The sequence below is a fragment of the Nymphalis io genome, chromosome 4 (assembly GCF_905147045.1).
Source record: "Nymphalis io chromosome 4, ilAglIoxx1.1, whole genome shotgun sequence".
Classification (NCBI taxonomy): domain Eukaryota; kingdom Metazoa; phylum Arthropoda; class Insecta; order Lepidoptera; family Nymphalidae; genus Nymphalis; species Nymphalis io.
Genome location: NC_065891.1, coordinates 6,055,671 through 6,116,618, shown reverse-complemented (window position 1 = coordinate 6,116,618; position 60,948 = coordinate 6,055,671). Strand labels below are relative to the sequence as shown.

Below are 60,948 nucleotides of genomic sequence, written 5' to 3'. Positions count from 1 at the left end.
TTCTACGATTGAAAAGCATCCATGATGTGAGATCAGCGTTCGGGGTTTTCCAACATCTTCTAGAATTTTTTTTTATAGAATAGGAAGGCGGACGAGCATATGGGCCACCTGATGGTAAGTGGTCACCAACGCTTTTAGACATTGGCATTGTAAGAAATGTCAACCATCGTTTACATATCCAATGCGCCACCAACCTTGGGAACTAAGATTTTATGTCCCTTGTGCCTGTAACACTGGCTCACTCACCCTTCAAACCGGAGCACAACAATATCAAGTATTGCTGTTTTGCGGTAGAATATCTGATGAGTGGGTGGTACCTACCCAGACGAGCTTGCACAAAGCCCTACCACCAGTAAAAAGAAGAAGTAAGTAAGTAAGAAGTCAAAGATTTAGATGTTTTATAATCATTAATCACAAAGTACTATTTCATATACATATAAAAAAGTGGGATTAAAAACACAGTTACTAATAATGAATATTAACCGATTACTAGCGTGTAGAAACCATGTTTTAAAAATAGATTCACAGGTAATGCCGTTTATAAAGAAAACCGTTATCATTTATATGTTTAAAATTTTATGGCAACTACAAACAAAAACATAAATTCAAATTTTGAGAGTTGTTCGACCGCTTTATATAGTTTTTATTATCAGCTATGATACGCGCAATCTTAGGACGAGTTTGAAATATGTTAAATTATACCTTAGTTGTGGTTTTTGGCGATTAACCTTCAACTGTAAAAAAATAAAACGTCAATCTTGACGTTTTACAAATCAGCAGTCTGAAAAAATATAACTGTTGTTATAAAATATATATTTTTAAGTCATATACTTAATAAAGTTTGTTTTTATGTTTACTTTAAAATCATAAAATGATCATGGAAGGGGACACTTTACCGGGAAGACGTCGTCTACCAAAACTAATGGCTTGTATGACACAGAACAGTCTTGAAAATCTAAGAAATAGAGCCTTGTTTAGTTTAGACCCATTAGACGCTAAAGGAATCCGAAGGTAAATCCAAAGGTCTTTAATACATTAACATATCCTTTACATTTACTTCCCGTTTTAAGCCTAATGTAAATGTGTAACGTACAATATATTTTATTTTGTTTTGTAGACGAAAGTTACCTCTACACGAATGCCTTATTTTGGAATTGAGAGAAAGCGGATATACTGAATCCTCGGACTACCTACAGGACCTTATTTATGACAATATACAGCTTTTGGCGGAGGATGACATCGGTGTAGTCGTAGATCTTAGGAAGAAGGAGAATTATCTTGAACATATTAGCGCAGGTTTAATAAAAGCCGAAAAATATCGTGACAAAGGTTATACGAAAAGTTTGCTGGTTTCTTCATAATTATAACCTTTTTTTTTGATGATTTTGAATCATATTGTACATAAAGTAATTGTAAGTAACATAATATTAAAGTTAAAATAGTTTCGTATTGTAAAATAGATATAATACAGTACAGTATATACAGTATAACAGTAACAGTACTGTAACAGTCTGTTAATGTCCCACAGCTGGGCTAAGGCCTCCTCTCCCTTTTGAGGAGAAGGTTTGGAGCTTATTCCACCACGCTACTCCAATGCGTGTTGGTAGAATACACATGTGGCAGTATTTCAATGAAATCAGACACATGCAGGTTTCCTTACGATGTTTTCCTTCACCGTCAAGTACGAGATGAGTTATAAACACAAATTGAGCACATGAAAATTCAGTGGTGCTTGCCCGGTGAACCCACGATCATCGGTTAAGATTCACACGTTCTAACCACTATTATAATACAATGAATACAAAAAAAAACTAAAAACAGACGAATATATAATACAAACGTAAATGCTTAGCAATAGTATAAATAAGCCCTATAATATCTATCTAGCTATTATTATACAATCATTACAGCCCCGAAGGGACCTTCATAAATCGTGCAAAAATTATACTATAGTCAATTAATTTGATGCGAAGTTAGAGCCAACCGGTTTTTTATAACGTTACTAAATACTAGCCTTTGCCAATGAAATCGTTGGCATGGAATTAGTTATGTTTCCGTACATTAAACTTAATATAAATATAATCGAAATATATTATAACCTCCGAGTTGGACATAGAATTAATTTAAACGTTACAGAATACGAGTGGTCAAAGTATAACAAGTTAAAAATACTGGATCTATTAAAAATCGTAATGTATATTTAATGAAGATAATGTTATTTATATTTTAAGCACTTTTAATAACTGGCTAGAATAGGCTAAAAATTGCTATGAAAAAAAGTTTAATTGGTATAGCGTAATAATGGTTTACTTTTTCTTCATTTTTGCTTAGAAAATACGAAGAAGGAATGCTTAGAACTATTACGCCTCGCATTATATTACTCTGAAAAAGGAAAAGGAATTTTGTGGCTTGCTGAGAAGTTCTTTTTAGCCTCTATAGCTGTTTCAAGTCAATATTTAATAGATGGAGGACGACAGAAAGGTTGTTGTAAATATCACTACGCTTGCTTCTTACTTGACAAATGTGAGTTAAAAACAACATTTCCTTATTTATTTTTTATATTTGTAGTGAGGGCAAATGACTACTCCACCTGAGTGTAAGTGGTAGTAGAGTCCAAACGCGACGCGGCCAGTACAGCCGGGAAGAATGATCTGCACTAGCCTAGAGATGGGGAAAAAATTATATACTTATCGATTTAAATTACTTTATTTATCACAAACTTTATTCATTTCTCTTAGAATTTTAATGTGTTACTAAAATTTCTTTTAAAAAATAATAAAACATTTTTAACACATTTTTTTACATAGAAAACAAGTTATACTGGTAGGTAAGTTATCGCAGAGTTGATTGTACGTTATTGCTTTTATAATGATATAGAAAAAAAGTAGAAAATCATACTCCATGACGTAGTAAACTATTAAACTACGCAGTATTTTTCAATGTTCACGTCGAGTACATAAACGATATATATATATATATATATATTAACAAAAGTTATAGTATTATAACAGCCGTGTAGTGACGGCGATGAATATCACTACCCCATTTCATTCCGTGGGTGGTGTAGTAGTCGACCCGAGGGAATATACACCAGAGAAGGAACCATCATCGTCTCTCTGAGTACTATAACTAACTTACTGCGATCCCATTACCCATACATTACTGCCAACCCATCTGCCAAGCGTGGTGATTATGGCATATCCACCCAATGATTGTTACCACCAAACCACGGCCCCTAGCTCCAGCAGATCTGCTATTCCTAGCCTTGGTATATAGTATAGTAGTAATAAATATTACATATATCAATCAAATAGTTCCAGACGCAGATACCGAAGAACCATTTGTCATCCTCACCGAAGTCAGGGATAGTGCTATCGGAAAGGTACGTGTATGTCATGCAAAACATGTTGTTCATATGCCCCTGTGAAATGAAATAAAATAAATAAGAAGGTTCGCAGTACTTTTGTTGGTCAAATATTAAATTGATAAGAAATATTTGTCAATCTCACAACAAAGAATACAATTATTATTGCTACTGTGTAGAGGTAAGCAAGCCAGTGTGATCATTGAATAAAAACGACTTATTTGTTCGTTGTTGTTGTTGCTAAATAAAAATTATAAACAGGACTGGCTTCTCAACGAATCTGATGAAGGTGGGCAGGAAGTATCGTCCGAAACCGTGTTCTCTGCAACTGCAATACAACTACATCGAGTACTACTTAGCAAAGCACGGTTATCACGAGATGTCGATCCAGCTAAATCGGAGAGATTATCGCGACTTGCTGAACGTAGAGCCAAAGATGGTAAGCACATAGAAAATAAAAAATAAAGCAAGGGGACATACATTTAAAAATATTTATATTTCTTAAAGCAAAAGATACGCCAAAAATAGCTGAGGCGATTATAGAAATTGGTGTAAGTCAATTGATGATGAACAACTTGAACAATGCACATAAAACATTTCTAAGGGCGCTTTATATTTATGAACAAAGCGGCGACGTCAAGGGTTTATGTGAAACGAAAATGCACTTAGCTGCCGTTATGCAAAGGTATCGCTGTGCTATTGAATCATCATAATTATATACATATTTTAATACGTTTTTTAAAATATATACAGTAGATTAAAGAAAACTGGTTTATGCTATCATGCGTATTGTGTAGATGTACGGTATTTTCTTACATTGTTTTATTTTACTTCGTTGTTAATAAGCACTACTTGTCGACATTTTTTGTTATCCGCAACTACATATGAATTTAATAATATATAAGCGTGATTAAAAGTGAGTTCCCGAACTATTACTAAATATTAGACCATACGTCAGTGTGTATGAAAACGTACATACATAATATTAGAATAGTAATACAAAACTAAGCAAACTGTTCAATAATATTATTTTGAAATTGTATCAACATTGAAGGTCTTATATTACTCGAAACAACAAGCGTATATAAAATATCATATAAAAAATAATTTGCTAAATATCAGATGTAGTTGAAATACAAAAGTCACTTATCATATGCGTATAATATTTAGATATATTTTTTTTATAATCAGATCAATAATATATATTTTTTAATATTAGGTAGGCAGGTTTGCAAATTAGCCACATAGTTTGTAGTCAACGCCGCATAACGGTAAGTGGTCAACGCCGTAAATCGCACTCACATTGTTACAAATATTAACTATCCCTTACATCGCCAATGCGTCACAAACTTTAGTAACTAAGATGTTTAGTGTAAGTCGTAGGTACCACTCCGTCACGGTAGCATGCGAAAGCGATCCCGTGGCGCTCCACGTTAAGACGGAAAGGTTAACGCTGGTTTTTAAGTGGTTTTCCGATGTTCGTGGCGCACTCGGCGCCTTGGACACCGGCTAGCCCCACATACCCCCCCACTGTTCCCGTGGGGGAAACACGTAACGCGTTTTTCCAGCGTTAAAAAAAAGTAGGTACCACTCAATCATCACATATTCTACCACGAAATAGCAATACTTAGTATTGTTGCGTTCTGGGTCAAAGCGTTGAGCCAGTGTAATGACATGCACAAGGGGCATAATATATTCGTTTCTAAGGTTGCTGGCGCATTGACGATGTAAAAGATAGTTAATATTTATAACAGCGCCAAAGTCTATGGGCGGTTATAACCCTTACCATAGAGGCGCACATTTGCCAGTCTGCCTGCCTATTTCAAATTAAAAATAAACTATTATTGATCTTATTACAAAAGAGATTCAAATACACGTATGTACAAAAATACTAATAAACTTTTATATCCAATTAACAAGTACCAGTAGTAGTAATTGATAATAACTTGCCACTTTTATTGAGGTCAAATTCGATAATAGTGTATAGTCATGAGTTGCACAATCACAAATGTTGGGACTTATTATAAGTTAGTAGTTAATAGAAGTTTCACAGTAAATAGGTAACAAAAATAAAATTTATACACTAAATCAAGGATACAAAACATACCCAACATTGTCTTCAATGGGTTAATTCATGTTAGTTAGTTAGTTAGTTTTTTCTATTTCTATTATAAGCAAATTCGTTAATTTCGAATTCTGCATATTATTTAATTTACGTGGAATAAAACAATATAATATGTATTTATTTATCATGGGTCATGTGAATATTTAACATACATAAATGTTTTAATTGTTTACTAACGTTCAATAGACTAGGTGAGCACGAAGCGGCGGCTAAATTACTTACAGAAATGGGCGCTTTGGCAATGGAACACGGTCTCCGGAGACAGCTTGGTCGAGCCTTACATCTTCTAGGAGAGCTGCATTTGAGACGAGAGAGACCTGAACTTGGCACACAACATCTCACTGAAGCGTTTCAGTGCTTTATGGGATTAAATTGGCAAAATGTATTTTAATTTTTAGTTTATAAATAAATGTATTGTTATACATATCATGTCTATTTGTAGCGTTAGTAGTAATTGTATTTTATGTATCAGCAAAATGTATTACGTAATTATTTTAGTTTTATTGTTAATTATTGCTTATGCTAATCTTACGCTAAGCGACATATATAAATGTTTACTGAAATGTGAAATTGAGGTACGTCTAGTAGACAATTTTAACCGCCGATCGAGTTGACTTAGTAAGCTATATATTATAAAAGTAAAGCATACAACGCGTTTACACTTTATTACATTTTTTTTGATAATTAATAGGCCAACGTTTGACCGTTGACTTGCCCGATGTTAAGCATCGACACGGTCTAGGATGTAGCACGCTTACCTATAAGAAACCTGTTTACTCTGGATTTGAAGACACCAACATTGTACCATTCAGGAAATACGAACTCAGGCAAAGCATCCCATAGTTTCGCAGTGCGAATGATGAATGTGGATTCAAAGCGTTTCGAGCCGGTTGGCGTGGTTGGTAGAACACTTGCCTTTCACGCCGAAGGTTGTGGGTTCGATTCCCACCCAGGACAGACATTTGTGTGATGAACATGTCTGTTTGTCCTGAGTCTGGGTGTAATTATCTATATAAGTATGTATTTACAAAAGAAAAGTAGTATATGTAGTATATCAGTTGTCTGGTTTCCATAGCACAAGCTTTGTACAAGCTTAATTTGGGATCAGATGGCCGTGTGTGAAAAATGTCCCAAGATATTATTATTACGTAGGCGGGGAATTTCCACTGTGTACCTATGCCGCTTTGGTTTCGTTTGCCTAGCCGTTCGATAGTAACATACATAGATACATAAGTCCATCGTAATATTATTATTATTAAATCAGAAAAAAAGAACTTAAATCACTTTCATTTTTATAGCATTATAGTCAATTATTTTCGCTTTCATCATTGAATACATACATCATACTTAGATCGTTTTTCTTTTGACATCCCTGATTTGATTCTGATTCCTTATGACAGCTTATGTACACAGTCTTCGACAAGTAGTAGAACCTAACTTAATCTTTTTTTATGTTACTACTCAACTGTTTAACAGCCCAAAGAAAATCTAGTAAAAAAAGATAAAGATACATCGAGCGAGCTGGATGTTATATACAAAACTGATACCATAGAAATATATGAAGAAGAAGCGGAACAATCTAGACTAATGATGGCAATATCAGCTGGTAAAACATTTATAAATATACATTTACATATATGTATATAAACGTTTATGGTATATAGTTTTTTTTATTTAACGTAGGTAGGCAGACTGGCAAATGGGCCACCTGATGCTAAAAGGTCACTGTCCATAGACATTGCCATAGTCAAAAATATTGACCCCTTACATCGCCAATGCGTATGCAAACCCGGGAACTGAGATGTAATGTTCCTTGCACCTGTAAACTAGCCTAATCGCCCTTTAAACCAGAACACAACTATACGAAGTATTGCTGTTTGGCATTAGAATATATATTGAGTGGGTGATACTAATCCAGAAGGGCTTGTACAAAGCCCTATGTCCAAGTATAGTAGTCAAACTAAAAGTTAAAAATCTTTATTAAATATAGAAGCATTACACTTACTTATTGAATGTCATAAATCTACCATATAATATATGTATCTATTCCAAAAATGTAGGTAAGCTGCTACTTTGTATCGTATGTAATTTTAATTGCTGTTCATCATTATATTATTCTATTATATATTACTAATTACCCGCGACATTGCCCGCGTGTTTAAAGAGGGGCAGATGTTAGGTATAAAGAAATAGCCTACATCTGCTCTTCTTTTGGGTTCAATCTTATTGTATACCTAATTTTATTTAGATCGATTCGGTGGTTATGTCGTTGAAGTATAACTGGCAGTCAGACAGAGTTACTTCCGCGTTTGAAGTATTAAATATCCGATATTTTAAATTATGACAAGGAAGATTAACTTATAAAATAACATTTAGAGTTAATGTGGTATGGACTTTGTATATGGCAGTTTAATAATACTTGAATGTTGTTTTTATTTCCTGAGCTAAAATCCCATACATTATAAGGCCCTGTGTAAGGCCAAGCTAAATTGTATTTAAATCTATGCATAAGTTTTAATGTGTGCGAAAGGTTGATAGGCAACAACTTTCAGTGATTATTTTTAGCCTCTATTGTATATATTTTTAAATAATATTTTATATGCGGACCTTACAATTCATGTCATCGACACTCATCTCGGAATATTTAGATTCTACAACATAAATCCAAATATACAAAGGATTTTAAAAATCGTGTGTAAACAGTATAATATCTCATCATAACTTTTTTATTGTTTATGTTTATCGCTATTCGTATAAATATTTCATTACTTAAATCACCATTTTTGTAGGTCAAGAATTAATGGCATCCTTTTTTAATTTGATAAGAGAATCTGGTAAATGTTCCATTGCAAAATTAAAAATGATCGAATGGAAATTGTCCCGTTCGGGTTGGTGGGTCACTAAGCAACATCACGAACTAGTTCCTTGTATATGTCCTATTCATAATCGAACACCACTGGATGTATTGCAGTATGTATCGATATTTGGAAATTTTATTAAATAGAATTGAATTTTAAACAAATGTCGCGTTAACATTGTCTACAGTCCAAATTAAACATTTTGATGAATGATTTACTTTAAAAAAGAACATTTATTGGCTCTAACTATTTTATAAGGTAATTTATAAATACTTATGTTTTCGATTGATTGTATAAACTAATGTTTTCGAAAATCTGTTTTAGAATTCATCTTAATAAGAAAAATATGATGACAGCTAACTCAGACGCTGAAGCATTATTAGGTAGAATAGATACTGTTGAAGATATAAGAAAACTTCGAAGTAGTATTTCTTAATTCTTATGTTATAAATTTGTTCTTTTGTTTAATAAAATAATGCATATTTTTTGTTATTTATCATTTATTGCTTTATATTTATCCTCGTAATATACATGTAATTGACTATTTACAACACGTATTTTATGTAGACAATAGACTTACGCTTGACCACAGTCACACCGAATAGTAAGTATTAATGCAGCCTAATATGGATGGTCGCGCTTGCCTAGATAACAACATATAATTGTTAAAGCAAAACAAAATAAAACTATATATTTCGGTAGTACCTCCTTCGATCCCATGAATAAATTCTGCCACCTTCGATAAGTTATCATTCTTAGAAATTAAATTAAAATAATTTAGTCAGTACTGGTATCACATAATATTAACTCTAGATATTGTAAAAATGTGCACACAGTTACAATAAATATTCTTTGTTTCAAAAGGTTTTTGTACTATATTGGTACAGTTGTTTAGAATGCCTTTGTTGTCCTCTTGCGGGGCTCCAAGCGCACTTTAAATCCTTCAGCACGCTTCAATATAATATCAGCTTGAAGTTTGAAGTCAGATTCTTTAAGGTCGGAGTGGATACGGAAGTTTCTCAGGATAGTTGAAAGGATGATCTTCAACTTCAACATTGCGTATTTACGACCTATAATACAATATATAGTAAAATAACAACACAAACAAATTGACATAATAATTAGGTAACATAAGTTTATAATGTATGTAAATGTTTATTATATTGTTTTTCCTTACCGACGCAGCTTCTGGGTCCGGCAGAGAAAGGTACGAAAGCGTAATAGTGACGATTAGCAGAGCGCTCTGGCAGGAAGTTGTCAGGGTCAAACTTAGCGGGATTAGGATAGACGTCTTCGCGACGATGTAGTTTGTAGGTGGCAATAACAACTGTAGCACCCGCTGGTATTTTCTTGCCATTAGAAGCTATGAATTAAAATAGTGAATGTTAATAATAGTTCTAGTAATTTTCCTAAATGTGTTTTACAAAAGATATTTAACTTACGCATTGTAATGTCTTGTTTTAAATGGCGAGCAATAATTGGTACTGGAGGGAAAAGTCGAAGAGTTTCCATTAGACACCTCTCCAAATACTTCATCTCTAAAGTATCTTGGAAGGTGGCTGGGCGGTCTGAGTCACCGAAAATTTGGTCTAGTTCTTCAACAACTTTGTCTTGGATATCTTGATGAATTCCCATTAAGGACAAGAAGAAACTGCTGCCAGCAGCTGTTGTGTCGTGACCCTAAAATTTTTCGTGATGTTAAAATGATCGTCAGTATCTGTTAACGAATTAATTATAAATACATATAATGTAGGTACCTCAAACATAATAGTGTCTACTTGTTCCTTAATTTCTTCATCTGTAATGACAACTCCACCTTGAGCACTTTCAAGAAGAAGGTCAAGGAAAGCAAGACGTTTCTTCTGACCGACATCATCATCAACGTCTAAATCATCTTTAAGTCCAGAAGATTGTCCGAACGATAGTCCCTCAACTGAGGTAACTTTTGTAGGTAGACCATCCTTAGCTTCCGAAACATCAGAGCTTTCTACGATGGTTGGTTTTTTGCCAGACTGGAACTCCTCCTTCTTCCTTTTAATTACCTAAAATTATGATGCAACCATGAAATCATTTATTAAATATAATTTCTTTTATATCAACCTTTTTTATTACTAAATACACTTCATAATATAGCAAAACATTTTAAGGTAAATAAAAGAAGCCTACCTTTTTGGTCAAACCGTGGATAACATCGAGAAGATTTTGCTGTAACTTAGCGTATTGAGTGAAATTAAACAACAGGTCGGGTCTCAGCCAAATTTTAGTATGTCTTAAGTGCAGGATATCACACATTTTCATGACTGCCATGGCGTATTCAAATCCGCTCTGGTCTTGGGTACTTTTATTGACACCCATAGCAGTTTCTGCCAACAAAATAATAAGTATTATTACTAAAATACAACTGATTAAGCACTAAGTAATGGTTAGGTATTCTTATATAAATACATAATTCTGGTAGTATAGTTAACCTTGACTAAATTTCACTTTTCGTAATCATTATAGCAATGGACAATTATACTTCGCCTATAGATGGTGATTATAGCCCATTAGCATTACGTGTGGCTGTGGGGGGTCGCTAAACTTGACACTTAATGCTCTAACTTTTCCTTATGTCATCATGGCGAGTTAAACTACTTGATATACTCATGCGATACGTTATGCAGTGAGGCCGATTATGAAATACACAGATTGAGTTATTGTATCGATGTTACTCTAGATGATAATAATTTTATCTTGCTCAAGAATTACACTTAAGATAATTATATCTGAAATGATTTCACAGTAAATAAGATACGTCATGGAACATTAATACAGGTATAAAAATAAACTAGTTTTAGTGATTACAATAATTTGTAAGAACGGAAGTTTTCCAAACAACATTCTAATCTTATGAATAAGGATAATTAATTTATAGACTAGTAATTTTGCCTTGTTTTGCAAAACATTGATGTGATGTAGTGGGGTAAATTCTCAAGAACAGTTCGTTGGAGCATGGCGGTCAGTGTTGATAGTTACTCGCAGACGTGACTTGGCGTATAAATTGTTTTTTATATCTAACATATTTCGTAGCCGATCCTTGAGATAGAGATCATATGACGTGAACTTATGTCAAAAATTATGTAGGCTAATTTTAAGTGATTTATCCTTATTTTTTCTCACTAACTTATAAAAATTTAACTAATAACCTTTTCCGTTTCTGTTAAGTCGAAATACAGTTCTATGAAATATAAATTGCATAATTTTTTATTTATATATAATATACTTCAATACCGAAGATAACGCTCATCCGAACGCGAGTTTTTATACGTGAGATTAAACGTTAAATGTTATTATGAAGAGTAATTATTTCATTTTTATATATTCGATAAGAACCTACGAGATATGATTATATTAAAATGACGATCTTAATTAAAAACAGTTAATGTTATAAAAAAACGGCGTTTCAGTGGATAAATATGAGATTTACAATTATTTTTAATTTCATTTATAAATCTGTAAAATACACCAAACTATGTTTGCAAATGCTAGTGTATTAACTATATTTTTAAATAAATCAATTAATCGTTGAAGATATATCATACTAAGAAAAGGAAAGATTGAAAGACTATTTTATATGTAATGTCCTTAAGAAGGAAATCACGAATGTGCACTCGTAATTAATACTTTAAGCCTCGGGATTTAATGAATACATCTAATTTGACCTTGTCTTTAAATAGGCGTGAAGCATTTTCTGCAATGTTATTTAACCTTATTAGTAACATCATTCAAGCTTAAGTTGAAGGTAGCATATTAGATGTCAACAACTTCCTTAGTGCAATATCCTTGCTTCCGATCAATTAGTCATATGATAGAATAGAAAATTATACATGGAAAGATATTTTTGAAATAAATTTTATATCAATTATACTTATTGAAAATCCGATAGAGTAGAAGGACGCAATCCATAATAATATATATTTTGTCTTAGTATTATATAACTTTGATTTATTAAACTAGGACAAGGTCTAAAGTATTATTAAAAATTGACATTGAAATTGGACTTTTGGCATCGATTTGCATTTTATTGCTCCTCCTATTAATTATTTATTAGTTATATATTTATCAAGTTTGACGTTTTGTCTTATACAAAACTCACCGAGGAGGATTTCCACAGTACATTCGCTCATGTAATCGTGGCAATCGAAGGATCCAGATTCTTTCTTCAGTTTATTGACGACAGCTCTGGAGTTGGCGTTGAAAAGATCGATGAAGCTTTTAAGTACATTTAAGTGGAAAGTAGGAGCGATCAATTTTCGGTGGGAACGCCATTTCTGACCTAAAATAAATATCATAGAATAAAGAAAATGTAATAAGGTTTAAATTCGCATTCAATGTGTCTGTTAAATTAGTATTCAATTGAGACGTCGTAATGTTTTAGAATGTAGGCTATCTTTACTAGTTGTATGTATATTTAAAGGTGTATTTCGCTAACGCATTGTATATATTGCGCAATATTAAGTTCTTGAAATTATGCAAAAATATTATTTCGCTGAGTAATTTCATTATAAAAATAGCTGACGATTTATAAAAAAGTAATTCAACTAGCAAAGACAAAGACCTTACTCTAAATTATATTATTTAGTGAATGCTATTCGAATAAAGCAAAACATTTTTATTTTTACAACGTTCAATTACCTTCCATTGAAAATATTAATATATATGTTAAATATAGTCTAAGTATATGGTTTATGAAATTGTTAATATTGTCTTACCAGTACTGATGAGAAGGCCATTTCCTAGCCAAGGTTTGAAAAATCTGTAATCTTCAGCTTTGTCGATGTGCACATGGCTGCTGAGGATAACTTCAACATCACGAGGGTCGAAAAGGAACACTAGAAGCCTAGGTCCAATCCAGATCTTGACTGCATTTTCGGCATTGAACTCATCGCCTCTCGCCACGATACGTTTGAAAATATCTGTACAATTATTTTAAAATATTTATCATCTACCATCTTTACGTTACTTTTTTTAAATAAATGTTTTTTTCCGTAATAAATAATAAAAAATTTAATTATTTCCTTTTACAAATTGATAAGAGGTATAGATAAGAAATATTCGTAATTCTTAAGTAAACAAATTTGTTGTTAAATAAAAAAAATCATATTACATTTATAATATTATGTAAATAAGACAATTAATTAAAAGTTCAAGAAATACTACGGATACAATTTATTTAGTCAATCTTCACAGTCATTTTTTTTCACTTACCGTCTGATCCTCCAGTAAATTCCAAAGCATTTCCAATGAGTGGATAGCCTTTCGGTCCGGCGATCTTTTCCGCGAGTTCGTATAAATGTCTTCTCGACATGCGCCAGTACGCATACCATAGAAGGATTGCAGGTACTAACAGCACGTAGAACAAATTTGTGGCTGCCCACGTGCTGCTACTAGCGACGGTCTCAGTGGCCGCGTAACTCATTTTGATTTTGTTATTCTGTTAAAATACATAGTGTACTGTACACTTTTGTTTATATAGTAAACTTAGAAGGCTAAAACTCTTACGTTTGTTCTAAAAAAATTTTTGAATAATAATATAAATTACTTATTACAATCAATCGTTATAAACAATCAGCTTAAAATTTGTATACCAATACATTTATTTATGTGTAAGATATTCAACAATTTTAATTTTAATCAAGGAATTAATAATAATCAATCAAATACTAAATAAATTTAAGTAATAAATATCTAACATATTTATGACATCTACAGCAAAAAGATATTGATTGCTGATTTATTAATGATTCAACACACGACGCGTATACATTACACAATAATTAAGTATTAACATTATTTATATTTCTTAAATTGTCGTTATGTTTTTCCTGTACCTTCATTTTCGGATAATATTCAAACCATGAACTAATAATCAGGTCAGATTATATTAAATTTTAACATTAGATGATTAAATTGCCAAAAAATATAATGAATTGAATTTCAATACATAATAATAACAATAATTTATGCAAAGTTTTGTACAACTTTATATTAAATAATCTTCTTCTCTATTTACATTTAATAAAATATACAAAATAATTTATTAAAATTTTTGTACTATTTAAGAAATATATCATAATAAGAATAACGTGTTCTTCGTGAATATTATATTCATCGTGAATATAAAATTATAAAATGAAATTTTAATACGTTAGCATATATAAAAATCTTTGCATCTTAAAGTACACGAGGCACATAACAAATACATATTCATAAATATTTAATCGATTCTAAATTAATATGTATGAGAGCTATAAAAAACACTACGATATTTGTTAAGAAAATACGCTTTAAATGCTATGAGAAAAGTTAAAAACATGTTGTGGTGAGATTCCATAATTTATTGCAAGCTATATACGAGGTATGATAAGAAAAATAAAGACCCAAAACGTTATAAATTATTTCGAAAACAATTTTAATAAAAAATGTGTATACATTTTGTTCGAGGATACAACCTCTAAAAGAATATTTGAATTAATAAATACCCTTCCTAGACCAAGCGTATCTATTATTTATGCTTCATTCTATATGAATGGAAAATTTTGATATTGAATCTTTGATTGAAACAATGAAACCTGTTATATTTTCAAACAGTGCTTTTTTATTTCATTAAACTAATAATGACATAAAAAATTACTTAGCTAAAAGTCATTATGTCTTATGGTATCAACTTTTTTTGTCAGAAATATAAACATAAGAATTTTAGCATTTCAGTTAATCATTCTCAGTTCTAAGTTTTTTTCGGTTCTAGTTTCATTTATATATATACTGAGATAATAAATCATTAATTATTTTATGTTAGCATTTATATTTTTACGATCACCTTGTTCGTTTTTCATAATTATTGATTAATTGTATAATTAACAGTAACAGCTCTCCCTTTTTGAGGAGAAGGTTTTGGAGCTTATTCCACCACGCTGGTCCAATGCGGGTTGGTGGAATACACATGTAGCAGAATTTCAGAGAAATTAGACACATGCAGGTTTCCTTGCGATGTTTTGCTTCAGGGTTAAGCACGAGTTGAATTATAACCACAAATTAATCACATGAAAAAGTGGTGCTTGCCCCCACGATCATCGGTTAAGATTCATGCGTTCTTACCACTGGGCCATTTCGGCTTCGGTATAATTAACGTTTGATCATAATATGTAGAAAGCATTTTATATATATATATAAGTATATATTTTACAAAAATGATATTTGCGTATTTTTTTACGCATGTTTTTTTTTTTAAATTGATTAATCGAGTTTTTTTTAATATATATAATTAATACAAGAAGAAAATATAAAATTGTAATCATACAGTTGAAATTACATTAATAAATGAATATTATAAAATACTAGAATTGAAACTCAAAACGTCAAACAATTCAGATCGAGTTTACTTAAATTTTAATCTAAAATTGTTGATATTGCAAGTATATATTTTCAGTTATATTGTTAATTTTAAGTAATTGATCGTGAAAAATCACAAAATAACATTTCAACAAACTAGTTACCTTATTGATCGAACCTGGTCATCGTACAAAAACATTAAACAAAAGAATAACCACCACCTTTATAGATAAAAACTAAATCCATTACTATTAAAATTTAAATTTGACACATCACTACAATAAAACGTTTTATAATCCCTACCTTTACTTATGCCCGGCTCTCAAAGGCAAATCACAATTTAGACATTTATTTTGAGTTCTGAGGGGCGCGTATCACGCGTTCCGACTATTTACAAAAGTTCCGCGCAACTACCTATATACACGCTCTTGACGTCATTAATACGACATTGTGGCATAATATCTGTTGTATGCTCTATTCGAATGCGAATGTTTGAAACTTTTTACTTGGATCAGCTTAAAACATAACTCACAATTTTAATGTATTAAAATTAAACGTATATATAAATATAAATCAATGTAATGTAAAAAATAAATATGAAGCTAAAAAAAAGGAAATTTGATTTAAATAAATGACGTAAAAAATTTAGTAAGAATCGCATTGTATATCGCTTTGTTGCATTCTGATTTATGAAAATTATAGGCACCTACTTGGGTAATAGTCATAAAATAGTAACAGAGTAGTGGGCACCTCTTGTACTCGATTGGGCTCAGGTTGATAAATCTGCTGTCTTTGCCATTTGCGCTGTTATTGCCACCTAAGAATTTCTTTTATCTTATTATTTCGTTCATTTTTAAAATAAAATAAAATAACAATCCAAAAAATTTAATGTTTCGATGAACATATTATTACAAATCATATTAAAAATGCATTGGATAATATTCATTAATTCAATTTAATATATTGTTAGGCTAACCTTGTCGCTTGCTCTTGAGAAGTTTCCAAGGTCAATCCTCACATGTTCTATACTATATTTTTATAAATGTTTTATTTGTTGGAATTAGAATATTAATAATAATAAAGAAACAGGTTATACTCAGGTAAATAAGGCTAAATGTTTGGGGTATTTTAGATTACAGTTCATTGAGTTAACCTTGCCCTTGAAAATAAAGAAAGACTTTTATTAAAATATTAGATATGTGTTTTATGATATAGACATTTCTGGTTTTGATAGAGAAATCAATTCTTTGCCTTTTCCGATTATTTCCCTATTCCATTTACTGATTGACAAAAAAGGCAAACTTTACCACCTGCCTGATGCCAACTCTCCTTGGGAATGATTTTCTTTATGGACTTCTTTATGGTTTCTCCGCATCACTACGGGTGGTTCAGGCGCTTATGTGTTTGAGTGATAAATGCGTATCAAAATTTCTACCTAGCGTTGAGATGCTTTGAGCATTCTTTTCTACTGAACCATAAGCATAGACTTAGTTTTAACAGAGATATAAGTTATAAGCTGTGGAATGATGGATAAATACTTAGTCATAAAACTTTGGATACAAATTTGGAACATCTTCCGTTTCCAGGCTCCTTATCTATGATTTTAATATAAAACCTATAACCGGATACCTATAATCGTATACTTACGGGATATGAATATTATAAATATTTGTATGACTGCATAGTATGAAACACTTAATAATTTCGCTACTAAATTAATTTCATCATTCGACTTACATTTTGACCGATGAAATGTCTGCCGACCATCCCTGGTAGCGCATTTACCTAGACCCTTACTAGCTTGATTGATGGGAGTTTGATAAAATAAAAATTGTATTCTTATTTATAGATATTTTGCTCTAGCTCGTTTCGATAAAAAACTGCCATTATTATGTAGTGAATAGTGGGTTGGTTGGGTGGTGGGCTCCTGTATATTAGCCAAATTTGTTTTGGCTAATATACTAACTAAAATTTTATTAAGCTATTTAAGAAATATAAGGAATAAAATAAAAAAAAATCTAAAGAAATCAATTCACAGGAGTTGGCATGGATCAAACCAAATATAAAGGCCAAGATCGATATGTCACTAGAGCACTGCGGTATATTTTTTAGTTCAATGTTAAATTTACAAGATCACAGAATAACTATGACTTATAAGTGATAAAATTTTATGAATTTAGATCTAAGAGACTGAATATAATATTAATAATTACGAGGCTTATGAATTTATACTTGGAAATTTTGTGACGTGATTGCACGTTGAATAAATAAAATAAATATTCTCAGAAAAGTAAATTGTTGATGATAAATGCGTAAAATTTCCAACCCGATCTGATTGAAAGTAATGTAAAATCTGTATATTACGTTTAGTACTTAAAAGTATGTTAATTGTTTCAACACTGATGCCTTTATGGAATTTTAGTTTCTTGGTAAAATAAACAACGCGATAATATATTATATAGCGGAAGATCTTTACGCGTGTTTAAATCGACATAATGCGTAATATAATATTAGTCTTATAAAAGAGATTGTCCGTTAAATTTCGGATAACCTACGATCTGTAAATGCAGCCACAAATTATGAATTGTCCAAATTCATAGAGGAAAATTTACTGTCTTTACTGGTTCATATAATAATAAAAGCAATCGTAATCGGGCCCCGATGGCCGAGAGGAGAGAAAAAATAGATTAAAAAGAAACATTACGGTTAGAATCCTACATATTTGATTTTTCATATGCTCATGTACACATGCATGCTTGTGTGATTTGTGTTTGTAATTCATTTTGCGCTCGACTGTGAATGAAAATATCGTAAGGGAATCCTGCATATGTTGATGGAAGCTCTCTTTTCTTAAATTTTTTTGTGTTCCGGTTTTAAGGGTGAGTGAGCCAGTGTAATTACAGGCACAAGGGACATAAAATCTTAGTTCCCAAGGTTGGTGGCGCATTGGCTATAAGCGATGGTTGACACTTCTTACAATGCCAACGTCTAAGGGCGTTTGGTGATGACTTACCCATATGCTCGTCCACCTTCCTATTCTATAAAAAAAAAAAAATGTAGTTATAGTTTCATCGTTGTTTATTTAAACTTTTCACGATGTTCAACATATTTTTAGGTATGTTTTTTTTCCAAAGTAAGAAATGACATATTATTTCAATAAAAAATTTTAAGCATGAATTAAATTAAATCATAATATAATCGATCATTAATATTTTTAAATACTGTATTGAAACATTATTTAACTTATCATATACTTATAAAAGTTATTTGAAATTCAATTTCATCATTTCAATGTAAATTTTTATTTAGCTTATTGTTATTCTTAGTATACGGAGCATTTTCAAGGTTCAATTGTATAATTATTGTGGATATAATTACTCAAAGATATTAAATTATTAAATAACGTCATATCAAAGTATATTCGCTATTGCAACGTAATAATGTATTACATGTCTCTATTCAAATATCGACGTGCAACAAGATGTATTATATCAAAACCTGTTCAGTATTTAGTTTGAAGTTAATTCATTTTTATGACAGCTGACGTATATTTCTATTTAAAAAGTATACACTTTTTATAAAATACACGTGCAATCAATATATATTTATAATATAAATACCGATTTTGATTCCGTACGGATAGCGTTTGATGTTACTCGATGATATATTTTGAAATTAAAGGCGAATATGATAATACCATTAATAACGGGTTAAGTGATCTGACATGAATTATAAAAAATTAAGCATATAACAATTCAGGGGTGTTTGCCCGGATTTAAATAATCATTGGTCAGCCATGTTAGTTTTTGATGGTATAAAAACATTATGCGAGTATAAAAAAATATATTGACTGAAGTATCATCGGCGTTACTTCAGTAGTAGTATTTAGTAGTAGCTATAAGGATTGTAGTGTACACACATCTACAATAATGTATTAATTAGTATTTTATAATATGAATATATATTATCTGTGTATCTATCCATCTGTCATCTCGTATAACACACATCGCGGAGCGCGGCAAATATAATATATATATATATATATATATTGGTATTGGCGCGAAGTGTAGACGGTTGTGTGTGCATAGCGAGCTGATATATAAAATATAATATGTATTATTTCATTTGTAGTACTATTACGACTTGAGTTAAAGCACGGTTAAAGGGTGAATATTACAAGGATGATAATTAATGAAATAGGTTTTGTTTATGACGTAGGCGCCTGATACATCGCCAATGCACCAACAACTTTAAGAACTAAAGTATTATAACTTTTATGCCTGTTGCACTGGCTCACTCACCTTTCCCTTCCTTCAAACCCGAACACAACAATACTAATTATTGCTGTTTGGTGTTAGAAAAAATAAGTAGGTGGTACTTACTCAAGTAAGTAAAATTAAAAAACCTCCAAGTAAAATTTAGATGTAATTAACATTTAAGCTGTTTTATAAGAAAATCTGGCCTCCAAAAAAATCGACCCACCTACATTTTTTGTAAAAAAGCTATCGTATGGTTTTAAACTACCACATATTTATATTTTTAAGATTGATAATGAAAAAATGCAATTGTAGGATTGTACAAAAACAGAAATAGTGCGCAAAAAATAGGTTTTTAGGTAAATATGTGACAAAACACGAAAACACAAAATTTTACGCAATTTTATTTTTTTGTGTACAAAACGATTATGCCGTTTGTTTTTAAATTTGGGTGCCTAAATCTTACTTTAATAGGGAGTGTTTCCTCCTCTTGACCTAATCACTGCCTGCATACGCCTATTAAGTGACCTGATTAGCTTTTTAATGTCTTCCTGTGGGGTCCGTTGCCATTCTTCAGTTAGGGCAGCTTCCAGTTGATTCAGGGTTTCTGGAATTGGATTTCGTGCTCGAACCGTACGTTTTAGCTGGTCCCAGAGGTGCTCTATTGGGTTTAAGTCCGGATTATTGGCTGGCCACTGCATAACTGGAATTTCGACTTCCCTGAAATAGTCTTTAACAATTCTAGCGACGTGAGGTCGTGCGTTGTCGTGCATAAGTTGGAAATTATCCCCAAAATATATAGCGTAAGGCATCACATGAGGCTCCAGAATGTCCGTTATGTAAGTTTCAGCATTAACAGCACGATTACGAAAAAAAACCAGCTCTGTGCGTCCCGTCAAAGAAATACCTCCCCAAAACATTGTAGAGCCTCCACCAAATCGGACTGTTTCTCGAATGCAACACTGAGAGTAGCGTTCTCCTGGCCTTCGCATGACGTTACGTCGTCCATCAGAGCCTACTAGAGACATTCGGCTTTCATCACTGAACAATACTGTCTCCCATTGGTCCAGTGTCCAATCGACGTGCTGCCTAGCAAATTGTAGTCTTGCTTGTCGATGGGATGCTGTGAGTTTTGGTCCTGTTGCTGGCTTGTGAGGGGTTAAGTTTTACTCTCGAAGTCTTCTTCTTACAGTATTTTCACTCACAGACACTCCACGACTTTCTCGGAGTCTACCTTGAACGTCAACAGCCGAAAGATGTCGGTTTCTTAAAGACGTCAAACCAATAAAACGGTCATCGGTCGGGTTCGTGACACGCCCCCTGCCAGATCCTGGTCTCCGGCGATACTCCTCAGTCTCCAAGTAGCGTTTGTACACTCTTCGCACCGCTGAACGACTTAATTTTAGTGTTCTAGCCACATTTCGCTAACTTAACCCCTCATGAATAAGAGCTACGACTTGAGCAGCTTCTGCTTCAGTAGTATCCATTTTTTATGTTTAAACTTATTAAAATTATTGTTTCAACAAAGTTTCATACACTTAATCAACAATAAACATCGAACCGAGATGACTCCGCGTTAAGAACTGGAAATAAACTAACCATGCACTTTGTGCACAAAGTAACGTTTTCTTATCAATACTTTAAAAATATTCCAAATATCCTCAATAACACTTACAACTCCTCCAAATCAATATCAAGTGGGTAATAAAATGTTAAATGTATGTCCCATAAGTAAAACAATCCACCTAGGTCGTCGCATAGTTAAGATAACAACTTTGTAAGTAAAAAAATACGGGTGGGTCGATTTTTTTGGCGGCCAGTATATTTGTCATATTATTCCATATATATCACTTACACGTGTTTACTGAGAGCGGAGAGCTATAACTATCATACTAATATTTTAAAGAGGTAATTTTTGTTTGTTTATTTGTTTATCTAGATTCATGCAAAACTACCAATCTGATTAGTATGAAACTTCCATACAATTGTATTATAATTTGTAGTTTCAGGCATTACAGGCAAAGATAGTACGTTTAATATGTTTATATTATAAATTTTTTTATATTATAGGTATAGGCCTACCTATGACGAGCATATGGACCACCTGAAGTAAGTGGTCACTAACGCCCATAGACATTGGCATTGTAAGAAATGTTATCCATCGCTTACACCGCCAATGTGTCACCGACCTTGCCCAAGTACTGCTGTTTTGCGGTAGAATATCTGATGAGTGGGTGGTATGGCCTACGCCATATAAGCTTGCACAAAGCCCTACCACCAGTAAATGACGAGTCTTACGAGATGTAGGTCATTATGTCAACGTAGTCGGAAAATAAATTTAGGTACTGGCATATTCGAAAAAATACCAGCAAAAATTATAGCAGATACCTACCAATACTGTAGGATATAATATCAATACTGTAGGACTACCTAATGTCTTCGGAAAAATCAGCGTAAGCATATGCTTTACATATAAAGGTATATATAAGTACCTGGGGAACCACTCGGTTCTAATAATAATTAATTATTTATAACAAATACAAGTGCGATGGGATATCCCATTGGATATATTATTCAGAAACCGAACGAATTTTTAAAGTGTTACAAATTTTTGGTTGCCTTTACCTTACCTTACCTTTTACATTGCTCAATCGCTAATTTTACTTCGCTCACGTCGCACTATCTATGTAACCTTGCTAAAAAAAAACTTCTGCAAAGAATCAACTATAGGATTCCAGGGAGCACTATATTTTATTTATTTATTTGGATCTCCAACAGTTGTACATTACATGCATTCAAATCACTTTTTACATTAACTTAAAACTAACTATGCACAACCAATTACAGGAGAACACACCATTCACAAAAACAATTACAAAATATACAAATCAAAAATTGAATAAAAACAGAAAATAAAAATATTTAAATAAAGAACAAAAATCAAAAACAGAAACAAAAGGTAGTAACTAATTAAATTTTTAAAACAAATTAACAATTTATACTAAAAGAAACATCACATTTTTTCATGAACGATGAGAGCCCCTCACAACAAATGTCCAGTGTTACTGTGTTTTTTACACAATAATTATATTCTCGCGATATTTGCGATATTGGAGCATTCTGTCCAAGTTTCGTTTGAGTGCGGTCAATTTTAAAGAACGGACATGGGTTGCGAGGTGGTCTTCTAGGAACATTAATATTAAATCTACTCAACAGTCTATCGTCATCGATTTTTTCATTAAATACTTTATAAAGCAATTTCTAGTAGAGATCTTCGAATCTCCAGTGGCTTCATTTAAAAAAAATCTAGTTTGTTTTTGTAGGACTCCAGCTGATTTGAAGCTTTAAAACAAAATACCAAATGTTTAACGAGTCTCTTTTGAACACGTTCTATTCTCTCAATATGGATCTTGTAAGCGGGGGACCATACTTGACAACAATATTCAAATTTTTCATGATATTTGTAATATCATTTATGAATATAATGAAAAACAAGGGCCCTAAATTTGAACCTTGTGGAACACCGGAAGTAGCATGGAAAAGCACTCCCCGTCAATATATTTTGAGTGAACCCAACCCCGTTAGATATTGGTTAACGGAAACTGCCCAAAAACTTACTAAAATAAAGGGAAGTTGAACGTTTACGGCCATACGTTTTATTCAAACTTTACACACACACATTTCATCACATTTTATAAATAGATGTATAGTTCAGAACCTGGGTAACAAATATACGAACTGAGTGATTAAAGACCACACTATCTTGCATCATCTTATAATACTAGACTGCAGAGACTAGAACACTGACTTAAATAAATAGATCTCATATTTTTGGAAAAAACTATATTTATTTAATATTAATACTTCAAATGCCTAACTCAGATCAGAAATGATATTATCCGGAAAAGCAATGGAGTCACCGACATAGCTTGCAAAATTAGCAGGCTGAAGTGCAGTGGGCTGGTCACGTATGTCGTAGGACCGACAGCCGTTGGAGCAGACGAGTCCTAGAGTGGAGACCGCGAATCGGCAAACGCAGCGTAGGGCGGCCTCCAGCCAGATGGACTCATGACGTTGAGAAGGTGGTGGGTACCTTTTTTTTCCGCTGGAAAAACGCGTTTACGTGTTTCCCCTCGTTCGGGGGGGTATGTGAGACTCACCGGTGCCGAGTATGCGCCGGAATACCCACTAAAAAACCAGCGGTACACACACCGCCTTTTCGAGGGGCGTCACGGGATCGCTTGCGCATACTACTGTGACGCCCCGACGTTTGGCCCGTCTCTGTAGGCCTCCAAATCCTAGGGGGTTCTCAGGATACAAAGTTCCCCTAACCCGGCAACACTTACGGCGGGAGGAGAAGATGCGCATAGCGCCTACGCCTTCTCTCCGGTCTTCTTCGGCGAAGCGAGTCAGCGGAGGCCCTCTCCTCACGCTCCCGCTCCGCTGCCTCCTTCTGCGACATGACATTTTCGCAGAAGGAGACTGTCTCCAGCCAGCACCTCTCGCTACTAAGCATGGCGTTTATCACACTCGGCAGCGAGAGGTCTTCACCGATTAAAGCCGCCAGGGACAGGCGCTGAGATCCCCAAGCGGCACACTCCATCAGAGTGTGGCACGCTGTGTCCGAAGGCGCACCACACTCATGGCAGGAGGGTGTCACTTCTCGCCTCGCTATTCGGTGCAGGTACCGGAGACGGTTGTTTCGGTAAGTACCTTCGTCAGCCTGAATGTGATTGTGCCGTGACTCCGTTCCACCCAGCGACTCAAGTGGGGGCGGACCGCCTCCACTGTCACTAGGCCTGCCGAGGGGGACCTCAGGTCCTCCTCCCACCTGCGAATCAAGGCTCGCAGGGCTAGGGCCCTGACTCGCTCAACCTCCACCGACCCTGGACGGACGCCACTTGACCTCGTTTCCACCCGGAACCGGTGCACTTCCGCAAGCACCTCTGCCTGGAGTTCCCAGGGCAGATCGCTCGCGAGAAGTGTCGCTGCCGTCCATGACACCGTACGGTACGCACGTTTCGCTCTCACCGCTATGACACTTTGCTGCCTCCGCAGAAAAGCTCTGTTACGAGTGGTGAGAGCATCCACCCAAATGGGTGCACCGTACAACGCCATGGAGCGTACCACGCCAACGTATAAACGCCGACATGGTGTTTCCGGCCCTCCTACATTGGCTAGGAGGCGGCCCAGGGCAGCAACAGCGCTTATGAGCTTCGGGCCGAGTTGGACAAAATGCTGCCTGAAGCTCCATCTTCCATCCAGGATCAGACCCAGAAACCTCATCTGGGCTTGCAACTTAATCACCGTCCCTTGGACGGTGATAGGCGCCCCTCGAGGGGGACCCCGACGTGGACCGTGGAATAGGAGGGCCTCTGTTTTTGTGGCAGAAACCCTCAACCCCAGCATCCCAATCCGGTCCATCGTGAGCGATACCCCGACCTCGGCCAGGCGGGCCGCCTCCTGAAAGGTCCGCCCCGTCGCCGTGATGAGGGTGTCATCCGCGTAGCACAACACCCATATCCCGGAAAGGATGGGGGCCCTAAGGAGCCAATCGAATCCGACGTTCCACAGGATTGGGCCGAATACCGACCCCTGTGGAACGCCGCAGCCTACCCAACGCCGGACAAGTCGCCCATCGCCCCCCTCCCAGAGGACCACTCGGTCCCGGAGGTATGGCCCTAACAGCCTTCTGAGATAGAAAGGCACCCCGTGGTATCGGAGTGACTCCCTTATAGTCTCGAAGGGAAGACTGTTAAAGGCGTTCGCTACGTCCAGCGATACCGCCAGGACTACGTCTCCTCGGGCCACCGCCTCGGTGGTACAGGTCTTAGGGCGTCCAGAGTGTCAATGGTTGATCGACCCTCCCTGAACCCATACTGAGCCTCTGAAAGACCCGGCCCCACCTCGTTGAGGTGCTGAATAAGACGGGCAGCGAGGATCTTCTCGAAGAGCTTGCCCGTCTCATTCAGCAGCACAATTGGCCTAAATGCCGAAGGAGAATCGAGTGGACGCCCCTCCTTCGGCAACAGAGCCAACTTTCCTTCCTTCCATAGCTTCGGAAACTGCCCACTGGAAAGACATTCATCAAACAGTTCCCGAAGCGTCCCACCTAGATGTTCCAGGGCGTCACGTAGAACACGCCCTGGAACCCCGTCCGGACCCGGCGCTGTGGTTCTGGCCCTCAATCGATCGAGGGCCATCTCCATCTCTCGCTCCGTAACGTGTGGTGGAGCCGCACTGTCATCTGTTACAGAGCGAGGGGGATAGATACTTGGTGGGACGTGTTCGCCTGGTTGGGGAAATAATTCACCAACCAGTCGCCTGTGAGTGCCTAATACCATCTTTCCTTTTGTGAAGGGAGGGTTACACTCTCCCGAGCCCATCACGTGCCCAGAGGGTCTTCCAGCGTCCGCACATACTGCACAGTGCAGCTTTCCAGTGCAGGTCGAAGACTTGTGGCCCTCGACACCACACCGGAAGCAAAGCCCACCTCGTTCCGCCTTGGATGGGCAGAGCATCTTTGTGTGTCCAACGCCCATGCATTTGTAACAGCGCAGAGGGCGCTGTTCCAGGACGTACACTTTGGCTGAGCTCCACCCTACCAGAAGACGACCGGCGTCGGACAGCTTCTTCGCCACCGTAATGGGACAGGTGACGCGGACCATACCCATATATCCGGATCCACGCTGCAACGCTCCACACTTGACTGCCTCAGGCGTGCAGTCCCCTGCACGTGCGACTACCGCAATCAGCTTCTCTGGGGTGACTGAGTCGTCGAGCCCCGTCACCTTCAAGCCAACTCTTTTTATAGGCCGGACAACGGTGGCGGGTACCTACTGAAAACGGAAAAACCGGGAGTTTTGGCGCAAAAAAAGGCCTATGTTCAGCAGTTGACTACGAAAGGCTGTTGATTGATTGATTGATTGATGCCTAACTTTTGGAAAAACTTCGTTAATTTGAATAACGAAAATACATTCAAACGTTCGTTCTCTTAGTTATTTTAAGGATTTTTGTTTAAAATGCTGTAATAAAAATATTTTACATAAAACAGGAGCATAAATACCCATTTCTATGTTCGTAATAACAATGATTACGAACTACATATATATTCGCCGGGAGGGCAAATGACTCTACTCCACCTGATGGTAAGTGGTAGTAGAGTCCAAACGCGACGACGGCCAGTACAGACGGGAAAAACTTTCTGCACTAGCCGCCTTCGCGTTGCCGGCCCGCAAGATGCCTCTTCACGCCTCGTTTGAAGGAACCCGGGTTGTAAGAGGAGGGGAACACGTGAGCTGGTAAGGAATTCCATTTTTTGGAAGTGCGACAAAGAAAGGAGTTGCCAAATTTCTTTGTTCGCGATGGAATTGATGTCACAGTTAGGCGGTGACATCGAGAACCAGCTCGCGTGGACTTAAGAAGGAAGGGGGAAGCAGGAATTAGAGAGAATAATTCCTCAGAGCACTCGCCGTGATACAGTCGATAGAAAGCGCTGAGTGCTGCTATCTCACGACGCAATTGTAAAGGTTCAAGGGTGTTTGTGACCTTTACATCGCCAATAATGCGTACGGCACGTCGCTGCAACCGGTCCAAGGCCTCAAGTAGGTACTTAGCGGAGCCATCCCAAAGGTGCGAGCAATATTCCACGCAAGACCGAACCTGTGTTTTGTACAGCAGGCACAGTTGTTGTGGCGTGAAAAAGCGCCGCACCTTGTTCAGAACTCCGAGTTTCCGTGAAGCTGTTTTTATAACAGCCTCGATGTAATCCCTTGGACTAAGGTCGCAGCGAACGTCAATCCCCAGCATGGCGATTTTGCTTTGCATCACCAGCGGAGTACCACAGAGGGAGGGAAGAGGGGAAAATGTTGACTTTTTCGTCGTGAGAGCGCATACCTGTGTTTTCTTGGCATTAAACTCAACAAGATTATCAGAACCCCATTTGGCGATGAGCTCTAACGTCCTATCGAGTTCAATGACAAGATTCTCCCGCCTCTCCTCAGTTTCCGCCCGCCCAGCCACTACGCGTCCGTGGTATCCACCATGCACTGTACTATCATCTGCATAGCAATGTATGTTCCCAAGGGAGAGCATATCATTGATATGCAAAAGAAAGAGTGTGGGAGATAGCACAGATCCCTGGGGGACCCCAGCATTCACTACATAGAATTGTGAAGCGCAACCATCAACTAAAACACGAAGGCTACGCTTGTGTAGGAAGCTGGCAATCCAGGTGTATAGCTGAGCAGGCAGACCATATGCCGGTAGCTTGGAGAGAAGACTTCTGTGCTTCACTCTCTCAGCTTCTCCCCAGAGGTGTGTTACGTACGCTAGAAGATCACCTGTGGACCGTTTTGGTCGAAACCCGTACTGACGATCATTAATCAGACAGTGATCTTCTAGGTAATGGATCAGTTGGTTGTTTAAAATCCGTTCCATCACCTTACAAAGTACTGAGGTGATAGCTATTGGCCGATAATTTGCCGGGTCAGACCGATCCCCTTTTTTGGGAACCGCTTGCACATTAGCTCTTCTCCAAGCCTCCGGCACACTTCCCGAAGAGAGAGAAAGTTGGAACAGGCGCGTTAACACAGGAGACAGCTCCGCTGCGCACTTCTTCAGCACTATGGCTGGTATTCCATCGGGACCGCTAGCTTTCCGAACATCAAGTAAACAAACAATATACAAACTTTCATCCCCAATTTTACGCTGTTATTTAACAATTCATCCCGAATTTTGAAAAACGCTGTAGTAACTGTCTTTTACTCATAAAAGGAAGCCCAAACACCGAAAATAATATATCTAGCTTTCAAAAATGTCGAATTTGTATTCCTTTCGTCTACAATTTCACTCTCTAATGTGACTTGTGTTTAAAAACACTGACTGTAACTTATAAGCAGAGCGGCAACCATCGATTTAAATATTTCTAACATAAAATTCCCAATTTCACCCTATTAGGTGATTGATTTTTATGGACCTCAGTACCGATTTCCATATTTCTTAGTTTCAAATGACAAACAAACTACTCCATTGCATTATATTCAAGAAGATAGAATTTAAGAATTTCTCCCATAAAGCCATTTTTAGTTTAAATAAACTTGTAAAAAAGTAAACGTTAACTTCAGTCCAATTTATTTGTTATGAAGTATTAGTCCTCATAAAAACAAGTAATATATTTATTTAAAGTGTATGATATATATTTTAAGCATTTTTTGGGCTAATAAATATTTGTAATCTTTAAATAAAGATCATACGAGAAAAAAATGAGTGGAATACGGCAAAAATATGTCCTTGTACTGTACAAATCGGAGTGTTCAAAATGGAGTGATCTCTTGCCGCGACGCATTATTTTTTTAATTGTCAATGTTTAATAATATTTTTAAAACTTACCCTTGTGATGTCGGGGGTGTCCCTTGCCATTACATAGATTTCTTCTTCTTTTTCTTCCATTTGGATACGTAGGTAGGTTAAACCTTTACTGGTATATGAATGTTAGCAGATAATCATATTTTGTTAAACATTAAAATTAACCAATAACCCAATTAAATTTTGACATTTGCCCATGTAGGTTTTTAATATAACCTTTTATATAGTTTGACTAATGTCTTTAAATATATAATTGATGACTAGTCAACATTTCAGATGTCAGATAAATTAACTGATTCGGTTGTTTTCCGTCAGGGTTAGGTTAACTTAGTTTTTATTGTTATTTTATTTTTTACTTCTCAAAGAAAAATACGGACCGGCAAGAATATTTTTTGTAATAATTACAAATTGTTTTTTGTCGATATGGGTAAAAAGCATGTAAGTAAGTAGGAATGATTTGGTTCATGATTTCAATTAAATATTTATTTAAAGATTATAAATAACATTTAATATACCTACATTCTCTGTCCAAATATGGAATAATTTAAATTATGTTTTAATAATATATGAGTAGAGAGATTATTTCGAGCAAACCCATTTTTGGTTTATTTTAAATAGTGTCCTATATTCATAAATTCAAAATACATGATTAAAGTCATGAATAAAACAGTACTCTTAGTGATTGGCGTTGGGTGAACATATCTATGTTATTAAAATCTATATTTTTTCAATTAAATTCCTTAATATCTATTCTTACATATAAGAAAAATGTAACTGATCACTGTCTGTGCATAGAAAATATATGAGTAAAACTATTATCAACACAATAGAACACAAAACAATAATTGTTAGAATTTTTGTCTGTTTGTTTGAAGGTTTGTGCGTGCTAATCCTAGAAACGGCTTAATTGATAGGGGTGCGATTTTCACCCCTATCAATTATTGTGGCAAACTTCACATAAAATTAGTGTTCGTTTTATTTCAATAGGTTTATAAATAAAAAAAGTTATGCCAATTTAAAGAATCATATTGGACATTTATTCGATAAAATCCTATAAAATAACTATTCAGTTGAAGTGGCTGAAATGTTAGCTACCTATAAATTATAGTAAGTAAAATAATAATGAACTTTATAGGGACAAAAAAAAGTCGAAAAATGGACAGTTACAGAGATTAAGATATTTCAAATGTAAGTTGAGCTTAGATCTAGGTAATCATATTAAATAAGGTTCAGCTTATGTTGGACACAAATCAGTTAAACGGTTGCCTATAGCATTGAGTTTTTTGCGAAAGCACGTGTCGGAGACGCAGGACGGAGCGCTCCTTGATAACAAACCCTGGGCCTGATAAACTTCTGTCTGTATTCGTTTGTAATATATTTTGTTATTTTAGGTTAGGTTAGTAATTCAAGTTGTTGTTAATGCTGTTAATCACCAAGTGCCCAAATATTTTTTTTATTCCAAGATATTCGGATTTTAGAAACTTTGCTTATCTTCTATTCGCGCTCTAATCTCGGGAACTGTTGGTTCGAATTGAAAAATAATATTATTGTTGGATAGCTCATTTATCGAAGAAAGAGATACCCAATAAGAGTGGAGCATCAATGAAAAATATTGATCATCATCAGTGAGAAATATTTGTACCTTTTGAGAGTTTTCATGTCGTGCGCTGCGTAAACGGTTAAAGTTTCACAACAAAATTTATAGGTTAGATAGATATTTCGTTTCGTCGCCGCATATCTTTTTCTCATTGTTTGGTTAAATTTATACTTATTCAGTTAGTTGATAATATGTACTTATTTTTAAATACACAGATTTAACTTTCAGTTTCAAAAGTACACAATTTTATGTACCTTCACAGAAAATTGTGTTCGTTTGCAGTCACAATAAATAAAGCAAAGGGAAAAACATTGTCAGAATAGATTTAAGGGAATGCTGTTTTTCTCGTGGCCATTTGTATGTTGCCCTGTCTAGATCCGGGTGCCTCGAAAACCAATTAATACTAATTTCCCACGAAAATAAAACTAAAAATGTTTTATATACTATGTTATATAGCTAGTTATTTAATATGTAGTAAGCAACACGTGAAGTGCTTTAGTTTGTTACGTTTATTGATTTATTTGGTAATCCAACAGTAAACATACCTATCTTATTGTATTATGTATTATATGCCATGTCACTAAAACAAAATAGGATTACACAATTACATTAAACATATATTGAACTACTAATTTTAAACATTATTTAAAGTAAGAACCTCTACACGGTCTTATGACCTGTTTTTAAATATTTCCATATTATATTTATTTGAAATATTTAATTTAAATTGAACTAAAAGATTATTGAATAACAATTCAAGTGTAACTCGAAGTATTGTAATTTACATGTTACCTGTAAACACATATTACGTACTCATAAAACAATACATGTGGTCACGTTTCTCTCGTCTCGTCTCGCCTTTAAACATTTGATTGAACAACCTTAAAATGGGGGATTTATGTAAAATTCTCTATTATAATATGATGAAATATAATTTTTTTTTCTGTCAGTAACAGCCTCTGAATGTCCCACTGCTGGGCTAAGGCCTCCTCTCCCATTTGACCCTCCTCACCCTCTCCATTGAGGAGAAGGTTTTGGAGCTTATACCACCACGCTGCGCCAATGCCAGTCCGTGGAATACACATGTGGCTTAATTTCAGTGAAATTAGAAACATGCAGGTTTCCTCACGATGTTTTCCTTCACCGTCAAGCATGAGATGAATTATAATTACAAATTAAGCACATGAAAATTTAGTGGTGCTTGCCCAGGTTTGAACCCATGATCATCAGTTCAGATTCACGCGCTCTCACGACTGGGCCATCTCGGCTTTTTATCTACAGTACTATTTATTATTATCACTATTTTCTAGTATGTCTAAACTGAAATGGAAAATTATAGCGTTTTCTTTGGTTTTGGCTTCAACCTAAGACAGTTTTGTAGTAGAAATAAGAACTTAAAAAAAAAAAATTTAAATGGGTTAAACTGTTATTTAAAATCGTTTGTATAGCATTAATAAATAGTTTAGGCTTCTATATTTGCTGCGATAAATATGTTTACCTATAGTAGTTCTATATTTTTTCTTACTAAATATTGCTATGATATATTAGTTTGCGACTTATAATGATGTGGCTTTCATGATAACAGATATATAATTTCACTAGTATACAGTATTTATACTGAGTTTGTTTCTGCTCCTCTTGGTTCTTCCGGGTAGAAAGATTGCGAATCTTGTTAACCGAGGACTCTAAAGTACTTATAAAAGTCCACTTTATTTAATTTCGTATATTATTGTACGTGAACAAACTATTAGTAAAACAATAATCACCTACGTCGTATATCTAACTATTTACCAAAGAACTGGTTTAACTATAAATAAATATCACGCAAATTTATGTACGCGGGCTGATATAAAAAGTGGGAATTCCAAATTTTTAATAATTACATAACTTAGATTCAAAAAGCATAACTCAATGTTTAAATATTTTATTAATTTTTTTTTCTGCAATATTATACCGAACCGAACCGAAACAGCCTGTGAATGTCCCACTGCTGGGCTAAAGGCCTCCTCTCCTCATTTTGAGGAGAAGGTTTGGAGCTTATTCCACCACGCTGCTCCAATGCGGGTTGGTGGAATACACATGTGGCAGAATTTCAGTGAAATTAGACACATGCAGGTTTCCTCACGATGTTTTCCTTTTACGTAAAGCACGAGATGAATTATAATCACAAATTAAGCACATGAAAATTCAGTGGTGCTTGCTCGGGTTTGAACCCACAATCATCGGTTAAGATTCACGCGTTCTTACCACTGGGCCATCTCGGCCATATTAATAATAGGCAATATTATACGTTATAATATAATGAATTAAATGTTAAATTAAGGTTTTTTGGAAACTAACAACGCACAAAACTAACAATGAACACAGATAAGTTAGTAGTTGTGTATAGTTATTACTAAAAAATAAAATAGCGCTGTCTTTATTTTAAAGTTGTCTAAAGAGATCTCAACCGATAACAATACTCTCATACAATAATAACAAAACAATAATTAGCTATGTTTCATCGAAAAAGTCGAAAAAAAATGTAGCCATAGAAACGAATGAAGAGAATATAATAAAAGGACACACAAAGTTAAACAGAAATTACAAATACCGACAGGGCGACCCAATGGGTCGATAGCTTTTTCTGTAGCAAAATATAATTATTTATCTATACTAATATTATAAAAAACTACTAAGCCGATTTTAAAAATTCTTTACCTTCAGAAAGCTATTTATCAGTGAGTGACATAGGTTATATTTTATTTTGAAAAAAAGTAAGAGATCCCCATGAAATTGCAATAATGTAACCCTAGGTATAATTTTTTTCATATGAAAGTCATTATTTGTCGTGCGCTGCGAAAACTATTTATGATCCCTAAAATTATGTATTGCATGTTTATAGCACTCATTATTACCCACAAAAAAGTCCAGGAGGCTATATATCTATTACAGTTTAATCATAATAACTGTTTTTTTCGATCACCAACTTCTAAATATTAGGCCACTTCTAGCCGAGATCTGAATAACAATGCTAGAAAAGATGACTCGATGTATCAACCTGGAACGCTAGAATTCCACTTACCACTCATTCAAAACGTGGACCTTCTACTAGAAGACCTTGACGAAGGCCATATCATCGGGTTCATACGTTAGGGACGTTGATTCTATTATTAATAGTCTCATTTACACGTTACCGTAGCTTGTAATCGGTTAAGTGCTTATCAGGTTAGTCCACCAAATTCTTAATCCTAAAGCTAAAACTTTTGTATCTTTTTTGTATGTTATTATTTAGATATTTATTTAGATAATATGGTTAAACTACTCTTTTTTTGTTCTCGCGTGTCTCGTGTTACTGTATATTACTCCAGTCCGAGGAAGCTGCATGATGAATACGAATATCATGCTTACGGTGAGCTGGGTCCAGAAGCGCTGACCGTACCGAATAACGCGTCCAACAACGGACGTTTCGTCAACTTTACCCTCCGAGATCCGAGATCAGGACGTAAAGTGTTAGATATGAGTATGTTGCTTGATGGATGTGCATGCTGGAATAAGGTAGTTAAATATGCTACCGTAAATAAAGTAACGCACGGCAAGTCAATAATAAAACATACAACGTAGGACAAGGCGCTTTAACTGGATAATTCTACTGCTAGACTAGAATTCCAGTTGCGTCAATCCCCTGATTGACAACACCACCTTTATGACTAACTAGATGACGAAAACTAAGGGCCTACGTAAGCCTTTTATCGACTTTTGGAAGCTCAGTAAGAGATACCAAGTAGTACATACTGTTTTGAGCAAATTTCCGAGGCATGCCTCGACGCATGTACCCGGATTGGCTTTGACCAATCAGGAGAAGCTAACACACACGCACGTATATACGAGTATATACTATGAATATGATCACAATCGATCAAATCATTCAAAAGTTAAGCGATCAATAACAAATAATATTATATATATTATAGTATATCCAATGTTTATTTACAATCACCATAATCACTTTCACCTTTGCTGAATATAAGGAGCCATAAATACAAAACACTGCGAATATAGTTAGTTGTATGGCAATGAATCCCAAGTTATTAATTTTTGTATTATATAAAAAGTAGGTCGAAATGTTCGAGGATAAAAACAGCAATGCTAAAACTCAGATATTCTTAAAAAAAAATACCGGTATCGTTCTACTCATGACGTCACCAGATAGCCGTGGAATATTACTCTATGGGCGAATTTTAACTGTAAACATATTATAAGGCAAAAACAAAATTAATGGACACCGTCTAAATTTGTTTTTGCTAAAGATTGGGTTTTTTACTCGATATACTCGTACCAGTGATCCGTGTCTTGTATTGTTTTAAAAAGTTAAGATATATAACTGATAATATATGCAGAGCGATAATAAAAAAAATATACAAAAATTAAAAATGTGGCAACTTTATTTTTAAATATTTAAATTGCTATAGTTACTATAATATTAATTTATGTAATGTAATTCATTTGTTATAATAAAGTTTAAAAACCTCGTATTTAATATATTTAATCAAGGTCAATTTAGGGTAGGTAACACATTTTATAAAATACGTCTTAAAATTAAGATATATAATTATAATTAGGTGTGTTGGCAACGGTTGAGATTAACAATTGCTTTTTTTAAAACTTTATATCTATTCTATAAGAAAATGAAGATTACGTATCTTCATTAACTTTGCAAAATTGTTGCTGCTTATAATCAAAAACAGTATAATCATAATACCATATTATTCATGGAAACCACATAGAATCCAATTGATAAATATATAAATTGGTTAAATAAATAACCTACATAACTATGTATAAATTAAATTTGCTATTCGTATTCGTCCATACTATTATAATAAATTTAAAATTGTCGCCTTCACCTTTATACCATAGACTAATTTAATATTTATCATGTTTTAATACACACGTCAACACTGTCACTTTCTTCTGCACTCATTGTATTGCATAAAAATAAACATAAATAATCCAGATAGTCCTAATCTGCCGTTCTTAATTGTAAAAGTAATAAGTCAACCAAAAAGATAAGTGTTTCCGTTATATAATATATAAAACAGCACCACCCTTGCGTAAGCATACTTAAATAAAAACTTTAAAAACTCACGAAAACTTTTTCAGGACTAACGTTGCAGCATTAACATGCTGCACTAAATAGACCGATGGATATGAACCATAAAATGAGATAACTACTGAAGGAGACGCAGATATTTTCTTTCAGGTCAATATTAAGAGATTTGTTGCTGTACGTGATGTATGTGAAAAGCTCTTCTAGAATAATATTTCTTTTCTGCTTATATCATTATATTTAATTAACCATATATAACAATACCATATATAAAATGTATTTATTTACTAATTCACCTAGTTCAGTTTTTCTTTTTTTTTTTGTTATATATTATTATTTTTCTTTCAATGTTTGAATTTTAATATTATATTGATAAGTTTTTTTCTTAATATGTTGTTGGAACTAGGAACTTATGTGTTAACTATAAATGTTGTTTATACCTGCAAATGCAAATCACACTGTACATTAAGATAAAATGTATCTCTTGATTGTGTCTATGGCGTATATCACATAAAATAAATAAAACTGAAACAAACTAATAGCTGTTTTTAAAATTTTGCGTAGTAAGTTTTAAATTGCTCTTGTGAAACGCCTGGTTCTTATTGCTTGGTTTATTGCTCGTTTCCGATGATAACGCTGCAATACTTATTGTTCAACTTTATTAACTGGGAATATTAATATAATGACTTTTATATTTTATTTTATAATAAATAAAATACTTCTCAAAATCACTGACCATAACTACTGTTTTATTATGTGTAATCTTGAGTTTCAAAAGAGATTGAATTGAAAGATAATTTGTTATATTAAATTTTTAAAGTTTTTAATATGCTTATGACGTCAAACTTCTTTAAAAACGAAAGCGTATTCCGTTCAATATTGGACGGGTCAAAAAGGCTCACGTAAAAAAAATCGTTAAATTAATCAAAATAAATGTAATGTAAAATTCAGTGTCTGTTATCCGTAACACAAAAACAAAACGACTCGCTGGCATAGCCATTTGACGTTATATCAACGGACGTGTGTCCTATTATCCTCCTTGAATATTTACTACTCTAGGATATATAACCTTATTAATAAGGATTCGCGAGGCATGAGTCAACTTGCACGCACTTGCATTGTGAAAGCAGTGTATTATGTTTTTAGGTATACATGTAATGGAAGTTACCCAAAGCGAACTGTTTCACGGCCATAACAAAAAATAGTATTTCGTGCAGTGTGCCCGATTTAAAGCATAAAGGATATTATGATATTTACGACGTTTTTGCGGGAAAACAAACTTGAAAAATATTATTTGAATATATTTGACCATCAAATTCTACCTTATTAACAATTTTACTTTTTAAAAAAGTGATAAATATTAAAAAAATAGTCGATAAAAAACACATTTCTTAGAAATGTGATTTATAGTAGAAGTCACGAACTTGCATAAATTATCATTTACATTGTTTAGAATTCTTACAGATTATTCAAGAGAAGAATATTTCATTAATAATTAAAAATATTGCTTCTCTTAATTCTTTAACCCTTTTTATTTTTATTACATATCAAAAAGTTGTGATGGCCAGAACTTAAAAACTAGGCCGTGGACTAGATGGGGCCCACGGCCCTCCTTATGTCTGGTGGCACTAAGGGGACGGCAGCCGAAAGGGCCTCACTTCGACGTAAACACTATGGAGTCTCAAAATCACCTTCGCTTATTCAGAAGAACTTCACCAAACCACACATGATGCTTGGTTAAATGAAGCAGTGAATGCGTTAGATAAAACACCGATTAATCTATAGGGCCGAAGATTTCCACTGCGTGAAGGAAATAAAAATGAAAGTGAGGATGTCGAGACGATAATTCTTCCTGTTTTGGGTGCCGTTTCTTATATTGAATGTATTGAAATGTAGTTGTCCACATACAGCATAGCATACTTTAATCTCTTTCACGAGATATACTTGTAACTACAGGCACAAAGCACATAACGTCTTAGTTCCTAAGGTTGTATCGTATTGGAGATGTAAATGTTGATTAATATTTCCTAAAATGTCTATAAGGGTGACAATTTACATCAGATGGCCCACTTGCCAATACGTTATCTAATACACTTTATATATTTACTATTATCAAACGACGAGCTTTCAATAAAGTCAGAAGTAGCTAGACGGCAGTTGTCTAAGGACTATTTTAAAAATAAAAATACAAAAAAAATCATAATTTAAGCTTACGTTGAATACTTGTGACACCAAATAACGATCGATAGGTTATGTGAGACTCTTATATTCTAAACACCTGCTTTACTCCTTAAACGGAAAGGTTCGTGGTACAAGGACAAGGCACAATGGACATAATATCTTAGTTCCCAAGGTTCGTGGCATATAAGTGACGTAAGGACTGGTTTATATTTCTTTCAGCGCCAATGTCTATAGGCGGTGGTAATCACTATTCATCAGGTGGCTAATCTGTTCATTTTACTATATTATAAAAAAAAGATTTTCGAGAAAATAGCGTCTCAATTTCCACATTAGATACGAAAATTATTAAAATAATTTAAAATGAAGAATATAATTAATAACCTGTTTAGTATTATTTTATTTATAGTTAAGCTACACAAAATTATCAATTTATTTGAAGTTCATGCTATTAAAAAGAATATTCTGAATTTTATGTATGATATCGTTGCCTATATTGTATTTCGAAATCATAGATTAAATATTATTTCATTGTATAGATTTACATTCTCTTTAATGACAGTGACGTTAATAAAAATGAAAGTACAGCAAAAATAATAGATAAAAAAATGCGTCGAAATTATTTTAGTAAACAACATCCAAGTACTACACCTGTCAAAAATATTGATCCATTTACTGAAGAGGAAGCTCAACATTCCAATTCCTATAAAATGCAGAGGAAAACCAAATCAGACTTTTTGGAAGATGAACAACTCAAATCTCAAAGGGATGATGCCTTGAAATCGGAAGTTGAAAGGTTTATAGAAATTTCCAAGTACTTTTCTAGTCCGTTGAAGAAAACAGCATCTTATGTTTGTGAAAGGTTACTTGTATCATATCCAAATCCATATCGAATTGATTTTAAGAGAGGAGGAGTGACAACTCAACACATACCATTTCATAATTTAACCCTAGAACCAGTTTATGTAAAACTTTATAAATTGGTGCCTGACTTGGAACAAATTAAATTTAACAATCTGTCACTATCAAGATGCAAGAGAATTCCACCAGGATTATCCTTCAACTTGGGATTTGTGTACGATGACCTCAATGAGAAACCTTCGAGAAATTTTAAAATGGTTATTGTAGCGTCTAGAGCTACTTCAACGCCGTGCTATCAAATATGTGAAATTGATATACAATTGAAACCCCAGAATGTCAGGCTTATAACAATTTAATAAATATTAAATTTACTTTGTTGTTCTTCTTGAATAAAATTAAATTAAAATGACTAAATCATTAAATGTTTAACATAACCTCAAGTTATATAAAACGATTCAATATTAATGATCTGGTTATATATAGACGAGTACTTATGTAGGCAAATTATGATCAACTCGTGTAGCTTGTATGAGGACGAAGAGTTCAAGTTTGCAAGGAAAACCGGTACCTACTCGCTAGTAGGTTGCATTTATTAATGAATAGTCTTAGTGGAACCTTGTTTACTTGGAAAATCACTAGTATTTTTTATGATCTACCAATTAGGCGATAAATACGAGTAATTTTTTGACAATTTAAGTAATTCTTTATTGAACATGTATTATGTATATTATTATTTAAACGTTAGCGGTTCCCATAATTAGTTCTCAGAATATGTTTATTAAGTTAATTATATTTTAAATAGTCCAGGCTAGAATAAATTTACCGTCTAAATAGCCTTATACATTAAACTTAAATATACGCGAAAAAAACATGCACACAGGCAGACTCACTCATAGATAAAATCACATTAAACTTAAATATACACGAAAAAACATGCACACAGACACTCACTCATAGATATACTTACATACAATATTTATTTTATTACGAGGCGAGCAATATTGAATTTAATATCAACTTGCATATTATCTCTTAATAACTTAAATTATTGAATAATTAATATAACAGTATGAAATAAGTATATAGTTATATATTATGTAACCAATATTGTAGGTAAAATGGAACCGGAAAACACGGGCCTACCTATATATATATATATAATATTTATTAAAGGTGGTTAGTTCGGCCTTCTATGAACAATAAAATGTGTACTCCTAAAACGGAATACTAATATATATATTCGTATATTAATAATGTAATATATTTTTTGTGTTGTTGAGCGTAGATGAAAGTAAAGTATGTATATAAAAATCTGAGAAGAAAATTGTTCTAGATAACACAATTAGACCAAACGCAATCTGATATTTTATCACAAAATATGTAAGACCATATATATGGTAAAATTACCAACTATCTCCAATATGTGTCAAGTTACAAGAGACAATCGATTGGACGTCAATGGCGGCAAGCTTATTTGTAATAGACATACAGGAATTTTCTTAAAGTTGATATCTACTAAATCAGCAAATGACGCAAATACTGAACTTTATGAGAATTGTATAGTCATTAAAAATTTTCCATGTTTTAAAATACGCTACTGCAATCAGTAGAGTATTTTAATATTTGTCGTCCCGGGCACGAAAAAACTTACGCCCTTGTAAGTTAAGGAAAAAGATATAATTATTAAATATCGGTTAATTGAGAGTAGGTAGGTAAATAATAATGAGTTTTTGAGTGAATATTTTTGTGATGCTTGCTGTTGATATTGTTGGTTTTTTTGTCGCACATTTTGTCAGGATGACCGCCTTGTAATTTAGTCTCTGTAGCTCATGTATAATGAGGATGTTGGATCCTTCGTGGTAGCCGTACCCTTGGTTTTCTATAGAAAAAACTGCAATATAATTAATAATAAGTTTTATATATATATTTTTTTTTATAGAATAGGAAGGCGGACGAGCATATGGGCCACCTGATGGTAAGAGGTCACCAACGCTCTTAGACATTGGCATTGTAAGAAATGTCAACCATCGCTTACATATCCAATGCGCCACCAACCTTGGGAACTAAGATTTTATGTCCCTTGTGCCTGTAATTACACTGGCTCACTCACCCTTCAAACCGGAACACAACAATATCAAGTATTGCTGTTTTGCGGTAGAATATCTGATGAGTGGGTGGTACCTACCCAGACGAGCTTGCACAAAGCCCTACCACCAGTAAATTGACAGGACCGATCGCTTCTTGAATCATGTTATTGCCCAGGAAACCTGCTACATAATGACATTCTCTGATAAATAAATCACTATTAACCATGTGCGTCATACCACCGCAAGTTATTCATTTATATTTACACTTGCAACGGTTCATCGGACATAATAGATCAGATATAATATGTATATCATAATCTAATATTGATGTCTTTGTATTCATTATATACGACGCAGCGTCAGTATTATGACGCTATCTATAGGAAACGTCAAGCAGTTAATAGCTAGGTGGGGTCGTTGCCATGGGTATGTTGGATAGTTTGTGTGATAGTTGGATCTGGAGGATCAAAGGGATAGTGAAGATCCGTTTCCTTAAAGATAATATTCTAACTAACCGCCTAACTGTGACATCAATTCCATCGCGCACAAAGAAATTTGGCAACTCCTTTCTTTGTCGCACTACCAAAAAATGGAATTCCTTACCAGCTCACGTGTTCCCCTCCTCTTACAACCCGGGTTCCTTCAAACGAGGCGTGAAGAGGCATCTTGCGGGCCGGCAAGGCGGTGACGGCTAGTACAGAACATTCTTCCCGACTGTACTGGCCGTCGTCGCGTTTGGACTCTACTACCACTTACCATCAGGTGGAGTAGAGTCATTCGCCATCCCGGACATATAAAAAAAAAAAATTCAATCTATGTACGTTGTCGATTAAACAGACTATTATATCAAGTGCCAAGAGTGTTGTTTTGTATCTTCACCATGTCCGACCAATCGAATAATGAGTTTTCAAATCAACTCCCGACATATATAACATTATAGTTTTACATAAATCAATTAATTCTTAAGTAAGAAAAAACCTTCTGAGTTTTAACATAAAATATGTTACTTACTTTACTTTAATACTTTATTGTACATCACACCACAAAAAGAAAAATACAAAGCATATATATTGCCTAAATAAATGTACAATAATGGCGACCTTATCGCTACACAGCGATCTCTTCCAGGTAACCGAGTGTAAGTAATTACAGATTAGGATATGGGGTAGGTGGTGGTATGAATAAAATAATATTAATATTTAATTAAAACAAAACCAATTATTAAATGTAAATATAAAATACACATATTATAAATACATATATAATATAAAACAATATGTGTATGTGTATTAGTATATAGAATGTGTATTTTATATTATATATACAGTAATAGCCTGTTAATGTCCCACTGCTGGGCTAAGGCCTCCTCGCCCTTTTGAGGAGAAGGTTTGGAGCTTATTCCACCACGCCGCTCCAATGCGGGTTGGTTGAATACACATGTGGCAGAATTTCAATGAAATTAGACACATGCAGGTTTCCTCACGATGTTTTCCTTCACCGTTAAGCACGAGATGAATTATAAACACAAATTAAGCACATGAAAATTCAGTGGTGCTTGCACGGGTTTGAACCCACGATCATCGGTTAAGATTCACGCGTTCTTACCACTAGGAAATCTCGGCCACCATTATATATAAAATACACATACTATACATATATCCATAAATAAATTATATTATCAGTACATACAAAATTATAAGTATATGATATAAATACATACTATACAGCAACAACGAATAAAACGATAAGTCCTCAATCATAACAAAAAAGAAAAGCGAATGAATAAAACAAGAAATACTGAAATAAAAGAAATTATTGGTGATAAGGCATTTGAGACAAAAAGTGATCTTTCACAAGTTTTTTAAAATATTTATAGGAAGATCGTTCCAGAGTTTAATAGCCTGAATTGTAAAAGAATTATTGTAAAATGATGATTTATGTTCAGGCTCCTTTAAAATCCATCTCTTCACAGAACGAACTACTTCTCCAGGATTTCCTAAAAATAAAAATTTATCCTTCAAGTAAGGGGGAGTATAAGGGTGAAACAACACACAGTACAGAATAGACAGGATGTGCATATTCCGGCGAAGTCGAATGGGTAACCAATTAAGACGAGAACGAAATTGTGAAATGTGGTCATATTTGCGTAATCCAAATATAAACCGAATAAATGTATGAAGTCTCTCAAGCTTAGTTAATTGGTCTTCGGTTAAGTCAACAAAACTTGCGTCAGCATAATCAAGGATAGGATGGAGTAGAGTCTGTGCGAGCATAATTTTAGTAGGAATTGGAAGAAAATGTCGAAGACGACGCAAAGACCTCAGCGCAACAAACACCTTCCTGCTGATCTCATTTACATGGCGAGTCCAGCTAAGAGTATTATCAAGGAAAACTCCCAAGTTTTTAACACAATCGCAATAAGGGATGACAATATTGTCAAACATTATTGATGGCAAGGAAGACCAGTCAACTTTTTATGTTATGTTATTGTTATGTTTTTAGTTGTATTCAACTAAATTAACTAAATTTATCTCAAATAAAAAGTAAGTAAAGTTTTTATTTTTATTTTAGAAGGACAATGAACGTATTGGCTATGCGGTGATAAGCTTAAAAAGAATAAACAACTTCTTACACAGTCAATGCATTCTCATCCCGCCATGGAGTATACCAATACGTATATGTTTCATATCTCTCGTGCCTCTAATTATACTGGAGGAAAATTCTACTAATTTAAAACGATGAAGATACGTTTCCGATTCTATTCCGATCGAACTTTGAGTACGGATAAACAGCAACGATTAAGCTCTGATTCGATTGCGATAAAGTGACAATTTGTTAGTAGAAATTTTCTCCCTTGTTCAATCACACATTCCAAGTGCAACACAGCGATAGAGAATATCGGTGTACGACGGTAGCTTAATTGACTTACCTAGGTGGGCTTGCACAAAGCCTTTTGATTAGTGAGGGTAAATTTATGAAAACCAAAAATTTGTTATTAAATCTAATATATATATTATATAGAAGATCAACACTGGATGCAAAAGAAACAAGTAATTAACATTTAATTGGAATAATGATCGTGATACATCTGTCACGCTCTAGTGACAGCATACATTTATATGGTTTTTTACAATGTAATGTACATATCCTGCAAAACAAAAGGCTTTAAGCGAAAAAATATTAATTTTTATTAAACCAAACAAAAGTACGGTAATATTATGAACGAGAATTTGTATGTTATAACATTGTAAAACGTTGTTTGTTAAAACATACTTGTTACTATGAAATGATTTGTAGGCAATTAATTTACTTTCGAATATTTTTATATTCGATTTGGAAATAATTGTAAAAGACAAATGACTTGACGATCCGACTATATTTTAAATAACAATAAAACAAGTACAGACATGTTGTTTCTAAGTCATATCGTCAAGTGTGTGGAACACTGCTTCTCTCTTTGCAATATTCATTGAAATTGTTATTTATGTTTATTAAAATAATACCAAATTGAAATTGTTAAGTTTTGTCTGCCGGTTTCATTAGTTGGCATTAGTTAGTAATATTGTCTGATTTATGACATCACATGTGATTGACATGTCATGGAAATTGCGCCGTTAACGTGTGTCGACCGAGTGTACGTATCTCCTACACAGCTAGGACTCGGCTACCACCTGATGCCACCTTGGCTGGTATAGCTGGTTGATCGTTCACATGAACTTTATTACGTACGACGCAGCCCCGTGCTGTCTAGACATGTGCTGGTCAGAAGGTATAAAAGGTCAAAAGGTATAAAATGTCCTAGTATTATATTGTAAGTATAGATTTTAAAAACACTAATGTAAAAATCAATGAAAAATACTTTTTAAATTACATTGTACAAAGTTGATTCATTTTCTCCCAGTTTAACTTTTTGCTAAAGAACTTGTTTCCAAACATACAAAAAATCATGTAAAAAATACGTTTATAAGAAAAATATAGTTTGCTGGTTAGTGATATTTAATTGCTTTTTTTTGGGTTTTCAAACTACAATTAGTTATTATTTTTGTATATTTATATAAACTTCCGATATTTTAACCATTAAAATTACATAATAAATATTTCACATAGGTACTTCGGAGTTTTATTATTTACTAGCGACCCTCCCCGACTTCATTCGCAGGAAATTGTATCCTTTAAAATTGAAAGGTAAAACTGTATTTAAAAAATAAGTACTTATTATCAACTAACTATTAAAAACCGACTAAGTATAAATTTGGGAGGATAGGGAGCTTTGGCGCACCTTGGGAGAGGCCTATGTTCAGCAGTGGACAACGATTGGCTGTTGATTGATTTTGATTGAAGTATAAATTTAACAAAACAATGAAAAATATACGCGGTGACGAAAAAAATACCTACCTAACAACACTAAAATTATTTTTCTATTCGAAACAGTAGTTCCTGAGACTAGTGCGTTCAACCAAACAAATTCTTCAGCTTTATAATATTAGTATAGATGCAACGGTTGTAAGTAAAGCTCACGGTGCAGATAACATTATTTTTATGAAGTGTTTTGTCATCTTTAATTAACTTTACTGTTTGTATTTGTAGTTCCAATTAAAATTTTTTCAAATATATTTACATTGTAACAGCCTAAATGATTGTGTTTACCCTACTTTTACGCTTTGGTGCTTCGACCAATCGTTGGGTGAAATTTGATCCAGAAATTCAATTCTCTTTTAACAAATAGTACGAATTCCAAGTGAGCGAATGGAGTCTTAATTGCTATTAAAATATATGGAAGTATATTTTACCTTTATACTTAATGCAATTTGCTCTCGAGGCATTGAAGCGGCGAGAACACTGGAAGGTTCTAGCGATGTGGCGCTACCGTCTCCGCGACGAACCGTAAAGTAAAAAAACATTATTAGTATAATGCCGTAATGTCTTATACGGCATTATACTTTGGGGTAATGCTGCCGCTATCAATACGATATTTGTGCTGCAGAATTGCTATCTTTAAGACAGAAATTTAAAGAAATTAAAATATTAACTGTTGCATCTCAATACTTATTATGCGAAATAATGTATACGGAATGTATACGGAAAAATAATCATAATTTTGTGAGAGAATGTGTTACTTATAACATTCTTTTTATTACTTAATAATCAATTTAAATAAGTTATATTTTTTTTATAAAATGTACTTGTGGCATCAGAATTATATACAAAAGGTATTTTCAAGGGTAATTTACTTTAAAAGTCAATTAATAAGCTCATTATGGAGAATATGAGATTGTATTTTTGGCGGCAACATTATGTGTCATCTCTTTTACTCTGATGTCGTTGTCTCATTCTTGTTTCAAAGTCCATCTGATAACTGTTCGTAGACCATAAACAAAGTCGTCAGGCCCTGCGTCCACTTAGCGATGAGCCGATGACAGAATTCTTCTCCCACCACTCTCGCAGTATACTCCTGCATAGTACCGCGCACTAACTTTGTTACCGTCGTAACTTTTAAAATATTTGTCCAAATGACACGGCGTTAAAGACAAAGTTTATCTACTTTAAATATCAAAAGTGATAAAAACATTTGTTTTCATAACATCAATTTGTTTAATACAAAATATGCATTTTGGAAAGAAATATCAAATAATATTTTATTTTCGATTCACTATTTTTCCGATATTGGCTTAGACATAAAAGATGTATGCTGTCGCGGACTTTTTTATGAGTTACATTTTCACCATACATTATTTTCGTGTAACTAGTACTTTTTTTCAGCGCACGCCAGAATGACTCGCAGTTTTTACTTACGTGACACTTATTGTTACATTTAGTCAATAGCTTTTTAAATTATAGCCTATATGTTATTCTGATGTATAAGCTATATCATTGTAAGGTTTTATTTAAATCCATTCAGTAGTTTTTGCGTGAAAGAGTGACAAACATCCACATATAAATCCATACAAACTTTCGCTTTTATAATATAAGTAAGATAAGATGTAGTGACTATTGGACTTGCGTGAAACACTTCATATTCACATACTTGGTAAAGGTGTAGACGTTCATACAAGTAAAGACTTTCTTCGTTAATAGGTCAATAACCTTTAAATAGTAATAATAATACTTAAGATTTAATCAGACTAAATATAAATATAAAAAAATACAGGTTCTTCTAACTGATTTAAATTTTAACCGATCCACATTTAAATAATTTAGCTTAGCCACCAAACTTGTTTAATTTTAATTCCTATTTAATTAATTATTTTTTATTTTATACTAAATAACCGTTACAAAGTGTTGTTTCATTTTTTACCTATTTAAGATTTGTGTTTCGTCTTTCTATTACGGCTCTTACTATTCTTGCTAGTAGGAAGTTGTCCATTACAAGGAATTTCTTAAATATTTACAATTTATAGATAATTACTATTAACGTTATGAACCGATTTATTTACTTAATATTTTTGAAAGTAAAAATATCTGAATTACTTGTTTGTTTGTTTGAATTACCAAACATCAAAATCAAATTTAATTAACGAAGAATTATTTAAATAAATGCACAGTATATAATATAAGGATGATGTTTTTTCAATCAGGCATCATGTTTATCTATCTGCAATGTTTCGTATACGAGTCTGTCGCGTCTGTTGACCGTACTGCTCCTAACAGCAGTACCGGCCGGTGACTGTCTTACTATGGCATTGGACACATAGCGATGAGAGGAGTCTATATTTATTGAAATAAACTGTTACTGGAAGAAACATTTTTTATGTAAAAGGGGGGCAAACAAGCAGGACGCTCACCTGATGGAAAGTGATTACCACTGTTCTAGGACACCTGCAACACCGATATACTTGCAAGTATGTTGCCAGCCTTTAAGGAATGATTAGGCTCTTTTCTTGAAGGTTTCTATGTCATAATGGTTCGAAAAAGTCGCCGGGAAATATGGTTCCGCAGAGTGGCTGTGCGAGGTAGGAAATGCTTTAAAAATAGCGTTGTAGTAGTGGATTTCCAGACATCGAGATGGTATGGTTGGAATTTAGAATTTAGGCGAAATGTCCGGTGATGAAATTCAGCGCCTGGGATTAATCTAAACAGTTCCTCAGAACATAAAAATGCGATAGAAGATGCAAAGTGCCATCTCTCCCACCCAGAGATGAGAGCAGTACTCCATGTGGGGCTGAATTTTCGCGATGTAGACAAATTTTACTACTGAGGTACTTACATTAAAATGCTCATCACGAAAATATCTACTTGTTTTTGTTGATAATATATATATGGAAAAAGTATTTTTCCCGAGTTATATTTGTTGAATTAGTATGCTATGGTACTGAATAATAAATGTATGATTTTTTTTAATACTAACCGAAATATAAATAAAATCAAGAATAACGCGAAAATACATGCGAAATTGTATGGGCGAGCGAGTGACGTTGGGCGATGGGTTCCAGAAAATAATTTAAGAACTCGTAACTTTAAAAAATTGTAAAAAATCATTTTTGCAGATATCGTAAAAATTCTTTTGCCAGTATTTTTTATATTTTAAATACAACTTTTTGAGAACATAAAAAAATAAGCTCATCTTCCTAATTATTAACAGACGTATACTCTCCACTTTTAAAAATTAGGTGTATTATTGCATTTTTAACACTGTTGGGAAAAATCCATTAATAAAGCATAGATTAAAAATATGAGACAGAATAGGGGCTATAATTTTTGCATATCTCTTAAGAAAGACAGATAAGATTCCATCCCAAGCTGGTATAGATTTGAGGCACCGGATAATAATAATGACTTCGTTGGTATCTGTAGGGTCTAAAACAAACGATGAAACATTATTGGTTGAGGTAGTCAGAGAGGGACATATATTAGGTGCGAACTTATTTTTAATTTTAGAAGCCAGTGCACTAGCAATAGTTACAAAGAAATCATTTACTGCATTACATGCCAGTTTTGGTGATTCATAATTAGCAAGTAAATTTTGAGAAGAATTTTGCTTGGAACCAGTACTATGTCTAACTTTATTGAAGACGTCCCAAATACGCTTAGAATTTTTTTCTGCTTTAAAAAACTCTTTAAATGTTTTTAATGAAGAGAGATATTCTCTCTTAAGGAAGAAATAAATGTATCAATAGTGTCATTTAATGGCGAACGATAAATTCATAGAATGGCAGTGTCGTTATTAGATTTAATTATTAAGCCTGATGCAGTATTTTTAAAATCCAATTCCTCATAAGTAAAACAATAATTCGATTATAAATAAACAGCCTACATTCTGTTAGGACTAAAATGTCACAATTAAAGCAAAGGCGTTCAAGTAGTGCAGCAATGTTTAAATAATTACAGTTGATTGATCTTATATTCTGAGTTAAAATTAAAAAATAATCGTCTGGGTTTTGTAATATAATTTTTGAATCTTCTGGTTTACAGATAAAAGCATCCAATATATAAAAAATATCGATATCATCAATTACTCTTTGATTAATCATTGTAATAATTGAGGGTAAAAAAAGAAGAAATTAATCCAAATTATGAAGAAGGAGATTAATTCGTGTAATGGGTACAAATGATGACTCATATTAATTAATGATGTTATAAGTAAATTACTGAAAGATAAATGATTAATTTTATGATGTTTGATATTAAATTAATTACTTAATTGCAGCTTAAGTCATTATTACGGTAAAAAAAATCTAAGGTTATTCGAATGAAGTAATTAGCACAAATTTTGTAATAATTACTTTTTACCAAATCATGACTATGAATTTTAATCTTCTTCTTCTTATTCTCTATATAGCACCGACCACGACATTGTAAAATGAATATGGATTAGTGAGCAATATGTCTTAAAAATGTGCGACATGAATATATGACTATATTTTACCAAAAAGGAGTATTAGTAATAACAATAAACTCCGTAGGATATACAATAACAATACAACAACAATAACAGCCTGTTAATGTCCCACTGCTGGGCTAAGGCCTTCTCTCCCTTTTGAGGAGAAGGACTGCAGTAGGATATATTTTCCATCAATCATATAATATTTATTAATCAATTTTTTTTTTTCAAAATAAAATGTCATTTTCTATAGAATTTTATCATAGTATTGAATACCTCGCCCCAGGAAGTGCAAGATAAGAAACTTGGTGTTACAATTTTGTTTTTACTTCTATTATTAAAAACATTTTTGTAAAATAACAGCCTATACAGGTACCAGTGCCAGGTTAAGACCTCCTCTCCTTTTTGAGAAGAAGGTTTGGAGCTTAAGCTGCTTCAATGCAGGTAGGTGGATAAGCGTGGCAGTATTTTGTCCGCCACATCCAGGTTTTCCTTGCGATGTTTTCCTTCAACGCCCAGCAATAGATGAAATATAAATACAAATTAAACACATGAAAATTTAGTGGTGCTTGCCTGGGTTTGAACTCGGAATCACCGATTAAGATTCTCGTCTTCTGGCCTGAGAAGGACGGCACCTGTGAGATAACCTTCACCCCCTGACGAGAGCCCCGCCGAGCCACAAGTGGAGCACAGCACGGGAGGGGATGCGTTATATTAACACGATCCCGCAGCCTCACCAGCCATCGCAGTGGTTTTAGAATAAAGTTAGTTAAGAATCTCACATAAGCCGCCCCCCTCCCCACCTGAGGGAGCCGAGAATTTTTTGAAGGTTTCCACTGCTTTAAAAAAAAACACTCGTCTTCTAACACCGTAGCCTAAACATGTTCCGACCGGGTCAGTTTGCCGTCCATCGGTTTTTAATACTGAGAAAATAGACAGTGTAGTGTGTGTAATATCCCTGCACCGATAGCTAGTCCCCATTGGGAATGGCATCGCGGACGAAATTGGTTGGAATTAAAATGGCAGAATTAGAAGATAATAATAAAATAATTTAATTCTTCCAGCACTGTGTGAAACGGGGTATATACACAAGCTACAAATGTAACAATAACTTATACCTATTAACAACGTGACCAATCTAGGATATTATATATGCTACAGTATATATTAACATTTGCATTTACATTGACATGATTTTAAATACTTAATTTTGTCAAATAACACTATTTATTCATTTTGACATCAGTCGCTTACAAGCACTTTGTAAAACAATTAGTTTATTAATTACCTTGGATTAAAAAAAAAAAAAGTTTTATGCTGACGTTAACGGTAACTCTATTACGCTATGTATTAATTTATTATAATAAATTGTTAATATAATAAATTACATAAAAAAAACTATCAATTATTGCATTGATTTACGAGTTTTTTTTACCAATATGACGTTACGATTTTTCATTTACGTTGAATAATTTTCTTAAATGTGTCGATAGTGTGCGTCTTTAGTATTTACAATAATTAACAACAATTTACGTTAAAGTTTACAGTATCCATAATAAATTACATTAGAATTTTTAATTGGGCTTTATTCGTGTGTTATTTATATTAGGTATATTGTTACTTACTTACGATGATTATTTTACTTTTATATAACAGGTAACACAATTATACGCTATACAACAACAAAATAAGTGAAAGATTTAGTATAGATAGCAAAACTAAAAATATTTTATGTACTTTTTAATAAAAGTATCAGTAATTTAATAATTATTTTATAAATTTGGTAACCAACAAAATTTTAGTTTATGTTTATTTGGAATAAGGTCGACTTAATATCTGAGGTTATTTTCTACCAGTCAACCTTTAGGCAAATCGGAAATTCAAGAAGGCGGCATTATACGATAAATAATTAAACAATCAGATGAGGATGGAATTATAATAAAGTCACTGTCATTTCTTCTCCCATATTTAAAAGTACCAGTAAACATTGTTACAAAAATAATAACTGTAAAGTATATCGGCGTATCAATACCGTCATTAGGTAGTACCGTCACAGTCTCGCCATCCATTTGGTTTATTACTGGTGGTAGAGCTTTGTGCAAGCTCGTCTGGGTAGTTACCACCCACTCATCAGATATTCTACCGCAAAACAGCAGTACTTGGTATTGTTGTGTTCCGGTTTGATGGATGAGTGAGCCAGTGTAATTACAGGCACAATGGACATAATATCTTAGTACCCAAGGATGGTGGCACAGTGGTGATGTAAGCGATGATTAACATTTCTTACAATGCCAATGTATATGGGCGTTGGTGACCACTTACCATCAGGTGGCCCATATGCTCGTTCGCTTTCCTCTTCTATAAAAAAAAAAGAATTAGGTAAAGGTAGGTACCGGTTGGGTATGGTCCGGTATAGCTGATAATTTCTATAATATGTCTTAAGTGTACTTACTACTACTTACTTACTGCAAGTTTACCAATATTATTTTTCTTATTGACCGAACTAATATTACAACTATGTTATATCTACTTACTTTATTTACAAGAATTGGATATTACGTCATCGACTTAATTTTCATATACATTAACCTCAACAGCGACACATTCGAATTTATAATTAATATTCATAATATTAGGTTGTTTTTTTTTTTTTTAATTTGAATTTTGTTGATATTCATTGTAAACAAGGTCTATATGTTAATTCTTAACTAAGTAATGTAAAAACATTTTGAGAATTAGGAAGATGAGCTTAATTTTTTTATGACCTCAAAAAATCATATTTTTAATATAAAAAATATTAGTGATTTTTAAGGCAAAAATGTTTTTTTTTTTTACTTATGCTTATAATAATAAATAATTTTATACGTATAATATAAAAAAAAAAAAACTTTCATATATTTATTGTTTAGTACCTTTGCGTACTCATTCAATAAATAGAGCTCGAAAAATACTTTTTTCATTTAAGTATATATATTATCAACTAAAAAAAGTAGGTAGGTATTGTCGTGATGAGCATATTAATGCGAGTACCTATTTATTTGTTGTATTTTTAAGTTTTTATTTTAAAGGTCAAACAATTAATTTTTACAGGCTAGTTATTCGTTTAATATAAACATAATTCAGAATGTTCGTAATACCGGCCTTAATGCACTGAATATCGATTGTCATAAGAGATTGTATCGATGACAACTGCATTTCAACGTAAATCTTAAGTTTATTTGTTAATCTTGAAGATGATTTGTGAAAAACACCGTATCATCAGTGGTATAAGTTGAAAAAATTAATAATGGCTGTGACCCATTGAAATTTATTTGTACAATATTATGTTTCTTTGAAAGTCATATTCGTAATCTAATATATTACGTGGGATACGAATGAAATAATAATTCATTATTCTAGGCTTATAAGAGCGATTTTGATCCTCATGTTATAGTATTGAATTAAATTTAAAGCTACCACTGGTGATCATTTAATTAACCTGACCCACCGATGGTCCAAGTCCAATGGGCCCCCACTAGGACTCAACAACAACTAAATTAGTAGTCAGTCTGGACTCTAAGTCTACTATGACTGACAGAATTATATTTTTTTCATACATGTTATTATGATAATTTAAAGATTATTTTAGTACGAAAAAAAAACTTATTTTTTTATTTACATCTTCCTCGTTCCTCGATGATTTATAACACGTGAAACCGGATTCATACCTAATAATAAATTGAAAAACCTTTAGGGTAACTAGCGCCATCTTGTTGCATTAAAGAGAACTGAATTGCTTGAATGGTAAAACCACAAAAATATTTAAGACTCCAGTTAGCACTCGCTTAGGAAATTAAAATTGGTCGTATAGATGGCGCTTTGTTCATGAAACTGTAACAAAAATATTATTAGTAATTTGTTTAATTGCTAATTATAAATAACATTATTAATTTTAATGATAAATAAACCAGTAAATTGATATATATTCGAGTTAAAAATATATTATATTCACTAGTATTATTTAAAATATTAGCAATATGGTAAGGAGAAGAAAGTGTAAAAATAATATTCTAGGCGCTTTATTATCGATGTAAGACGAAAACTATATTATTATATAATTATTGGCGCGTGTAGATATATAAATAAATACTTAATAAATGAAACACGTGAAGAAATAATATACATAATCGAAAATCATAAGTACCGTGCCATACTTCAGGGGCGTTGACACCAGGGCCAAAGGGGCGTCCCTGTATGCGAGCAGTTACTGCTCGCTACTCCATATGGGCCACCTGATGGTAAGCGGTCATCAACGCCCATAGACATTAGCATTGTAAGAAATGTAAACTATCGCTTACATCGCCAATGCGCCACCGACCTTGGGAACTAATATGTTATGTCCCTTGTGCCTGTAATTACACTGGCTCACTCACCCTTCAAACCGGAACACAACAACATCAAGTACTGCTGTTTTGCGGTAGAATATCTGATGAGTGGTTGGTACCTACCCAGACGAGCTTGAACAATGCGCTACCACCAGTAATATACGCTGTGTGCCTTCGTGTTGTACTATAATTATGCTTATAGATGGACACGTAATCACTACCTGTTACATTCGTAGATTTATTATATTCATATAAAACGTAACAAAAGCTTAAGAAAAATTTAACTAAATAAAAATACCTAGCTTGTGAAACAATTCCACCTTTGAAAATTGTTAAAGTAAGCAACAGCCTAACTAGCCTAATTTAGAAATGAGTCCGTTAATATTATCAACTATAGTAGGTACCTCGATATTATAAAATACGAACAATAAATTGTAGCGCATAGCTGACATACATAAAATTATAATCTATAAAAGCTAAAGTAAAGGTCATCTGGGGTGCCCGGATAGATCGGCAGGCAAACTCGGCCCTTCCGAGTACATAACAGAGCTTAAGCTGATATTTGTAGTAAAAAAATAATAAATTATAAACTATAACGTAACTTTATATGAGTACCTTAATGAATAATACATTAGTTATATAAATTATTTATAGTAATTTCAAAAATTTAAGATATGGTATTGACACATAAAAGTAATAGGTGGTTTTTAAGGAATTGAACCCAAAGTAGAGGCAAGCGGACACGACCACCTGGAAACTTAAATTAATATAAATTAAATGTCGGCAGTCAATTAATTAGTACTTATGCTCCTATAATTATTAAATTTAGAAAAAAAAATTGGAATATTCATTCTTTATTAAATAAATGTAATATCTTATTATATAACAAACCCAAATGTTTATTTGATATACATACGCTATGTCCTAGACACCCTAGAAAAAAATGTTGGTTACGTCAATACAAGAGACTACCGTTAACTAGAAGTAGGACACTGCGGACGTACTGAGGCAGGAGTAACTAGACACGGCATTCTTGATTTCCTTTAACGAGTTGTAAACATTGCAACTAAAATGCAACTAATGTTACATGGAAACTTTTAACTACTTCAAATTGACAATAAAGATATGTTTATTTAAAAATATTAAGTAAGAATAATAATAATAGTAAGAATAATTGTAATAATATTCTCTGTATTTTACAAAATATACCTTAGTACATTCACGAGTAAGTATTCTTTAATTAATTCTTTTTAATTATCTAAAAGTTGTGTGACTTTCAAATAATTTTATTTATCTTTAGAATATTGAAGTTCGGCTGATTAAATAATTTCTCCATTACATCATCTTATGAAGCTTATCATCGTCATAGTTGATAAATAAGAATAAACATAACTGCAAGTTATTTATAATTGTCGATGCAAAATAAAAAAATAAATAGTATAAAATACAGTGTCATTCTAGGAACGAAGAATGAGAACTGCTACGTGCAACAATCAACTATTGTTAGCGATCAGGGGGCGTCGTGGAATCTATCTCATGAGTCATAGTTGCATGTTCGGAGCTCATGACGCCTCTTTAACGGGAGCTTTCCATCTCAACAGTCCGGCAGGATAACGGGATTGCTCCCTTCAATTTCAGTTTCGAACTCCTTTCGTTTTCGAGGCCTCTGTCGCCGTTAGCCGACCTCCAGCCCGCCTTGCGTCACCTCGTGTAATCGAGTTTTAGAAAATGAAATTCAGCTCGCTCGTGTCCTTCTTTATATGGTAAAGTTATGCTCTTTCGGATCTTCGCCGTGCTTGCTCAGTTACCGTTGCGTTGTGTCATGGAAATCACACCGTCCTTTGTTGTCACATTCGCTTTTAGTTACATAAGCAATATACGATCTTCAATATATGTAATAAGTAGGTACTGTTACCGCTAAATGACCCGAAACATATATATTTTTATATATATATATATATATATATATATATATATATATATTAAATGTCAATATCTTGAAGATTTTGGTTTTTATAAACGCAATGATCATTAACCTTAAATAACATAATTAATTTATTATGAAGCGGCTGATATTCTTATGAAGCACTTCTCTCTTGAGTGGTGTTCCGGTTTAAAATCACATTACAAAAATCTTACTTTAGTTATTGCATATTTATTCGTCACCATAAAATTTACTTGTCATTTCAATTTATTTATCCTGTTTATTAAATTCGAACTGAGTTCAATAACCATTATTTTAATTTTATAAAAAATATATAGTTAATCAAAGTAGATGGCTTCGCATTGATACGAAATATTTCACAGGTATAAATAGAGTTGGTTGGTGTATAACATTATAATAAAACATTTATTAACTGTCAAATAAGTTTTCTATACTTACGATTACTTAAATCTATGAGATTCCGAATCTTGTAATATTAATTCAATGTTTTTTACAGAATATGATACATGTATAATAATTTATATTCTGTAACGGTTTATTACAGAATATGCTATGTATTACAGAATACATGGAGAATATTCTGTACCGTTTGGCGTGCATAAAGTTCTCAGAATTTGATGCAAAGCCAAGTTGTATAGGAATATATAATAACATAAATAATATCATCGACTATTTTATAAAACTAATAAGTAATTTATGGTTGTATGTATTATTTACGACACTGATCATCTTTCTTTTTTGGAGGCGGTTAAAAATAGATAAAACTGTGTTGCTATTTGTACGGTATCGGAATGCATAACATTATCAACATTCGTTAAATATCTCCAGATAATTATAGTCAGCATCGTTTTCTATTTATCATAAAAAAAGTCATTTAATTGTCAAACTTTCAGTTATTATAGTTTTTACAAAATCAATGCTAGCGAAACAATATTACATATAAAATAAAAATATATGGTTATTATTATCTATGGTTATAGATTGATGTTTGTATACGATATATATCGAAAAACGCAAGCGCTGTCAAGTAGGCATTAACAAGAAGAATTACCATTACGAGACAAAAGTAAGCTATGCGTTAACTTTATGACAAAATGCGAGTCAACACATACAAAATATATGAAGACTTAATAGAAAATATAATCTAAACAATTGAAATCTTGCCTATGCTTGATAATTTATACCAGTACTTACCTACCTTTCCAGGTATTCGTTTAAAACTATAATTACTTAACAAATTATTAAAACAATAATACAATCTCGTCGAATGTCTTTCTGCTTCTGCGGTGCTATTTTACCAAATATGCGTGCGAAAATATTCCGGAATGGAAAGAGATAGTATCCTAACACCAAAAAGTGTGAAAGAGATGCAGAATGCTATGCTAGGCTGCCGCGGAGGTCAGGGAACCACAAGTGGGTCGCTCCATCCTTCGTCCACGACTAAAGCTGTTTGTTGAACTTGGACGCGATGGTTGCATGAAACACGGTTTTTGAATATAGAACATTTTATGGTAACTAATTACACCTGTAAGGTATATTTTTTTGTAAATACATATACAAATACGAAAAGAAAGAAAATATATGCTTCTTATTTTAAATATGCGTCTTAAAAGTTTTATTACGTTACATTGTTAAGTACATGTATTTGTCAATAACTACATTGATTTCAAAATCGAATTCCTATACAATACTTCACGAAATATTATACACTTAAATAATGTAAATATTTTATGTGTATATTTAAAAAAGGCTATATTTAGTCTAAATTATGTACGTTTTAATAGCAGGTTTTGAAGGATTCTCGTCACAAGCTGAATTCCACGCTGGCGAAGCTGCTGGTTTCGCTAGTTATCAATAAAATGATAAGTAATTTTAACGCTTAAAGCGATTAATTTAACATTTAATTTATTTTTAAGAAACTTTTAATTCGAATTCAAAACTCGCACGTTAAATGACGCAACTACCGAAATGGTCACCAGCGGTCATTTCACTTTGGCCAACTTACGTGCATCACGGGAATTTTTATACCGCCTCTACACCTCGGGTACAACAATTTATTATTCGAATCACGCTTTATTCTCATTATGGTAGTATTTTTTAAACATTTTCTTCTGGTTGTAAACATAGTGTTGATAAAAAACGTATTAAGACCATAATTTATATTTTTAAAGAACTAATGATGTTTAATTTGTCTATAGTTGTACTTTTATAAGAACGTATTCCTAACATAGAGTAAAACAATTACTTTGTTTGTTTTTAAAGTAATATTTTTTATGCTTAAACAGAACGCGTGTATTAGGTGCATTATTTTCAATATTCTGTCTCGTATAAAGTATACGAGCGTGAGCAGGATGAAAATTATAATTTCTCGTTATTCAGCGCTTATTCAATCAGGTTTTTAAATATGATAAATATTTTTTCAATTTTCTTACTGCTGTATAAATCAAAACATAAAGACGATTTATCATATTCAGTTAAATCCTAAAAAATAAAATTTTTAATTAGATACCTTTACAACACGAACTTGAAGTTTTTTTTATCTTATAAAAGCGTACTAAATTTTATTAATAGTTCAAAATACTACACGACAAAAATATTTGTACATATCAAGCTTCATTATTCTACTTAATAGTAAAATTTGAATAATGAAGCCAAACATGTTCTTTATTACTTTATCTTCCATTTCAAACAAAATAATGATTAATCATATTCTGACTGAAGATCTTTATTATTCTCATAAAAAAAATTCACTTGCATTAATAAAAAGTAAGAAATGGCCGTTATATGTACACATGTTAAATATAAGTTTAAATACTTATCTTGTGTTTCTATTGTGTTCTTTTTATTTAGTTCGGGAAGGAAGACGAGCAGATAGGCTGTGGTGATGACTATGATCGTACGTGGTTCTATTTGGCAATATACACCGTCAATTCGCTGTCCACCACGTCATCTAAGATGTTATATCTCTTGTGACTTTAATTACACTGGTTCACTCGCAACACTACTTTGATGTGTGCTGTTTTACTGTACATAGTTGATATTTAGTGTGGTAGCGCTGTTTGGCGGTATAGTATGGGATGGGCCTATGCTGGGCTAAGGCCTCCTCTCCCTTTTTGAGGAGAAGGTTTGGAGCTTATTCCACCACGCTGCTCCAATGCGGGTTGGTGGAATACACATATGGCAGAATTTTAGTGAAATTCGACACATGCAGGTTTCCTCACGATGTTTTTCTTCACCGTCAAGCACCATCTCGTGCTTTTTAAAAATTATAATAACAAATTAAGCACATGAAAATTTAGTGGTGCTTGCCCAGTTTAAACCCACGAGCTTCGGTTAAGATTCACGCGTTCTTACCACTAGGCCATCTCGGCTATGTGTAATGTGTGGGTGCGTAATCCCATAAGGGCTTGCAAAAAAACCATAGGTAAAATCTTATTCATTTCGAGCAATTGTACTGATAACCGTGGTATTTGTAGCTATTACAGTTTGTGTTTTTTTTTTTTTTTTATAGAATAGGCAGGTGGACGAGCATATGGGCAACCTGATGGTAAGTGGTCACCAAACGCCCTTAGACATTGGCATTCTAAGAAATGTCAACCATCGCTTATAGCCAATGCGCCACCAACCTTGGGAACTAAGATTTTATGTCCCTTGTGCCTGTAATTACACTGGCTCACTCACCCTTCAAACCGGAACACAACAATATCAAGTATTGCTGTTTTGCGGTAGAATATCTGATGAGTGGGTGGTACCTACCCAGACGAGCTTGCACAAAGCCCTACCACCAGTAGAAAAAAAAGCCCTTACATTTCGGTAACAAAATTAAGCTACCACATAAGTCCTGATTATACTTAATAAAAAGATTCAACAAATGCGAGGAATATAGGAATTAAAATACAAAGGAAAAATTTATGAGCTGTTTTAGTAGTCCTTCGTCATCATAAATTTGTAATAAGATGAGAAAATTGAAGGTCGAAACCAATCTTTGATTTACTCTATATCTGTCTATTTGATATAGAAAATAACCGTTACAAATAATAAATATTATCTCAATAATATTTTACTTTCCGTTGGTATAAGACAGAGTTAGACAGGTTGAGATTGAATAAAGTTTTTATTTATTTTTCGTATCCCGTTTACTCAATAATTGACACAATAAAGGGTGTCAACTATTGAGTAAACGGGATACGTAACTTTTGTCTATACACGGTCTTAGAATGTGAAGAAGTAATAAATTACAGTATGTCTTTAGAAAACGAAAGCTCACTTAAATCGAAAGTTGCCTTTTGTCTTCTTGTCACTTCTTTTATTTTAAATATCTAACTAACCTATAAAGAGAATAATAAAAGTAAAATTTATAACACATACCCTAACAAACAATATGACTTTGTTGTTTCGTACAAAACACACGAAACGGTTGCAATTTATGCTTACATAAGATTCTCGGTACCGTGAAATGAGAATATTCCTTTTAAATACTGTACAAACTATTGGTTCAATAGATTCTCAGATATATTCAACTATTCCGTTTCCTGTGAATGTCTACATATTTAACTTTCGTAATATCCCTCGTTTACGTTTCAAAAGATTTACTTTTAACAGCTGTGTTCTTGCTATTAATTTAAAATATTCTGCCTCGGGAAAAAATATGTCATTTAAAAGAATATTA

The 60,948-nt window shown here is 33.5% G+C and overlaps 2 protein-coding genes across 2 annotated transcripts; one reads left to right on the top strand and one right to left on the bottom strand.

The window, feature by feature from the left end:
• The first annotated feature begins 871 nt into the window (after positions 1–871).
• LOC126781902 (uncharacterized) lies at positions 872–9,193 on the top strand. Its single transcript, XM_050507025.1, has 10 exons — positions 872–1,011; positions 1,118–1,329; positions 2,332–2,523; positions 3,315–3,382; positions 3,626–3,803; positions 3,872–4,049; positions 5,676–5,871; positions 6,966–7,095; positions 8,279–8,459; positions 8,672–9,193. Exons 1-10 carry the CDS (start codon positions 872–874, stop codon positions 8,781–8,783), a joined length of 1,587 nt encoding a protein of 528 aa, XP_050362982.1. The 3' UTR covers positions 8,784–9,193.
• Positions 9,194–9,207: 14 nt separating this feature from the next.
• On the bottom strand, positions 9,208–16,117 carry LOC126781591 (cytochrome P450 4g15). Its single transcript, XM_050506496.1, has 9 exons — positions 16,022–16,117; positions 13,595–13,820; positions 13,099–13,302; positions 12,483–12,662; positions 10,514–10,710; positions 10,105–10,389; positions 9,790–10,027; positions 9,525–9,710; positions 9,208–9,417 (listed from the first exon to the last, which is right to left on the bottom strand). The coding sequence occupies exons 2-9, from the start codon at positions 13,803–13,805 to the stop codon at positions 9,239–9,241; spliced, it is 1,680 nt and encodes a 559-aa protein (XP_050362453.1). The 5' UTR covers positions 13,806–13,820; positions 16,022–16,117; the 3' UTR covers positions 9,208–9,238.
• Positions 16,118–60,948: the final 44,831 nt, after the last annotated feature.

Excerpts from the sequence above, each read along its gene's own strand:
- LOC126781902 (XM_050507025.1), top strand. The coding sequence starts at position 872 with ATGATCATGGAAGGGGACACTTTACCGGGAAGACGTCGTCTACCAAAA. Across the intron at positions 2,524-3,314 it reads TTGCTTCTTACTTGACAAAT|TTCCAGACGCAGATACCGAA; the intron begins GTGAGTTAAAAA and ends TCAATCAAATAG. Across the intron at positions 8,460-8,671 it reads ACACCACTGGATGTATTGCA|AATTCATCTTAATAAGAAAA; the intron begins GTATGTATCGAT and ends AATCTGTTTTAG.
- LOC126781591 (XM_050506496.1), bottom strand. The coding sequence starts at position 13,805 with ATGAGTTACGCGGCCACTGAGACCGTCGCTAGTAGCAGCACGTGGGCA. Across the intron at positions 12,663-13,098 it reads TGGCCTTCTCATCAGTACTG|GTCAGAAATGGCGTTCCCAC; the intron begins GTAAGACAATAT and ends TATTTATTTTAG. Across the intron at positions 10,711-12,482 it reads TACTGTGGAAATCCTCCTCG|AAACTGCTATGGGTGTCAAT; the intron begins GTGAGTTTTGTA and ends TTTTGTTGGCAG.